Raw genomic sequence first — 72,089 nt, 5'->3', positions numbered from 1 at the left:
GGTAAAGTGCCCAGAGTAACAAAAACAGCAAAATCAGAGTCAGCTCACATCAACAACCTGGGAAACAGATGCAAAAAGTTAAGGTAGACCACCCCAAGGATGAAAAGTCTAAAAGCCGCATGAAAGGGAAAGGGCAGCAATGTGCTGTATTTAACACGATACAGGACACTCATGTTCTTTCCTTGCATTGGCGCACAATATGCTCCCTTAAGCCAACTCAGGCACCCTTGCACCATGGTCCTTTGCATTGTTTCTGTGCTGCAGAATTATGTTTTATGACATGTTGCATGACTTTTCAAACAAAATGTTATGCAATGCACAGGAAAATATGACACAATTTCAAAATATTAGTAAAATTACTCAACCAAAAAATATATTGATTAACACATTTCCAAATATGAAAACCAGAAAAGGAGCACCCTGCCTCACAGTCCAGCCTGCAGTCAGCCCCACTGCACCATGGTAAATGCAGTAAAAGTTTGTTTTTTATCCATAAACTAAACTAACATTTTTCACCTTAGTAGGTGCAGCAAGTGCAGTAAATCTCTGGACACATGTTTCTGGGCAACCCCTTAATCAGCAGAGAGCAGCTTTGTCTGTGGGGTTGCTGAAAATGCTGCCAAACTTCCTCTCAGGTTTCTGTACCACTCGCTGGCACGCAGGTGCTTCAACCAGAGCTCGTCAGCTCGTTGGCTCAAGGGAGCCTTCTTAAACAGGAAAACCAGAAAGGGAGTACCCGGCCTCATACTCCAGCATGCATTCAGGCCCAGTGCATCATGGTAAATGCAGTACAAGTTCGTTTTTTATCTATAAAGTAAACTACAGTTTTTCACCTTAGTAGGTGCAGCGAGTGCTGTAAATCTCTGGACACGTGTTTCTGGGTAACCCCTTCATCAGCACAGAGCAGCTTTGTCTGTGGGGTTGCTGGAAATGCTGCCAAAAGTCCTCTCAGGTTTCTGTACCACTCACTGGCACGCAGGTGCTTCAACCAGAGCTCGTCAGCTCATTGGCTCAAGGGAGCCTTCTTAAACAGGAAAACCAGAAAGGGAGCACTCAGCCTCCCACTCCAGCATGCAGTCAGACCCAGTGCGTCATGGTAAATGCAGCACAAGTTTGTTTTTTACCCATAAAGTAAACTAAAGTTTTTCACCAGTAGGTGCAGCAAGTGCTGTAAATCTCTGGACACGTTTTCAAAAATGTAATTGAATGAACAACAAAGCAAAGCACATATATGTATGTTAATTCAAATTTATTGTTACATTACAAATATATCTTCATACATTCTTTTACTAATAATAATGTCAAATTGGTATACTAAACATTTCAAACATTAAGTAATGGAAATTCAAACAATATGCACATAAATAAAACAATAACAATGTATACATATTTTTATCATTTAAGGTAGATGCATGTCAATTATTTTGTTGAAGTTGTCTTGGCTACCATTAATTAAAGGTAATTATTCTGCTTATTTCGAATTACAGCCAAATAAATATATGTCCAGATGCAAAAACTGTTTACATTGGGCTGTCTTTACCTTTTGAAAAGAAAGCAAAGCAAATGCTATGTTGTGATTTCATATCCATTATCACTCTGGTTTGGTGTTTGAGAAGCACTGTTATGGCAAGTAGGACAATTTGCTGCCTTTTGTTACTTTGCGTAATGTGGCCCTCACATGAGTGGTGATTGGACTTTTACATTCAAAAACCCATGTAATGTTTCAGAAATCACTAACTAAAACCAATCAAAGGCAGGGATATGCACCTAGATGCTACACCTTATTGATGCAGTGCTAAGCAGGTGCATTTAAGCATTTCTTTTGGTTTGTCAAACTTTTCATACATGCTGCATTGTTCGGCACACATAAACAACTTAAAAAGTATCAAAGGATATGTTTATTAATGCAGCTATGCTAAATTATTTTGCAAATAAAACACACACACCCTTTCACTATTGCTCAAGGGTGTGTACATTATTGCATGGCAGGGAAAAGTTCATCAGTGCAGGGGGAGAGGCTAACACATCCACATCTCAGTAAGTATGGTGCTGTCCTGCTCTCTCCCTTAAATGCAAGACAGCACAACAAACGTATGTCCAGATTTACTATGACTTTGTGTCAGGGTTACATCTTTTTTATGTTGCAGTACAGATGCAAAATCATTTAAAAAAAACTTTGCATGGTTTAGTAAATACAAAGTAACACAACTAAGCGAATGGCTCCTCCTTGCACTACTTTGCATTGGGTAGTCTATATATGGGTGGAGCATGGGCATTCCCATGCATCCAACCATTTATTTTGAAGCAAGCCGAGATTCACAAAGACTTGTAAAACTGTTTTTGTTTGCCAAAATGGTGTGCCTATGAAACAGGACAGGAATAAGAGGAATATGTCTCTAAGGAATGTTTTTACAAAGGAAGGTAACCTTTGCTGCACAAAAACAATCCTGTCCATAATGCAGGGCCACTTGCACTCTGGTGTAACTCTAGTGCATGGGTGCCTCCATTGGTGCTAGGCAGCACACAGTGCCCCTGTGCAAGGAGAGAACAGAAATGTTCCACATCTTTGTAAATATGGAGTTTTTCTGCACTCTACCTTTCACGCAACACAGAGCAGCACAGCAAGTTCCCTTGTTGAGCTGAGTTATATGAAATAGTAGTAAAGGTGTCTTTTAGTTTATATGCTTCATTGTTTACTTCATATATCTATATATAGGCAAATATGTCCCTTTCTGAAGGAAGACCATCACTTGTTATAGTGATTGTGTATTGGCACGTACATATGGATTACATGGTTGTGAATGTATCAAAATCAAACACACTTGCAAGTGATAAGGTATGTTGCCTCGCATAAGAAAAGTCCAGTGATACCCATACCCATTTTTTATAAATTTATCAAATGAGTTTAGAAGATGTTGGCATATAATAGAAAATAACTCATTTATGTTTGTAAGTACACATAATGTTACCAGTAAATGGAGGCTGACAGGAGACAATGCTTTAAAAATGAATACAAAACAAAGCTCACAGTTATCTTTATGTAGATGCATTCCGCAATGTGCAGGCACAATGATATAAGAATTTAACTAATCTTACTTAATGATTATCATGCTGCACACTCTATTGATCATTGTGTCAACATTATGGCCTGCCAAACTCTTCCCGCCTTCTAGCCGCCTGTGCGGCCTGAACCCCACCGCACATAATAGGACTTCACTGCAGGGCCGGCAGGTGAAAACAGTGTTTCCGCCCGTCAGCCCTGCGCTGAACAGGGCCTTAACATTGACGTCGGCTCCTAATGGACCCAGAACCAATGTGGCGGTGCGGCGGGTGCAACAGTGCCTGACACACATTCCACTGCCCATAATTCGGGCAGTGGAATGAGTGATGGGGCTGTGCACTGGACTGCCCATGCCAAGTAAACAGCCATGGAAAGGGTGGTGGATGGGGACTCCTAATCCCTGCAAGCAGCGCTGCCCTGGAGGATGTAAACCAACGGGATTGCCAGGCTGCCGGCTTGCAGCAGCCTGGAGGTGTTGGTGGTCCGAATGTGGGACCACCACCATGAGCGCCTATATATTTTGATTTGAAGGACACTAGATAATGTATTTTTATATACCAGGAATATTTTAAGGTTCACTTACAAATGTATGCCGTGTAATCACATATGAACAATAAAAACAATAAAACAAACAATAAATAGTGTGTACAATAGTGGCACACTGCAGGTAGAGTTTTGAATGTAGTTAGCTAAATGCAATGATCTATCTTAATTTTGTAAATTCATATATTTGTGTTAAACATAAAATATAATAAATAGAAAAACATTGAGGTGCAAAAACACTTACAAAAACTAGCAATTATAAATCTAATGCTAATAGCTGTGCCTAAAATAAGGCAGAGATGCATTTGTGATTCATCAGTCTTTGCAACATTTGTTATATGTTATATGTTTAGAATAAACTTGAAGTAATATTTGTGAAACTGATAGGTATGTCAGATATGAAATTTCTACTGCTAAAAGAACCAGTCTTATTTAACATCAGTAGAACTTCTTATTTTGTCTCCATATTAAATATTATTACACATAATTATATTTCCAATTGTTATTTTATCTAAAGGAAACCTAGATATTGTTGATTGCATTCTTTGCAATTATTTTTGGCAAGATTAATCTAATTTGAATGAACAGTTTCACATGTGTCTAAATTAAAATGTATGAAAAGTTTCACATTTTGTTATCTACAAAGTAAAGTTCAATGTGATTGTAAAAACGTAACTGGAAATAATATTACAGAGGAAGGAAATACAATAATGACATGTGAAAGTTTTACAAAACATAAGTGATCCAAAAATTATTTTGAAATAAAGATTCAAATTAACATTATCAAAGACAGGTGTCTCCAATCAATCCACTGCAACCAGTAAGTAGCTTCAGACACCTTCAGAATAGTTGCATTTTTAAATAAGCACAGGGCCACAATTGACTTTTAAATTTATGGGAATGCTGTTTTTACTTTATATCGTTGGGCTACATATAGCACAGCCAGATAATGCGCAGTGTTCAGTCAGAATTATGGTCCAGTCTGGGGCACAAAGGTGAAGAACTGAAGTATTTAACTTTGAAAGTTATTTTTTCAGCATGAGAACAAAATGATGTTTCTGAATGTCTGAAAACTTTTAAATAGGAGAAAATGAAAATGAATATTTACCTAAATGATTAACTCTTCACTTAAATGTTTTCCCATTTGAAAGTGTCTCATTTACAAGCAGCAGGCCTTTCGCTCCCGGTGGTGCCATATTTATAACTAAGAACTAGTAACAGCATAAATTTACAGTGAAGAAAACTTTTCTATGAAACATTAACGGCCTCACTACGAGTTTGGCAGTCGGACCACCAGACCGTCATGTTGGTGGTTCTGAAATGAGAGCCATGTTGGCGGTTCTGAAAAGACCATCATATTGGCAGTCTTTCAGACCTCCCTATTACGAGATGTACAGGCAGGACCGCGAAGCAAAAAAGGCAGACCACCAGAGGCACTGTGGCCGGAAATAGGCAGTCTGACCTCTAGAGCCGACAGCACTGTGGCCATTCACTGAGCATATTACAAGCACATATGCCATGAAGGACCCTTCCTGGCTGTCTGCCAATGGCGATCTGAACCATGGTGGTTTGCGGTCAGCAAAGTAATACACACCTGCACATTGGATGAATTTGAAAAAAAACAGCTGTCAAATAGTACCACACCTCCAAAGAACATTATAAAATACACCCTTTCACAGATCCCAATCCTTTGCATTATCAATGCCAAACACTAGAAGCCAGAGCACCTTATTTCCCACACACTACATAGATTAGGCATCCTTTTTTTCGCTGTCCCATAGGACACCCTGTGCATCCTTTTGTCAATTTACACACTATTGTAATTCCCCGCTTTAATAGGTCACTGTCACCTGTTTTTTTTTGTTCCACCATCTCACAGTCAAAAAATCAAAATGTTTCAGAAGATGAGTTAAGAGTCATGGTGGATGAAATCATGAGAGTAGAGCTATAATTGTTTGTAGCACAAGTCCAACATATTCCTCTCAGTAGGGAAATTGAAATGTGGGACAGGATAATTGACAGAGTCAATGCAGTAGGCACCACCCTCCACACAAATGAGGGCATGCGGGGGAAGTGGAATGACCTTAGTGTCAAGTTTTGCCTCCTCGTCTCTAGGCACCAGCTGTAATCCAAGTAGAATGCCTGTGACCCTCCCACCTCAGTGTCCCATTAATACTCTTTCCCTGGGAGGAGAAGGTCTTGGCCATCCTACATGCTGAGGGCTTGACAGGAATACCTGGGGGGTGAAGTCTGGTAAATCACAACACACAAAATGTCGCCAAAATACAATGGCATTGACGCTCAGGTTTTTGCCACTGTCTTGTACATGTACCCCACCAACATTCAATACCCAGAGTATCTGAGTCTAAACACTGTCAATCTGCATTGTTGCACCCAACAACACAGCTACCAAGGCCCATCTCATGCCATAAGTCAAAAAGGAAAAACAACAGATGATGGATGGAATGCAGAGCAAATCAAACATTCACCCCCAGTTATAGATCTTGGTTTAATCCATCAGCTTTTTTTGCTTGCCATTCCAGTTTTACCCAGACATATGCAAATCAGTCTTGACCCTGTTTCCCATGGGAACAGTCCAGCCCGAACTGCCAGGCCACGTCCTCCCTGGACCAGAAAAAAAGCATCCTGGGACCGGTTTCAGGGTATCACCCTTCATAAGCCAGGCTAACGTGAATCTGGTGGCATAGCAAACATGCGACCCACGTCTGGGCATACCCTTCCCACTTGGGGCGACAAATGCAAAAACAGCAGATGATGGACGGAATGCAGAGCAAATGAAACATTCACTCCCAGTCACAAATCGGAGTATAATCCATCAGTTTTTTTGCTTGCCATGCCATTGGAGTTTGGACCCAGCCATTTGCAAATCAGTCTTGACCCTGTTCCCCATGGGAACAGTCCAGCCCGAATTGCCAGGCCAGGTCCTCCCTAGAGCATAAAAAAGCATCCTTGGACTGGTTTCAGGCTATCACCCTTCATCAGCCAGGCTAGCATGAATCTGGTGGCATAGCAAGCACGGGACCCACGTCTGGGCATCCCCTTCCCACTTGGGGCAACAAATGCAAAAATAGCAGATGATGGACGGAATGCAGAGCAAATCAAACATTCACCCCCAGTCACGCATCAGGGTTTAATCCATCATTTCTTTTGCTTGCCATGCCATTCCAGTTTTACCCAGCCGTATGCAAATCAGTCTTGACCCTGTACACCATGGGACCAGTCCAGCCCGAACTGCCAGACCAGGTCCTCCCTGGACCAAAGAAAAGCATCCTGGGACCGGTTCCTGGGTATCACGCTTCATCAGCCAGGCTAGCTTGAATCTGGTGGCATAGCAAGCACAGGACCCATGTCTATGCATACCCTTCCCACTAGGGGCTACACATTAAAAAACAGCAGGTGATGGAGGGAATGCAGAGTAAATCATACATTCACCCCCAGTCACAGATCAGGGTTTAATCCATCACTTTTTTTGCTTGCCATGCCATTCCAGTTTTACCCAGCCATATGCAAATCAGTCCTAACCCTGTACCCCATGGGAGCAGGCTGAGCTGTCAGGTCAGGTCCTCCCTGGACCAGAAAAAAAGCATCCTGGGACCTTTTTCAGGGTATCACGCTTCATCAGCCAGGCTAGCTTGAATCTGGTGACATAGCAAGCACAGGACCCCCGTCTTGGAATACCCTTCCCACTTGGGGCAACAAATGCAAAAACAACAGATGATGGACAGAATGCAGAGCAAATCAAACATTCACCCCCAGTCACAGGTCAGGGCTTAATCCATCAGTTTTTTTGCTTGCCAAGCCATTCCAGTTTGTACCCAGACATATGCAAATCAGTCTTGACCCTGCCCCCCATGGGAACAGTCCACCCCGAAATGCCAGGCCAGGTCCTCCCTGGACCAGAAAAAAGCATCCTGGGACCAGTTTCAGGGTATCACCCTTCATCAGCCAGGCTAGCTTGAATCTGGTGGCATAGCAAGCACGTGACCTAATTTGTTTGTGGAGGGAGGAGTGGTCCCTTAGACCTGAATGGACTGTGCCTGCCCTCACACAATGCTGTCTTCAACCCCCTGGTGTGTTTATGGGGCCTGACCCGGGCAATGCAGCATCCTGTAAACAACAGAGAGTTTCCTTTGAAGTTTGCCTACTTCAAAGGCAGAAAGGGGTATAAGTAGTGGACCCAAAAATCCAGATTTTTAAAAAACTTATGGAATCAAGAGGAACCTTTGTCAAGGAGAAGAGCTGAAGAGCTGGAGGAGGAATACAGCCCCTTTGCCTGTGGCTGTGCTTTGCTGGGATGGCCAGCAGATTCTGCTTCCACCTGAAAGAGGACAAAGACTGGACTTTGTGGTATGTTCCTGCTTGTGAAGATCTCCATAGGCTTGAACTGAGCTTGCCTCCTGTTTTGAAGTCTCAGGGCCATCAAAGGCTTCCTCTGCCAGCACCTGAACTCTCTGCTGAGACTCCTTCCCTGCCAGGTGGTGCCCTGTCCAGTCTCCTGGCCCTTGAGAGGTGAAGTTGGCAGAACAAGAATTTAAATTCACGCACAGAATGCCGTGCGGGTTAAATTCTGATGCACCACCTGCAACGCGGCTGATAAATGATGCCCCACCCACCTCGCAGCTAAAATCAATACTCCACCTGCATTGGGGCTGGGAGATCGATGCATCACGGCTGGGGAAACGATGCAACACCCACTTGTGGCTGCTGACAATGACGCAAACCCCACACAGCGCTGTTTTCCAACACTGTGCGACCGGATTTCACACGCATTGCCGCTGGACTTCAAAGTCATCATGAACCTGCGCGGACCCTTAGTGTCCTGTCTGGAAATTGATGCATCGCTCTCTTGCGAGGAAGAAAAACAACGCATCGCTGACCCAACTGGAGAAGAAACGCTGCACGGCCTAACATAAGAGTAAGGAATTGACACATTGCCGACTTTTCTGACGCACGATCACCCGTGCTGATTTATTTTTGACTCATACTAGGTACTTTGTTTAAAATCAACGTTTCCATTGTTTTCTATGGAGTAAGATTCTTATTATTTCAGAAATTCATATCTTGACTTGTGTATCTTGGTTTTTGGTCATTCTGGTCTTGTTTGATTTAGATAAATATTACCTATTTTTCTAAACTGGTGTGGTGTCCATTTTGTAGTGTTTTCACTGTATTACTGTGTGTGTTGGTACAAATACTTTACACATTGCCTTTGAGATAAGCCTGACTGCTTGTACCAAGCTAACGAAGGGGGTGAGCAGGGGTTGTCTTAGACATCTAACTCCTTTACCCTGACTAGAGTGAGAGTTTCTGCTTGGACAGAGTGCAAGCTGACTGCCAACCAGAGACCCCATTTCTAACACCAAGTGTGTGAAGTAGCAGAAACAACCTGACTGCAACCCCCAGGAGGCACTGTTTCTCTGACTCCAAACACCAGACCGGCATTCACTTGTCTAAAGACCCCTGTTTGGCAATTCTCAATTGAAGTGTACTCACCTGGGAGGATACCATTTGCTAAGTGTTGGGAAATAGAGGGGGTAAATGAATGTAAAGCCCAATAGACGCTGTAACTCTAAACACCAGCACAGTGACCACTTGTCAAAGTACCCTTGTTTATCAACTATTAATTGAAGTATACTCACCTGGGACTGATCAAGCACACATCATGCCCAAACCATAGACGTATCGGCCAACATAGTCCATCTTGTCTTGTTAACCCAAGATAAATTGTTGGAGGATATGAAAGACACCTTAACCACTGTGTATAATGATCATGATGCATCACCGCATTGGCATTGGCAGTAGAGACATTCACACTGCACTAGGCCCATGATGACTCCAGTCACATATACAAAAAAGTCCCGGGCTTGCCTGCATCACACTCAACTAGGCCTCCAATTGGACAAAGCCATATCTTGCCTAGTCACTGTTTTGCCTGCACTGGTGGCAAGATGGCATTTCCGGCCATCTTCCCTAGTGCTAAAGATTTGCACATTTCAGCAGCATCTTGAGTCAAAATGAATTGGCATGCTTCACACATGGCATGTCAATACACACAATACCATAGTTACTTGCCAAAATAGGATCAACTTCAAATTAACTTTGGACAAGTTCTCTGCTAACTGTAACTCTAAACCATTGGAGGAAGATATCACAATACAACCAGTAACATTGTACGTTACACATCAACAGGTCAAGCTTCTTCTGGGCACACAGACGCCACAGAACAGATTGCCACTACCTCCCTGGTAGAAGCCCTCAGTGAAGAAGACACTTCTGGACATCTGGATGTTGAGGACGCTCAGGTCCATCTGGGCAACCTGGTCAGATGGCAACAGTAAGTTTCACTGTGGCTACTACATCACCTCCCAGCTCGGTTGCCTCAACATCACAGACAGCCTTTTGCTCCTCAACATGTATCCCAAGCACAGTGTCTATCATCTCATGCCCTGCAGGCCTGGATCGTGAGTTGCAGCGCAACACATTGGACAATGAGGGTCCAGGACCACGTTGGAGAGGGCACCCTGTGGGAAGGGCACAGTCTAGTGGGGGTAGGGTGCATAGGAGGGAAGCTGTGGGCAAGCAGGGTGAGGCCAATGGGGCTGATCTTGGCCAGAACACCATCAGCCATGTCTTGGTGGTCTATCAGGAGTCCTAAGGCATGATGGGTCAGGTCTTGACTGAACTCTAGGAAATCAAGCAGCTACATAGGGACATGCACAGACATGTGAACAGATGGAGACCCACAATACCAACATGGCCTCCCCAACAGGAGTGCTAAGCGACATTCACACCACCGTAAACAGGGCTTTCCAACAACAGTCTACCCCTTCCTTTGGCTCATTAATACCAGGCACATCAACATCAGTGCCAGCCACTGGAAGGGAGGTCCTGCCAGAAGAAAAGCCTGCCTCTGACATCTCTGCCTCTGTAGCAGCAGATTCCCCCCACGTAAGCAGGGATGTCCAGCAAAGAATCAAAGAAGGTGCAGATGGCAGGAAACCCACCTCTGTCTGCTAACCTCCTTTGTGTGCCGCACATTCACTCTATTGATTGATCCTGGACCACCTACCAGTTCCAACAGGAGGAGTACTTTAGACTTTGGACTCCCAATGGTGTGGCGTTTACTCCATTGATTTGATTCACCGTGACTGATCCCTTCACTTTACATTTCTGTTACATTATGTCCAAAATGTATTTTTAGACTTAGCATTGTAATAAATTGTCCCATCACAAACTCGTAATTTTCACATTTCACTATGTAGAGATGTAAGACCATGTGAACCATACGATGAAGACAGAAGCTACTTGTGCAAGCATGGATATGCTACAGGCACACAGTGTCCATCTCTGGATTACATATATTGCACCTCAACACATCAGTGCAACTGTCCAGTCAAACCGAAATTGTATTCCATTGTGCAGCACATAGGCTGTCAATAAGTCTGGATTCTTAGGAACAAGAATGTGTGACTCATACTGAGTCAAAGTACATATTTCAAAGTACAGGCCCGCAGACCATAGACGGAAAGGATTTGTCAGACATTGTCCTGTAGAATAGGTAAACATTGAAGTGGTTGATGTCATCAGATTGATCCTTGTCACTTACCACACCAAAGTAATCTAACATCACATAATCCAAGATGCAGACAGATGGCAGTACAACAGTCCCTGATCACAGGCCCATCATCATCCAATGCTCATGCATCTGTTGTTGCGACACAAACATATGTCAGTATTGTGGCACAGGCACTGTGGCCTGCAATGAAGAAACACATCTACAGCTCTAGACAGGTCATACTAAATAGTTTTTAGCCAATGTGAAGAAACAATTACTGGAACAAAACCTAGGACTACACATTTTCAGACCACATAAAGATACAAATGATGCATCAGGCCCACCACAAGACGCAAAACAAGTGCAAGGTGCACTTCTGTATCTCCACCCAAACACTGTGCCAAATGGCTTGGTATAGGTCTCGTACATCCAAACTCTGCGGCCTAAATTACCTGGAACAGTCCTTGTCCACTTTCTATGTCAAAACAGCATCAGATACCTGCCAACTTCACAACTCTGAAATGCCCACATGGAGATGCCATGGTGAAGGTACCTGTACAAAGAACAAAACAAGAAGTTTAGGCTTGAAACCATACCTATGACACAAGTCACATAGCAAGCAAGTGGAAAAGAAATTATCTTGCAAGAAAACTGACACAAAGCAACATCATCAAGGTGGGGGTGTGTCAAAAGCTGTCTTATCAAGCAGCCTTTGGCTGAATATCACCTCCCCAGCTGTTTCCAAAACACTCAACTCCACACATTCTCACAACTACAGTTCATCGTACATTCATAGTCATGACATCAAATGACATACTTACACTCATGAAAAGTCAGTGTTGATAAGATCTTCCCACAAGTCAGATGCTTCCCCTTCACCACTGTCATACTCAATTGGCATTTAAGGATTCTCACCAGGTGGCACTGCAACCTCACTGTTCTCTGGGATGTATGAGATATTCCTCTGCAGGGCAATGTTGTGGAGCATGCAGCATGCCACAGTGATATGACACACATTCCTGGGTGAGTACAGGAGAGCTTCACCAGTCCAGTTGAGACAGCAGAATCTGGCCTTCAGGAGCCCAAATGTCCACTTCACTGGCTGCCATGTTCTTCCCTGGGCCCCATAGAAGCAGTCTGCCCCTGGTATAGTTGAATTCCACAGTGGTGTCAACAACCAAGAATGGTTTGGATTTGTTGAGTCTACTGTCAAGGAATGGGACATAAGTGCAAAAATGAGTCCCTCACTTCATGATTGTAGCTCCTGACCTTTCACACACGCAATCAGGACAGATGTGACTTAGGAACCAGCCAGGCCATCTCTGGGTGCAGGTGTGACATCAGCTGGGTTAGGGTGCTGTTCCGCATTCTGAAGGAATCATGGGCTGAACCTGGATAACGGGCACAGACATGAGACATAGAGATCCACCAAACAGACAACTTGTACATTGATAGAATGGAAGTTCTTTCCGTTGTGAGAGACTTGTTCAGTGCCTGCGGTGGCACCAAGCCAACATATGTGCCATTAATGGCCCCCACCACATGTGGGAGGTGGCCAAAACTATAAAAGTCAGCCTTCATACTGGCTAAATCCTCACGTTGGTTGAACCTGAAATAGTTGTCAATGTGTTTTTCCATTGCTGAGAGGAAATATGTCAACATCATACTGAACATAAGTTGGGACATGCCAACAGATAGGGCCACTGTTTGTTGGAAGGACCCTGTGGCTTGGAAGTGTAATACTGACATGACTTGTACAATTGGTGGTATGCTGGTTGGATAACTAATAGCTGGCATCAGATCTGGCTCCAAATGACGGCATGAGTCCACTTTTTTTTACCTATTCAAATGGTACAGCAGGATGACATGCTTTCTTCCATGGTCTGGAGGTCTGGCAGTGGATGGTAGATAGGAGGTTGTTGCATCCTCCGTCTCCCAGGGTACCTATGTGTGACAAGACATGGGGCCAGATTTACAAGACCCTTTTGTCCCTTAGCGCCATATTTGTGGCAAAATGTTTGCCACAAATGTGACGCTAATGGACCACTACCATAGCTCCATTTTCACCAGGTGGTGAAAACTGCCACCTTGTAAACCCTTTGCGCCACATCATGCACAATATATGCATGATGTACGCAAAGGGGGTGTTCCCTCATTAGAGGGTCGCTAAAAATGGCACAATGCAAACTACAAGATTCCATTGCACCATTTCTAGCGTCATTTTTAACTCCTGCTTAAAGCAGGTGTTAAAATGAGACTCCTGTTGATTTTAATGGGCCTCTTAACACTAAACTGGATTAGCGTCCTTTTTTTACGCTACTCCAGTATAACATTACAAAAGGGTCATAAAATGACACTATGGCCCCTAACATGTGCCATGGTGTGCTGTATTTTAAATACATTGCTACCATGATGGCATTAGGGGACACAAGGGGGCCACAAGAAAAGTGGAGCATCATAGTGATGTGCCACTTTCTTGTAAATATGGCCCCTGATTTGTAACATTAGTCAGTGTGCCCCAGCAACATACATGATGCATGCCAACAATATCATGTGACAAAGCATTTCTGACTTAGTAGACATGACATCCAGTACACATCACAGCTGATAACTACACAAGGGTCACATTTGACCCACATGGTTTTCAAGACAATCCATAACATAGATTTTGACTGAACTCAAAGATGGGCTGCACAAATGCCTCTAAAAATGTGACTGTATATTCTGACCACCAAAAAGACTGTCAGCGGTGATGGCCTGTGCACTGTTGTTAAATACCACCTGTGCCTTACACCAAACTACAGTGGTGATTGAGTAGAAGGTCCTACATGACAAGGCAGAATGAGAATGTTTGTGATGCTAATAAGCATATAAAGTAGTCGTAACACCGTTTATAAAGTCAAATACAGTATTTCAGGTTGCCAAAAATGGCACATGCCTGACCTACTCCACTTGACATTAGGAACCGCCCGCGACCACCGGTAGAAGTCATCAGGGTGGTAGACAGTTGCAACCATGGTGGACACAGCCATAGACTAACATTGTTGCCTGTTGTGCTTGTGGCCCAATGGCTGTGTCCACCGGCAGTGACAACCTTGTACGTGACAGCTACGTTGTGCAGATTCACTCACTTGACTCCTGACACTGCTAGCAGCAACACTTCCATGACCTGAGCTTCTGTGTGCCACCTCTGGGAGCAATCATGCCAAGTCCAGCAGGTGATAGAGCCTCTGCCTTCTCGCCAGAGGAGCAGGAGAGGCTAATTGATGAGGTACTACTGCTCTATGGACAGCATTATGGCTCACCAGAGGAGCAGGTAAGAATCTCATACCCACAACTGATACTGTTCAACACCATTCTTTCATTCCTCATAGGCTACACTGTGCCCCTGTGTGCCAGTTAGGCTTCTTGTGTGCCTGTTGTTGCAGTCTGTGTTGAATCAATGGAATGTACATGGCGCAGGTATTGGTGGGCAGTAACTTATGCTAAGTTCAGTCACATTGTGTTGTGTGAGGTGTTTTGAGGTCCTAGATCCTCCTTGTGTTTGATGCACATAACTAGGTAAGGAGACTTTACTGTCATCTACTGAAATCATTTCCACAATCTTTGTAACTGTTAGACATCATACCAATGCGTGACAGCATGAACTTTGTATTCATTTCGTATGAGTCATTTGAGGATCTTGTAAGTAATGTGTATAGTGCCACAAATCTTTCACCCCCACATCTGGCCTTGTCAAACTGTAGTCTGGATAGGGAAGGCATATGCTGACCCACTCTGCCCTTCAGTTTGCCACACACACCACATGCCAAATTGTTGATGGCCACATGATGTACTGCCATGCATGGAAGTGATGGAAATGGAATGACATAAAGGTTCTGTATGATCAGCCTGCAGAGACCAGGGCCTGTCAAATATACGTCCCATACTGTGAGATAGACTGGGGTAGAGTCACTGTGGCTATGCAACTGTGGCACTGTACCCACTTCCTGTACAACAGCAGATCCTGTTCTGTGACCAGTATGAGTCTCTTGTGGCAAAATATGCCCTGAATGCCGCAGTATATTGAATAGATTAGGAATGGGTACTGATGTTAAACCATGAACTAGTCCATATGAGCATTTAGCATCATTGTCAATGTGCGTCTTTGACTCATGACAGGCCACTTACACCCACAGCTGTTTTGTAACTCTCACGTAAGTCATATTTGTCTTGCACAGGCTAATTGCACTGATGACAGTCCCACAGTGCAGACAGTGTGTTGATTCCTGGGAGCCATGACATGTGACTCAGAAGCTTGGTCACATAGTAGAAATTGAATAATGAATGCCTTTGTATGTTGTATGCCATCTCTGTTGGACAGACACATATATCCAAAGGAGTGTTCTGTGGTACAGGTACATACCACAGGACCCACCCCCTGATGTGGCACACATGCACAAGGAATACACTTTCGGTACCCACCATGCCAGCCCCTTCATTGTCACTCAAGTGTAATCGTGAAGTCTATACTATAGCAGTTGCCTGAAGGGACTGTATGCAGTGAGTCAATCTTGCAGAGTAAGAACGTGTTGGTCCAGTTGGGCATCAGGAGTTTAAACTTCAGAAGCCACATATATGTGTAGTATTTCACTGAGGCTCACATCACAGTACATGTTGCTGGAGCATGGGCTGCTTGGTGTGATTAGGCTTGCTTAGTCATTGTAGGCATGAGCAGGTTAGTGAGTTAGTCTATAGATGAATACAAAAGTGTGTAGTTATGTCCTTGTACTAATTTGCTTGTGTGTTGTGCACTTGTGGTGTGTTAACAAATTTAAATTTTCTAGCTTGTTTTTTTCTGATGTGTGTGACTCAACCATTTGTGTGTAAATTTAAGATTGTAATCTGTTGATTTGTCTTTTGCATCTTTGCAGGTCAACGCACATCAAAAGAAGGAGATGTGGTGAGCCTTCTCCTGGAAAGTGCAGACCATGGAGGTCCACCGCTGGAGGAGCATCCACTGTCACAAGACGTGGGAGGACCTGAGATGCTGGGCCCAGAAGATCACGGAGGTCCAGCTGGGGCTGTCTTCCAAACGTGGCTGGCTTGCACATCGGACCTTGACCCCCTTAATGTCACGCATCCTGGTGGTGGCGTACCCAAACATTGATGAGCATTTTAGGGGAGCACATTAGCCACAAGGGGATGAGTTGAGGGCATATTCCTGCCTGTCACATTGCCATGTTAATGTCTTAGGTGCTTACATCTCCCCATGACGATTAGTGACTGTTTGTGTACTTATGTGATGTGTTGCATACTGATGTGCCTTGCCTATTGACCCAGGGACCTAGGACACAACTTTTTACAATCCACAAACAATTTGCTCTCACAGGACAACATATGGCCGTGTACATTGATCAATCAAGTAATGTTTGAAGTACATTCTATGCAACACATTACCACTCCTCAGTGTTACGGGCCAAAATAATGGAAGTGAGGGATCACTCTCCTTAGCCATGTGTCTGGTTAATTGAGTATATTGCCATCTGCCACCCAGAGGATACTTCAGGGTGTGACGAGTGCTGGTGTCTCACTACTTTCTGTAATGTGAAGATGACCATCATACATGTGACAGAGCAAACATTTATCTTTGGGTGCAGCTACAGATCAATATTTTTCCTTGGAAAGTGGGGAATGTCCATGGACATGATTTGTGTGCCATAACTGTTGCCAATATTCCTTGTGCCTACATATTAACATGTATCCCTTTCTCTTTTGAGAAAATGTGTACACTGCTGTTTCATGCAAGGTCTACCTGTATCCATAGGGTGATTGCTGTATTCCTTCACATGTATGTGCATGCCCACCTGTGTTTGGAATAGGACATTTGCAATTGGAGTACATTTCATGTTGTGCCACAGACAGGAGTGTGTCACCATTGCTTGTTGGCTGACACATACCCTCAGCCGCCATTGCATTTCATTTGGCATGTACAACTGAAGTAGCAATGAGGGATAAGACGTGTATGACTAGAATTTTTAGCCACAATATGCATTTCTAGCATTTCCAGGTCTTTAATGTGGCATCATGTAGCAAAGAGCACTGCACATGTGTAGTGGGTAAGATTTTTTACCTGGCTGTTAGCATGCATCATGGAATGTCTTGCAGTTATGTTGAAATCACATGTGTTTGAGTACAAACATTCATCCACTAACATCTGGGTTTGCACGACCAAAATAGAGACAGTAATGTAGATTCCCATTGGGCAACATGTTGATGGCCTTCTACGGGTACTTTCAAATATATATGTCTCTCCAACATACAAAGGACTAAGGGCTTCTACTGATGCAATCAGAGTATGTAATTGCAAGGGGTATTAGGCATTAGTGGTGATTTCCCCAAGGCTTGCTTATTCCTTGTGTTGTGGATTTTAGGGACATATCTCCCTGTCAATTTGCACATGATGTCTACAGTATACATTTCCATGCCAAGTGTGTGGCCTATCAGAGCAACATTGGTATTACCTCCTTGACTCCATTGGGAGAAACGTCACTTGGTGAAAAGTGCATTGTGGATGTGTTTCCAGTGTGACATGAGTATTTTTATGTCACCTTATCCGGGCTACTGTACTGTTGTCAGCATCATGGCATATTCTGGGAGCATCATTTCTTATTGTTGTGTTATTGTGTATGTGGCAAATGTATGTCTGCATTGCCATATGTGGGATCTATGGGAATGCAGTTGGCATTGGCCTACTATTGTATGTCAACAGGTAAGTGATGTATGCTTCATGAGGTAAACCATTGAAGGTGATGTGGGCTCCTACTTGTTCAGTGGTTACTATGATTACACAACTTCAGAAGTGCAATTGTAGATGTCTGATATCCTGATTTTCCTGTGGGAAACTGTTGACAGTTCAGATGGCATACATGCATATCGTATGGTACATTGACATCATGGTATTATTTGCTATTTACAGATGCTGTTCACGTGTGATCATGGAAATGTGATGACCCTATTTTTCTTTCTATTTGCAGCATCAGCCCAGGCAGACGAAGGAGACAGGGCACAGCCGAGTGGAGAAGCATCTGGCCACGGGACTTCAGGTCAAGATACCACTCACACAGAGGGTATGAGTGGCCTGGAGATTGAGGGGAGTGCCACAGAGGAGACCAGATCTTCATCATCATCATTGGATTCTTCCTCCATTGGCCACTCCCTAGTGGTGGCAGACCCATCAGGACATACTCCAGTACCATCCTTGTCCACCGCCCCTAGTTCTATCACCACCCTCCCTGTTGCTCCCCACCCAGTTGGCCGTGCCCGCTCACACAAGAAGGTGGGCATCTCCTTTGCCATAAACACCTCTGCCCCAGCCCGTGTTACCCCTGCTGTCTTGAGTGGGAATGCTATTGACCTCCCAGGAGTATCTCTGTGGTGCCGACTGCTATTGTGAATGCCATTCAGAGGTTGGCCTGTAAACTTCAGCAGACCAATGCTTTCCTGGAAGATATTTATAGTGCCATGTCTGGCTTACACAGATCTTTTCAGGCTCTTGTCTCCACACTGATGGCAGCCAATCAACCCCCACCTTCTGTCCTCTCTCCACCTCCCTCTTCCCAATCCAAATCCCCCATTACCCTACCTATCACAAGCACACAGACAGATCTGCATGCACCCACCTCAACACACACAAGCAGCACACATAAACACAAACACCGCAAAACACACAACACACAATCACTCAACATACACCCACAACTTCAGCCACCTCTTCCCCAGACACCCCCACCACCCCCACTGACCCACATACCACATCCAGCATACCCAAAGGCACCACCAAAACAGGCAGTGACACACTCACCACACCCACCACACCCACCATAAATGCAGACACCACCCCAACAGACACACAGACATTCCCAACACCCACCATACCCACAGCCGCCACCCCAACAGATACACAGACATCTGCCACATCCACCATGCCTGCGGACACTCCCAATAGACACACACACATCCACCACTACAAGCATACCTGAAAACAGCAACAGACACACACACATTCATTACTCCCACTTTACCCAGCACCTACCAGCCCCCCAAGACAAACAAACACCAACACTCACACATGCAACAGGCACCACCCAAATATAAGCATATCTCACACAAGCACACACCCAAGTCATCCACACTGACACATCAGACAACCACTCCTCAACCTCCAAATCCCCACCCTCTTTTGATGACTGTCCTTATATTCCCAAGGAAAGATTTTTGTTTAAGCTTGCCCTTTCCCCTGTTCCCTCCACCCCATCCAAAACCCAAGAGGCCCCCACCCACATCCCAACCAATCCTTTCCACCTCCAAGTCCTTCCCTTTCACACCTGCCCCCCTGCAAGCACCCAATAAGCGTCCCGCCCCTGCAAAGAAACAGTCCACTCCTCCCAAACCCAAACTCAAACACACCCATCCCAAATCTGCCCCCCACCAACGATGATACCTGAGATGCTTCCCTGTCCACTTGATGTCCCTTTCTGTGGAGATTCACTGGCAGTAATAGGAGTCAGGTGTGGGCACAGTACTGTGCACTGAAAGACTGATGGGCTGGTCAATGGCCTTGGCCTTTTCACATTTCCTTTGAAATAAAGCCAAACTGTTGTTTTTTTTGGGTATGCATTTGTCCTGAAATTCCTTATGTATCTTTATGTTGTTCCTGAGTATCTGCCTACAGCTGTGTGCGTTTCAGCCAGCTCTGCTGATCCATTTGTTGTTGTTTGCAATATCTGACTTTGTGGGCAGTGCTGGTGTCACCCAAGACAAAGGTAGATGTTGACTGTGTGGATATGTGTTTGTTATTGGAACTGTGGTGTCATTGCATTGTGTTCTGTTTTGTATGGTCAGTGTTTCATCATGTGTGTTCCAATGTCAGCATGTATGGTGTTAGACTTGTCCCCCTGATATGGATTGTAGATTCACCTCATGTGTGACAGCTTGAGTTTTGTTTGTGGAGACATGGAGGGTGTTCAATTGTGCTATCTTTGTTTGCATTTGACTGACCATGTGTCAATTTAGCTGTATGTACCTTGCAGCTACTTCAAAATCCAAACCCACATTGATTTGTAGAGAGAGACTTATCACCCCATTGGGCTGTCCAGGTGCTGTTTCAAAGCTGCAAGCTGGTATGGCTATTCATTGAAGAGCCATGTCTTGAGTTTTTTCCTAAATTTGTTGAGGGTGGGTGTGGTTTGTAGGTGGGTGGGTAGGTCATTCCAGTTCTTGGTGGCTAAGTAGGAAAGGGCATGGCCTCTGCTTCGAATGCAAAGGATTCTCAGGATTTGGACGAGGGCAAGGTTAGTTGATTGCAGCTCTCTGTAACTGATGAGGTTGGGTCTGATGTTGTGGAGGACTATGAAGGCAATAATGAGGACCTTGAACTTACATCTCTTGTGTACAAGCAGCCAGTGTAGGTCTTTGATGTGGGGGGTGATGGGGGTTCTTCTGAATAGATCTAAGATGAGTCTTGCCATTGCATTCTGGGTGGTCTGGTTTCTGGGAAGGAGTTGTGTGGGGAGTCCCAAGTATAGGGCATTTTCATAGTACAGTCGTCTGTTAACAGTGGCCTGGGTACTGCCTTTCTCGTGTCTTTAGTGCTTCATTAGTGAACCAAATCAGTTGCAAATATCCTTGTGTTTGTGTCACACCTAAATAAGCACAGACCCTTCTTCCAGCTCTTCAATAGTGACCTAAATTAGTTAATTATGTCCTTGTGTTTTTGTCATACTTAAATAAGCACAAAAGCTTCCTTCAGCTCTTCATTAGCAGCGTTGATTAGCATGTTCCATGCAGAAATACTCTTTTGAAGAGCTGAAAATTGCTAACCTGGAGAGCTTTTCAAAGAAAAAAGGCAATCATAATTTCACATTGCTGATCTGCATTTCTCCACAAAAAAAGCACTCTTGGTTTTCCCAGTGCTGGCGGAGTGAGTCTTTAACAAGAAAGCAACTACGCTTTCACTTCTCTCTTACTGTTGGCTCCCTCCCCAAGCAGAGACTTTGGGCCTCATTACGAGTTACATGAATTACATGTATCAGCATGAATCAGATCAAAACAGCCATGGCATATACACGGTTTAGTTTCTGCAGCTGCCACTGGGACATTAAACTTTATGTTTGGCAGAATAGATGCCTCCAACTGTGTACCACCCTTTAAAATACACCATACAATAAACGGGTTGAAAAAAACACAAGTGCTTGCCGTGTTTTATTGTTCTTAAAACAAGAAAGACAAGAATTGGCAAATCCAATCATTCTGGCCTTGGCAAGCTAGTGAGATGTTTATTTTTTATCCTTGCATGGATACTTTTTCAAATGCAAAATCTATTTTGCATACTTAAATATAAGGATTATATATATATATATAATCCTGATATTTATATAAGGGAGTATATATACTCCCTTCTCTTTTTTTTCTCAATGGGGAAAATGTTTCTTCCTATTGGAAATACTCTGCACTGCATTCCTCAACTTTTAAGGCTACTTTCTCTATATTACCCCCTCCCACTTTCAGATAATGATTTACGTCTGACCTAGATTGGAATAAATCTCTGCTGGGTACGAATGTCGCAAACATTTTTGTCCCAATCATATTTGTGTGTAAAATCATGCTTTAAATGAAAAAATAATAACTTGGGTTCATACAACAGGCTGTTTGCACACCTTGGTTCAACTTTAGGGTGATTTGATTTGAAAATTGAGTCAGAGTGCCTAGGTGCCAGCTGGGCTTACAAATGACACTTTAAAATGTTATTGTATTTTTCCAGTCTCTGTTAACATTTAACAGAACACTTTTTGCATGTGTTTTCGAATGGACATATGCCCTTTTTGGGTCTGACTTCAGACACCTCTCAAAAAGTACAATGGAGCTTACAGAGGGAGACTAGGATTTGGATCCGACAAGAGTTTCATTTGTTTTAAATGGTTTGCCATTGCTTGGACAGGCTATCTGTTGGACTTTTTGCCTTACGCAGGGTCATCCCCAGTCTTTTTGCCTCCTTCTTCCTGGTTTTTCTGACCTCTCGCTGTTAGCTATAGGACTCTGAGCACTTTATCACTGCTGACCAGTGCTAAAGTGCAGGTGCTCTCCCATCTAAAGTTGGTATGATTGGCTTATACCCAATTGGCATATTTAATTTACCTATAAGTCCCTTGTACAGTGGTATCTCTATACCCAAGGCCTGTAAATTAAATACTACTAGTGGGCCTGCAGCGCTGCTTGCGCCACCCACTGAAGTAGACTTTCAAACCTCTCTCAGGCCTGCTAGCGCAGGGCCTGTGTGCGCAGTTTTCTGCTACAGGGACCTGGCATCTAAACTTACTTGCCAGGCCCAGAACTCCCCTTTTACTACATGTAAGTCACCCCTAAGGTACGCCCTAGCTAGCCCTATGGGCAGGGTGCCATGTATGTTGAAAGGCAGTGTGAGAAGGTAGCCTCTTTCTAGCCTTGTTACCCCCACTTTTGGCCTGTTTGTGAGTGTATGCCAGGGTGTTTGTCACTGTTTTCACTGTCTCACTGGGATCCTGATAGCCAGGCCTCAGTGCTCATAGTGAAAACACTATGTTTTCAGTATGTTTGTTATGGGTCACTGGGATCCTGCTGGTCAGGACCCCAGTGCTCATAGGTTTGTGGCCTATATGTATGTGTCACTGGGACCCTGTCATACAGGGCCCCAGTGCTCATAGGTGTGCATGTATATGTTCCCTGTGTGGTGCCTAACTGTCTCACTGAGGCTCTGCTAACCAGAACCTCAGTGGTTATGCTCTCTCATTACTTTCAAATTGTCACTAACAGGCTAGTGACCATTTTTACCAATTTACATTGGCTTACTGGAACACCCTTATAATTCCCTAGTATATGGTACTGAGGTACCCAGGGTATTGGGGTTCCAGGAGATCCCTATGGGCTGCAGCATTTCTTTTGCCACCCATAGGGAGCTCTGACAATTCTTACACAGGCCTGCCACTGCAGCCTGAGTGAAATAACGTCCACGTTATTTCACAGCCATTTTACACTGCACTTAAGTAACTTATAAGTCACCTATATGTCTAACCTTTACCTGGTAAAGGTTAGGTGCAAAGTTACTTAGTGTGAGGGCACCCTGGCACTAGCCAAGGTGCCCCCACATTGTTCAGAGCCAATTCCCTGAACTTTGTGAGTGCGGGGACACCATTACACGCGTGCACTACATATAGGTCACTACCTATATGTAGCTTCACAATGGTAACTCCGAATATGGCCGTGTAACATGTCTATGATCATGGAATTGCCCCCTCTATGCCATCCTGGCATAGTTGGCACAATCCCATGATCCCAGTGGTCTGTAGCACAGACCCTGGTACTGCCAAACTGCCCTTCCTGGGGTTTCACTGCAGCTGCTGCTGCTGCCAACCCCTCAGACAGGCATCTGCCCTCCTGGGGTCCAGTCAGGCCTGGCCCAGGATGGCAGAACAAAGAACTTCCTCTGAGAGAGGGTGTGACACCCTCTCCCTTTGGAAAATGGTGTGAAGGCAGGGGAGGAGTAGCCTCCCCCAGCCTCTGGAAATGCTTTCTTGGGCACAGATGTGCCCAATTCTGCATAAGCCAGTCTACACCGGTTCAGGGACCCCTTAGCCCCTGCTCTGGCGCGAAACTGGACAAAGGAAAGGGGAGTGACCACTCCCCTGACCTGCACCTCCCCTGGGAGGTGTCCAGAGCTCCTCCAGTGTGCTCCAGACCTCTGCCATCTTGGAAACAGAGGTGCTGCTGGCACACTGGACTGCTCTGAGTGGCCAGTGCTACCAGGTGACGTCAGAGACTCCTGCTGATAGGCTCCTTCAGGTGTTAGTAGCCTATCCTCTCTCCTAAGTAGCCAAACCCTCTTTTCTGGCTATTTAGGGTCTCTGTCTCTGGGGAAACTTTAGATAACGAATGCATGAGCTCAGCCGAGTTCCTCTGCATCTCTCTCTTCACCTTCTGATAAGGAATCGACCGCTGACCGCGCTGGAAGCCTGCAAACCTGCAACATAGTAGCAAAGACGACTACTGCAACTCTGTAACGCTGATCCTGCCGCCTTCTCGACTGTTTTCCTGCTGGTGCATGCTGTGGGGGTAGCCTGCCTCCTCTCTGCACCAGAAGCTCCGAAGAAATCTCCCGTGGGTCGACGGAATCTTCCCCCTGCAACCGCAGGCACCAAAAAGCTGCATTACCGGTCCCTTGGGTCTCCTCTCAGCACGACGAGCGAGGTCCCTCGAATCCAGCGATGCTGTCCAAGTGACCCCCACTGTCCAGTGACTCTTCAGCCCAAGTTTGGTGGAGGTAAGTCCTTGCCTCACCTCGCTGGACTGCATTGCTGGGAACCGCGACTTTGCAGCTACTCCGGCCCCTGTGCACTTCCGGCAGAAATCCTTTGTGCACAGCCAAGCCTGGGTCCACGGCACTCTAACCTGCATTGCACGATTTCTAAGTTGGTCTCCGGTGACGTGGGACTCCTTTGTGCAACTTCGGCGAGCACCATTTCACGCATCCTTGTAGTGCCTGTTTCTGGCACTTCTCCGGGTGCTACCTGCTTCAGTGAGGGCTCTTTGTCTTGCTCGACGTCCCCTCTCTCTTCAGGTCCAATTTGCGACCTCCTGGTCCCTCCTGGGCCCCAGCAGCGTCCAAAAACACCAAACAAACGATTTGCGTGTAGCAAGGCTTGTTGGTGTCCTTCCGGCGGGAAAACACTTCTGCACGACTCACCAAGGCGAGAGGAATCAGTCCACCAAAGGGGAAGTCTCTAGCCCTTTTCGTTCCTGCAGAAACCTCAGCTTCTTCTGTCCAGTCGAAGCTTCTTTGCACCCGCAGCTGGCATTTCCTGGGCATCTGCCCATCTCCGACTTGCTTGTGACTTTTGGACTTGGTCCCCTTGTTCCACAGGTACCCTAGATTGGAAATCCACAGTTGTTGCATTGCTGGTTTGTGTCTTTCCTGCATTATTCCTCTAACAAGACTCTTTTGTCCTTAGGGGAACTTTAGTGCACTTTGCACTCACTTTTCAGGGTCTTGGGGAGGGTTATTTTTCTAACTCTCACTATTTTCTAATAGTCCCAGCGACCCTCTACAAGGTCACATAGGTTTGGGGTCCATTCGTGGTTCGCATTCCACTTTTGGAGTATATGGTTTGTGTTGCCCCTATCCCTATGTTTCCCCATTGCATCCTATTGTAACTATACATTGTTTGCACTGTTTTCTAAGACTATACTGCATATTTTTGCTATTATGTATATATATCTTGTGTATATTTCCTATCCTCTCACTGAGGGTACACTCTAAGATACTTTGGCATATTGTCATAAAAATAAAGTACCTTTATTTTTAGTATAACTGTGTATTGTGTTTTCTTATGATATTGTGCATATGACACTAAGTGGTACTGTAGTAGCTTCACACGTCTCCTAGTTCAGCCTAAGCTGCTCTGCTAAGCTACCATTATCTATCAGCCTAAGCTGCTAGACACCCTATACACTAATAAGGGATAACTGGGCCTGGTGCAAGGTGCAAGTACCCCTTGGTACTCACTACAAGCCAGCCCAGCCTCCTACATTGGTTGTGCAGTGGTGGGATAAGTGCTTGAGACTACTTACCACTCTTGTCATTGAACTTTTCATAAGAGAAAAAAATACAAAACAAGGTCAGTGTATATACACATAGCCAAAAAGTTTTGCATTTCCTCTTTTCACTCTTTTCTAAGTGCTGAAAAGTACTTCTAAACTTTCAAAAAGTTCTTAAAAGTTTAAAAAGTTTTTTCTGTCTTTCCAAAAAGTTCTGAAAACTTTTTTTCTCTTTTTCTATCACTTTAACTCTCTCTAAAAAATGTCTGGCACAGGCCAAAGTGTTGATCTGTCCAAACTTGCATATGACAACCTTAGCTGGAAAAGAGCAAGGAGTCTCTGTATAGAGAGAGGTTTGAGTGTAGGGAAAAATCCTTCCTTGGAACTGTTACTTAACATGCTTAGAGAACAGGATAAGGCCATAGGTGCCCCATCTGTTGAAAAAGTACCTAATAGTTCCCAATCTGATTCAGGGACTCCCCCAGGAAAAGATTCAGGAAAGAAACTTCCTAGCCTGCCCATTACTAGACAATCTAGCATAGATGGTAATGATGATGAGCCACACCAAATAAATAGTGTTGTCTCACATCATAGCAAAAGCATTTATTCTCACCATACTGGTAGTAATGTTTCTGTAAACCAAGCTGTTAGGGTGGCTTCTGTAAGGGACAGGTCTCCTTCTGTTCATTCCCATCATAGCTCTGTTTCTAGAAATGTCCCTCCCACCAACCCTGATGACAGAATGTTAGAGAGGGAACTCAATAAGTTGAGGGTGGAACAAACCAGACTGAAGCTTAAAAAGCAACAGCTGGATTTGGATAGACAGTCTTTTGAATTAGAGAAGGAAAGACAGATGTTGGGTTTAGATACCCATGGTGGCAGCAGCAGTATTCCCCATAGTCATCCTGCAAAAGAGCATGATTCCATGAATCTGCACAAGATAGTTCCCCCTTATAAGGAGGGGGATGACATTAACAAGTGGTTTGCTGCACTTGAGAGGGCCTGTGTTGTACAGGATGTCCCTCACAGGCAGTGGGCTGCTATCCTATGGCTATCATTTAGTGGAAAAGGTAGGGATAGGCTCCTTACTGTGAAAGAAAATGATGCTAATAATTTCCAAGTTCTTAAGAATGCACTCCTGGATGGTTATGGCTTAACCACTGAACAGTACAGGATAAAGTTCAGAGAGACCAAAAAGGAGTCTTCACAAGACTGGGTTGATTTCATTGACCATTCAGTGAAGGCCTTGGAGGGGTGGTTACATGGCAGTAAAGTTACTGATTATGAAAGCCTGTATAACACAATCCTGAGAGAGCATATACTTAATAATTGTGTGTCTGATTTGTTGCACCAGTACCTGGTAGACTCTGATCTGACCTCTCCCCAAGAATTGGGAAAGAAGGCAGACAAATGGGTCAGAACAAGGGTGAACAGAAAAGTTCATACAGGGGGTGACAAAGATGGCAATAAGAAGAAAGATGGTGAAAAATCTCAAGATAAGCATGGGGATAAGGGTAAAACCAAAGATCCCACTTCAAATCTTAAACACTCTTCAGAGGGTGGGGATAAAACAAATTCTTCCTCTTCTTCCCAACCTGCACACATTAAAAAGCCTTGGTACTTTGTGTGTAAAAACAGAGGCCATAGGCCAGGGGATAAGTCCTGTCCAGGTAAACCCCCTGAGCCTACCACCACTAATACATCAAGCTCTAGTGCCCCTAGCAGTAGTGGTACTAGTGGTGGGACTGCTGGCAACAGTCAAGCAAAGGGTGTAGTTGGGTTCACTTTTGGGTCCATAGTAGAAACTGGGGTAGTCAGTCCCAAGACAGTTTCTGTCACACCTAGTGGCATTGGCCTTGCCACACTGGCTGCTTGTCCCCTTACAATGGATAAGTACAGGCAGACAGTTTCAATAAATGGTGTTGAGGCCTCGGCCTACAGGGACACAGGTGCCAGTTTCACTTTGGTGACTGAAAACCTAGTGCCTCCTGAACAACACATCATTGGACAACAGTATAAGATTATTGATGTCCATAACTCCACTAAGTTTCTTCCCTTAGCTATAATTCAGTTTAGTTGGGGTGGAGTTACTGGCCCTAAGCAGGTGGTGGTATCACCTAGCTTACCTGTAGACTGTCTCTTAGGTAATGACCTAGAGGCCTCAGGTTGGGCTGATGTAGAGTTTTATGCCCATGCAGCCATGCTGGGCATCCCGGAGGAATTGTTCCCTCTCATTTCAAGTGAAATGAAAAAGCAAAGGTGAGAAGGCCTGAAAACTCAGGATCCCTCTCCATCAACAGGTAAAAAGGGTATCACAGTATCCCCTAACCACCCTACCATTCAGGATACTATTCCTGTGGTGGGAGAAACCTCTCCTGGGGTGGCACCTGTTCTAAGGGAATCATCAGCTGCCAAAGCTGGACTCCCTGAGGTGGAAGTACCTCTCTGTGGGATAACTAACATTGGTGAGAAAAACAGCACCATTTTAGTTAACATGGAGCATCCCTCCAACCCTCCCAGAGAAACTTTAGTGCAGAAACCCTGCACTACCTCACAACACTTAGGACAGCATCCCTGCCCTAGTGTGGAGCTCATAGGACAGCATCCCTGCCCTGCTCCAACTCAACAGAAACAGCATCCCTGTTCTCTCTTCCAGCCAGATGGACAAAGTTTTTGCCCAGCTATGGCTTTTCTGAGACAGCATCCCTGTCTGGCATTTCCATCACTACAAATAGGTTCAGTGGACAATTCCCACTGCTCTAAACTAAAACTTACTGATAGAAACTCTGAAAATACATCTTCACATTGTTGCTTAGCTAAAAAACTTCAAACAGGGTGGTTTACATCCCCACAGGGAAGTAACCATATAGTGGATGATAAAGGGAGTATCAGTCTATTGCAGAGCTACTCTCTACTTATCACCACTTAGACAATAAAGTCTCAACTGGCCAAGGTTAGCCTTATTGTCCTTCGTTTGGGGGGGGGTTGTGTGAGAAGGTAGCCTCTTTCTAGCCTTGTTACCCCCACTTTTGGCCTGTTTGTGAGTGTATGCCAGGGTGTTTGTCACTGTTTTCACTGTCTCACTGGGATCCTGATAGCCAGGCCTCAGTGCTCATAGTGAAAACACTATGTTTTCAGTATGTTTGTTATGGGTCACTGGGATCCTGCTGGTCAGGACCCCAGTGCTCATAGGTTTGTGGCCTATATGTATGTGTCACTGGGACCCTGTCATACAGGGCCCCAGGGCTCATAGGTGTGCATGTATATGTTCCCTGTGTGGTGCCTAACTGTCTCACTGAGGCTCTGCTAACCAGAACCTCAGTGGTTATGCTCTCTCATTACTTTCAAATTGTCACTAACAGGCTAGTGACCATTTTTACCAATTTACATTGGCTTACTGGAACACCCTTATAATTCCCTAGTATATGGTACTGAGGTACCCAGGGTATTGGGGTTCCAGGAGATCCCTATGGGCTGCAGCATTTCTTTTGCCACCCATAGGGAGCTCTGACAATTCTTACACAGGCCTGCCACTGTAGCCTGAGTGAAATAACGTCCACGTTATTTCACAGCCATTTTACACTGCACTTAAGTAACTTATAAGTCACCTATATGTCTAACCTTTACCTGGTAAAGGTTAGGTGCAAAGTTACTTAGTGTGAGGGCACCCTGGCACTAGCCAAGGTGCCCCCACATTGTTCAGAGCCAATTCCCTGAACTTTGTGAGTGCGGGGACACCATTACACGCGTGCACTACATATAGGTCACTACCTATATGTAGCTTCACAATGGTAACTCCGAATATGGCCGTGTAACATGTCTATGATCATGGAATTGCCCCCTCTATGCCATCCTGGCATAGTTGGCACAATCCCATGATCCCAGTGGTCTGTAGCACAGACCCTGGTACTGCCAAACTGCCCTTCCTGGGGTTTCACTGCAGCTGCTGCTGCTGCCAACCCCTCAGACAGGCATCTGCCCTCCTGGGGTCCAGTCAGGCCTGGCCCAGGATGGCAGAACAAAGAACTTCCTCTGAGAGAGGGTGTGACACCCTCTCCCTTTGGAAAATGGTGTGAAGGCAGGGGAGGAGTAGCCTCCCCCAGCCTCTGGAAATGCTTTCTTGGGCACAGATGTGCCCAATTCTGCATAAGCCAGTCTACACCGGTTCAGGGACCCCTTAGCCCCTGCTCTGGCGCGAAACTGGACAAAGGAAAGGGGAGTGACCACTCCCCTGACCTGCACCTCCCCTGGGAGGTGTCCAGAGCTCCTCCAGTGTGCTCCAGACCTCTGCCATCTTGGAAACAGAGGTGCTTCTGGCACACTGGACTGCTCTGAGTGGCCAGTGCCACCAGGTGACGTCAGAGACTCCTGCTGATAGGCTTCTTCAGGTGTTAGTAGCCTATCCTCTCTCCTAAGTAGCCAAACCCTCTTTTCTGGCTATTTAGGGTCTCTGTCTCTGGGGAAACTTTAGATAACGAATGCATGAGCTCAGCCGAGTTCCTCTGCATCTCTCTCTTCACCTTCTGATAAGGAATCGACCGCTGACCGCGCTGGAAGCCTGCAAACCTGCAACATAGTAGCAAAGACGACTACTGCAACTCTGTAACGCTGATCCTGCCGCCTTCTCGACTGTTTTCCTGCTTGTGCATGCTGTGGGGGTAGCCTGCCTCCTCTCTGCACCAGAAGCTCCGAAGAAATCTCCCGTGGGTCGACGGAATCTTCCCCCTGCAACCGCAGGCACCAAAAAGCTGCATTACCGGTCCCTTGGGTCTCCTCTCAGCACGACGAGCGAGGTCCCTCGAATCCAGCGATGCTGTCCAAGTGACCCCCACAGTCCAGTGACTCTTCAGCCCAAGTTTGGTGGAGGTAAGTCCTTGCCTCACCTCGCTGGGCTGCATTGCTGGGAACCGCGACTTTGCAGCTACTCCGGCCCCTGTGCACTTCCGGCGGAAATCCTTTGTGCACAGCCAAGCCTGGGTCCACGGCACTCTAACCTGTATTGCACGACTTTCTAAGTTGGTCTCCGGCGACGTGGGACTCCTTTGTGCATCTTCGGCGAGCACCGTTTCACGCATCCTCGTAGTGCCTGTTTCTGGCACTTCTCCGGGTGCTACCTGCTTCAATGAGGGCTCTTTGTCTTGCTCTACGTTCCCTCTCTCTTCAGGTCCAATTTGCGACCTCCTGGTCCCTCCTGGGCCCCAGCAGCGTCCAAAAACGCCAAATGCACGATTTGCGTGTAGCAAGGCTTGTTGGCGTCCTTCCGGCGGGAAAACACTTCTGCACGACTCTCCAAGGCGAGAGGGATCCGTCCACTAAAGGGGAAGTCTCTAGCCCTTTTCGTTCCTGCAGAAACCTCAGCTTCTTCTGTCCAGTCGAAGCTTCTTTGCACCCGCAGCTGGCATTTCCTGGGCATCTGCCCATCTCCGACTTGCTTGTGACTTTTGGACTTGGTCCCCTTGTTCCACAGGTACCCTAGATTGGAAATCCACAGTTGTTGCATTGCTGGTTTGTGTCTTTCCTGCATTATTCCTCTAACAAGACTCTTTTGTCCTTAGGGGAACTTTAGTGCACTTTGCACTCACTTTTCAGGGTCTTGGGGAGGGTTATTTTTCTAACTCTCACTATTTTCTAATAGTCCCAGCGACCCTCTACAAGGTCACATAGGTTTGGGGTCCATTCGTGGTTCGCATTCCACTTTTGGAGTATATGGTTTGTGTTGCCCCTATCCCTATGTTTCCCCATTGCATCCTATTGTAACTATCCATTGTTTGCACTGTTTTCTAAGACTATACTGCATATTTTTGCTATTGTGTATATATATCTTGTGTATATTTCCTATCCTCTCACTGAGGGTACACTCTAAGATACTTTGGCATATTGTCATAAAAATAAAGTACCTTTATTTTTAGTATAACTGTGTATTGTGTTTTCTTATGATATTGTGCATATGACACTAAGTGGTACTGTAGTAGCTTCACACGTCTCCTAGTTCAGCCTAAGCTGCTCTGCTAAGCTACCATTATCTATCAGCCTAAGCTGCTAGACACCCTATACACTAATAAGGGATAACTGGGCCTGGTGCAAGGTGCAAGTACCCCTTGGTACTCACTACAAGCCAGCCCAGCCTCCTACAGGCAGGACATGTGCCAAGTTGCGTGGCCTGTCCTGGTAGTGACAAACAGCCTAACTGGTGTCTCACTGCTGTGAGTGATGCCTTCTCATAGGATTGCATTAGAAATGCCCTGCCTTATGTGTAAGGGGCATTGTCTGATTTATGATGGGTAGGGTAGGCGTGTTTGGTATGGTTGTGATGGTGATAATAAATGCTGCTTACTGGTTTGGGTGTATTTTTTATTACTATCACAGAAATGCCATTTCTAGAAAGTGCGCATTTATCTGTGCTTATGACTCTGGTGTTTTGCAGCTTGACTCCAATCCACGTCTGGGCAGAGTGACAGTTGGGGCTTTGTGCATACTTTTCAGACAGCCTGTACACAGGGAGGGTGGAGGTGTCACAAAGGTGCATCTGCATACTGAATAGTCTTCCTGGGCTGAGAGAAGGGAGAGGCGGGGCACACCTGCATTTGTAAAGACTGTGCCCTGGCCTCACACAATAGGGTAGTTAACCCCCCACTGATGTTTGGAGCCTGTGCTGAAAGGAGAGAGGGGGCACACCCAGAACCAGTTGTAACTGGCTGGAACCTCCTCTCCCTACCATTGTAAAACACTGTAAGAACTGACTATAAGTACAGGGGAATTTTCCCCACAATTTGGAGACTCTTGGAATCATCTTTGAACTGTACACCAAAGGCTGAAAGGACTCACCAGGAATCGCCATGGACTGCTGCTGCTGTGCTGACCTGTGACCTGCCTGGTCACTGTGAAGGACTTGCCACTTGCTGCCTTTCCCTTGTGCTGGCCTGTAGCTGGGCCCTCCACCTGAGGACCTGGTCTTAAGATTCTGCTCCCCAGGGGCAGGGTGCAGTGGCCCCTGCATCCATTTCTTCATGAGGGGTGCTTCTTCGTGGTTGCGGCTGCCATAGCGCTGATTGCAGCGCGCTTATGGAGCCTTGGGAGCTTGTAGGCTCCTTGCTGCATTGTGCCCCTTTAAATAAGATCACCACAGCAGCCCGGGAAGCTGGAAGAACACTTGCGCACTGCATCGGGTGCAGGCGAGTGTCTGCTTGGGCCCCAGGAGGGGTCTGATCTTCTTGTGGCTTCACGGCAGGACCAGGGGAAGGCGCGGGGAGTGCCCTCTTCCCCCTGGCCTCTGCGTTAGGAGCAGGACGCTCCTTTTCTGCTGTTAGGTAAAACGGGCATTATTGTGCCCCCCCCAGCTTGATGGAAGGGCCAGTGGAGGCCCAGGGGGGACCCAGAGATCACGGGTCCTGGGAGGGGCCTGTCATTAAACCGGAGGGGGTGCGTGGTGCCCCCCTCCTGCCCTAAGTTGTTTTTGCTGGCTTTGGCCCCCCTCGTGAGGGCCGGTTGAGGCCCTGGGGGGCCCCTAGTAATCACGGTCCCCAGAGGGGCCTGTCTATAAAAGAGAGGAGGTGCATGTCGACCTTCTCTGACCCCAGAGTATAAGGGGGGGCCCCTGTTTTGCACATAGGAGCGCCGGGGGCCCCATTGTTCACCTTCTAGGCACTGGAGGTGCCTTCATCCAACCAGGTACTGTTTAAAGGACCAATATAGTTGCAATCCAAAGTTCTTTCTACAGACTTTTGTTTGATTCATATATTACCAACCTGCGTTTGATGTTTTTACATATGAATATGCAAATGTTCCTTTTATGGACATGCTTGCTAATATGTTTTTCTAACTTGCCATATGTTTCCTAATGTTCCTACTATGGGCATTTTATGATATTCTTATGACAAGTGCTGTGATGTAATAACGTGTTTTCCTGACTACTGCTTATGTTGCAGAATACTGAGTAACCTGTGTGTAATGTGTGACTACTGCTAGGTTGCAGAGTAACTAATGTGTAACGTTCTGACAACTGCTAAGGTATCAGGATAGTACTGATATGTGATGTTTGGTCTTATAATTGCCTTGTGTACAATACAGTATATTTTCATATAATCTGGTGTTGTGTTTCCTTTGTGGTGGGGATATTGCGTCACGTGTGTCGTGTGTGTTGTGCAAACGCTTTACACATTGCCTCTGGGTTAAGCCTGACTGCTCGTGCCAAGCTACCAAGGGGGTGAGCAGGGGTTATCTTGGACGTGTAACTCCCTTACCCTGACTAGAGTGGGTAAGTTCTGCCTGGCTGAGGTGCATACCCTAGCCAACCAGAAACCCCATTTCTAACATTGGTGGCAGCGGTGGGATAGGACTTGCGCTTGCACAATACCATTGTGACTCATTATTTCACTACAAGGATTGCGTTTAGACCATCACATGTTTGGCTTCTCTCAACTTTCTCTCTTTGGTCATTTTTCCTGTTTTCAGTTCTCACGCTTGGGTATTGTGGTTGTCACATTTGAGTTATTTGTACCTTTTCAAGATGGGGCTTACCTTTGATTTAAAGGACCTGCAGTTTTACATGCAGGAGGAATTAGAGGGGTTCTGTAGAGAGAGAGGGCTGCCTGTAGAAGGGGACCTCAGGAGATCTCTGAATTTCTTTGAAAGGTTTGTGACATATACCCTGGGAGGGAGTGTGCTTAGGGAGTACCCAGAGGATCCTGAGTGTAGCGAGGGTTCCCAATGGGAGGGCTCCCAGACCTCATCCCTAGAGAGTGGTAGAGAGACTGATCAGGAGGGTGAGAATGACCTGTTGGGGACGCCAGTTGACAGGGAAGGCCCCAGTGATAGGGAGTCCCTTGCTGGGTCCAGTGTAAGAAGAAGGGCTACCTCTCATTCCTTGACGCCTGATGAGCTAAAAGATAGGTGAGAAGAGATGGACTTGAAGTTGCAGTTAGCGCGCCTAGCTGTTGAGGAGAGAAGGGCGGAGGTAGAGAAGGCCTTAGTACAGGAGAGAATGGCAGAGGCAGAGAGGGCCTTTGCCAGAGAAAGACTCGCTCTAGAGCGCAGTTTGAAGGTTCTGGACTCACCAGCGCTGCAGGTGGAGTCCAGTGGTGGCAGCAATGTACTGTGCTGTAGCAAAGATGTTCCTCACATACCCATAGATCTGGTACCTAGGTTCCAAAAGGGAGGTGACATACGTCAGTGGTTAAAGGAATATGAGAGGGCTCTGGTTGAGTGCAGGATCCTTGGGAAGGATTGGGGAACTGGCCTAGGGAGCTTTATTCCTGAGGAGGCGATGGATGCCCTACTGACTCTAGAAGAGAGTAACAGGGAGGGGTACTCCACTGTAAAAAATGCACTGATTGTGAAGTATGGTTTTTCCCCTGAGGAATACAGAAAAAGGTTTAGGGGTGGTAAGAAACTGTCCCACCAGTCTTGGGAGGAGTTTGTGGAGGATTGCTGCATTGCACTAGATGGATGAGTGAAGGGTAGCACAGTAAACAATTTTGAAGGGCTGTTTAATCTGATTGTCAGAGAGCACCTGCTTCGTTGTTGTTTTGCAGAGTTACGCCAACACTTGTCAGTTTGTGAGCTCTCTGACCCCAGGGAACTTGCAAAGGAGGCAGACTTCTGGTTGCGTACCAGAGGGTCTAGTGTGGCATTAGAGGGTGTTCCTAATGAGAGTGGTCTAGGTGTTTCCCAGCCAGGTGTGGTGGGAAAGGCTTGTGTCTTAGGTAGGTCCCAGTGTATTGGGGCGGGTAAGGCACCCCATGTCCAGTCTCAGAGGAGAGGGAATGGGGTTGGGCTGAGGCCCAGTGTACCCGAGCTCCAGTCCCAGGTCCTGGAGGGTTCCATGAGTGAACGCCAGGAGGTGAGCCTAGCCTGTGCCGTATGGCCAGCTGTTCAGAAGGATCCCATTTTGTCATTAGGACTTGGGCGGGTGGCTGGTGATAGCGTTCCGCCGGTCCTGGTGTCTGGTAGTCTCGCTCTACAGCGGAGGAGGCGGAAATCCAGACATAGGGTTGAGAGGGGGCTGCGGGCCCCAGTGGAGAACCTGGAGGGTCAGGGGTCAGCTCCGAGAGGAGAGCCCCCCAGGAATTACCTTGGTGAGACCATTTCTGGGCTGAGGGGGATCCAGCCTCTGTCAGATGGGCAGAGGTCAGGAGACCTGCGCCAGCCAGACTCTTGTGTGGCCCTTGGGGAAGGTGTTTCCCTGGTGGGGGGTAGGCGTGCCCCCCAGGATGTCCTGGTGCGCCAGGCAGTGGTTCAACCGCAGGGTAGTGACTCTGGGTTGGATTGCCAGATTCAGGGGGTAAGCTCTGATCTGGTAGGGGGTAGGTGTGCACCCAAGGAAGTCCTGGTTCGCTGGGCAATGGTCCAGTCTAAGGGTGTCATCCCAGGACTAGATAGACAGGTTCAGGGGGTAAACTCTGACCTGGTTGGGGGGGCGGTTAGTGTGTTCACCTCCCCGTGTGAAACTTCTGGTGGCTTCTCCCGAGGTGGGGAGACGCAGGACTCTGGAAGTGGGGTTCAGGGAGGGGGAAGCCCGCCCCGGACCCTGGTGCAACCCAAGGGTGTCGTCCCTAGGTTGGGTGGTCATTCGCCAGGCAGTGATCCTGGGCTGGCGAGAGAGTTGTGCAGGGCTGCTGTACCCAGCACCCTGGCAAGTGTGGATTCTGGTGATACCCCTCCTAGGAGAGGAGGGCGGGATCCTAGGCGGAGGGGTAGAGGGAGGAGAGCCTCGCCTCAAGCGCCTGTAGAACCTATGGGTGCGGACCCTAGGTTGGTGGAAGGGCCAGTGGAGGCCCGGGGGGGCCCCCAAAGATCAGGGGTCCCGGGAGGGGACTGTCATTAAACCGGAGGGGGTGCGTGGTGCCCCCCTCCTGCCCTAAGTTGTTTTTGCTGGCTTTGGCCCCCCCTCGTGAGGGCCGGTTGAGGCCCTGGGGGGCCCCTAGAAATCACGGTCCCCGGAGGGGCCTGTCTATAAAAGAGAGGAGGTGCATGTTGCCCTCCTCTGACCCCAGAGTATAAGGGAGGCCCCCGTTTTGCGCATAGGAGCGCCGGGGGCCCTATTGTTCGCCTTCTAGGCACTGGAGGTGCCTTCATCCAACCAGGTACTGTTTAAAGGACCAATATAGTTGCAGTCCAAAGTTCTTTCTACAGACTTTTGTTTGATTCATATATTACCAACCTGCGTTTGATGTTTTTACATATGTATATGCAAATGTTCCTTTTATGGAAAAGCTTGCTAATATGTTTTTCTAACTTGCCATATGTTTTCTAATGTTCCTACTATGGGCATTTTATGATATTCTTATGACAAGTGCTGTGATGTAATAACATGTTTTCCTGACTACTGCTTATGTTGCAGAATACTGAGTAACCTGTGTGTAATGTGTGACTACTGCTAGGTTGCAGAGTAACTAATGTGTAACGTTCTGACAACTGCTAAGGTAGCAGGATAGTACTGATATGTGATGTTTGGTCTGATAATTGCCTTGTGTACAATACAGTATATTTTCATATAATCTGGTGTTGTGTTTCCTTTGTGGTGGGGATATTGCGTCACTTGTGTTGTGTGTGTTATGCAAACGCTTTACACATTGCCTCTGGGTTAAGCCTGACTGCTCGTGCCAAGCTACCAAGGGGGTGAGCAGGGGCTATCTTGGACCTTTAACTCCCTTACCCTGACTAGAGTGGGTAAGTTCTGCCTGGCTGAGGTGCATACCCTAGCCAACCAGAAACCCCATTTCTAACACTATCCATCAATGCTGACCATTAAGGATGAAGGCATATTTGTAGATAGCAACTATGCCCCATTTGTTCCACTTGTGTATGTGATTCGACATTAAGGGAGCCGTTTGTTAAAAATTACATTTTAATTGCTGATTTCTGCCTTTTTGTTCAGGGAGGCTATTTTGATGTATTACCCTCTCATAAGGACAGAGTGCTACTCTCTAATTGCCCTTGCACTTTCATTTATTTTAATTGTGTTTATATGATAACTTGTTGGTGGATTTACTGTTTTTTTCATTCAGAAATTAAAAACCTTAGCAAGCAAATAAGGAGGCAAAGAAAATACTAGCTCTTTATCAAAGGTTTCTACTTCGCAAATATGTTGCTGTTTATGCCTTTTTTACGTTCGCCTCTTACAACAAAAAGTTTAGCTTTCTTAATATTCTTCTTCGAAGGTGTAGCTTAACTCTGTTAATACAAACTGCTTAGCAAAGGGGACATACTCCAAGCTTCTAAATTACTGTAGCCCAAGATGTCGCTTTATTGTGGCATTTTCAGCGAGGGGCAACACACACAAGCTTGACCAACGATTACACCTACACTTCCAGTAACAAAAACTCAGACTTGTCTTTGAATATGGTTTTGCTTTAGCTATCAACCCCTTCTTGGATTTTCCCAGTTTTTGTTTTATGTTTGAAATTCAACATTTTCCCCATTTACTTACCCTTTGTTTTCATTTTTAAGTTCTTTAATTCTTCAACTGTATTTTTGTTTGATTATATACAACGCCATACACATTTCTCTGGGCACTGTCTTGCTGATCCGATCGGTTGAAGATGGGTCTTGGTTTTCCTTATGGGAACTACTTGACCTCTGTGGAATGCTCTAGGTGTGTACTTTATGTACATAGCCACACCTGATATAATGGCCAGGACCCTTCTCTCCAATGGGCCACCACTAGGCCTTCCTATTGTAAGCACAGTCATCCCCTGTTGACTTGCAGGGTAAGAAATGAGCTGTTAGTGCTCTCCTCCTCTTCAAATCTGAGCTTCGTCAGTAGAGGCTTTCGAAATGATTGAGTCTTGTCCTTGCAAAGATTTTATGGTGACAGTTGAGCTCTTTGATTTCAGACAATACAGATTCAGGGCGGCTGACTTTAAGTACATGTGTAAGTGCCAGCTTGCCTTTATGCGGTAGCTAGGGGGTTTGAAATGGTCTGCCATATGGGTCTCATCCTGATGTAGGGTTACAGGGCAAGCAAGAATGATGTGGCCATAGATAAGCAGGCTGAAAATAACCCAGACATTAAAGATCTGAACATTGTAGATCTGAGAGTGAATCTTTGAGGCAGCTCATCACACAGTACTAAGGAAGTTACAATAGATATTTTGAGTGACGGCTACTGTTAACAATATGTCAATTTAATGAAGAACATGCTGGAGGAAGAGAGTGACTGAAAACTAGAAGAGCAGCTTGAATGTATTCCTGGACAAAGTATTTACATGTGTTATAAATAAGTGGCTGATAGTAAACAATCAAACCAAACCAAATTTAGATTTTTTTACTAAAGCACATCAGAAGTCCCTGTTGAGTCACAAGATGAGTATGGGTGAAATGAAGGGTGTGTGTGGAATTTTCGGTGTTACGTTACATCTAGTCCTGGTGTATACTGTGGTAAACAATCTTCAGGTAGCTGACTAACTCCTGATGCTTCAAGATGTTAGAGATTTTCAGGATGCCTGACATTGGGTCTATTGGAAATAATCAAAGAGGCCTCCTGAAAAGGGGCAACTCTCTCAGAAATGAGGTGTTGGTTGTGGCAGTTGCACACAGAATAGAGTCAGTTTTGATGTGGTGTGGTTGTCAGATTGCACTTGGTGGATGAATAAATGGTGGTAGCAGAGAAAATGTTGGGCTGCATCTACTAAACACCAATATACCTGCAACAAATGACTGACCTGGAATTTAAAAAAAAGAGGTCCAATTAACTGTTGCTCCTCAAATGCTGGAGCTCAACATTTTCTGCTATTATGTAAAACGGAGGGCGGACAATTAACAGGTGTTGCATCACAGGACGAAATAAAATAATTATAAAGTGAAATGCATTCAAATGTATACAATATTTGCTAGGCAGTCATAAAAAGGAATCAAGGAAATATAGTTTCCGAATTTTTTTTACTGAATCCGAGATGGCAGAGAGAGTAGTTAAGCTGTGAAACCAATATATTTCATATATGTTTTATTTTCTGTTAAAAAGTGTTTACAGCGAAATGAGATGAATTACTTTAGAAAAATCCCATTCTTCTGAAGGAGCCAATCCTGGGGCTCATGGCGCCCCAGTCAGTGTATCTCCGGTACTGTCCAGGTCTCAGGTAGTACTGGCGCCCTCTGTAATTGGGCTCTTCATAAAAGATCCAGTGACCATCCTGCACATTACAGGAGTCAATGTCATTTAAGTGGAACCGGTCATATACATTTGGACAGTCATCATTGAATTCCATCATTTTGCCTCCAAAGTCACTTTTCTCATATAGTCTGATTCTGAAGGTACCGTGGTACTATGAGAAAGAAAAATAGATATAAAAGAAAATGTAGACATTTGTTCTATTAATGTAACTAAAAGACAAATATGTACTTAGGAAAATGTAGTTCATCGCTATGAATTCACAGTTATGCTTTTCTCCACAAAGGAATAAAGACTTCCAAGGGGTATCAAAAGTGCCATCAAAATGGTATGTAGCGAAAGAATAACAGCAAAGCAAGAGACATATTAAATTATATTCATCATGGTGCAAGACCACAAATGGGTATAGTAAACGGGCATGCAACTACATATATCTGCATTGAATGTCTAAGTGATAGCTCTATGTTTAGTTGCTTATCATTAAAATAGATTTAAATAGTTTATTATATTAGTAACCACTTTCCTGTGACCCCATGGCTTCACCATAGGTTACATGTAAAACCTATAGACCCTTTGCTGGTGTACTCTACCACCAAACAACAGGAAACCTATTCCAACCTAGCCATTCTTCCACACAAGTAGCTACTCTTTTACCAGACTTTTTGGAATGAGCAGACCAGAATAGTTCAGTAAATCCAGTATGACTAGAGAAAGACTTGAAGACGAGTACATTATGCCCTTCTGGAACAGCTGGATATTAAGTTGTATTCATATCGTCAAACAATTATTCCACGGAGAAACCACGTTTCAGGAATTTAAAGATATGTAAGAAATATACAACAAAAATTACATATATTTTCTCAGGGTGGCTGAAATTGATCTTGCTGTGTCAAATTCATTGACTTTCAATTAAAATTGCACATGTAAAATAAACCTTGGCTAAATGTATTAGACCTCACTAAACAACAGCTAACACAAAGACAGGTAAGGGAAGGAGCTATCAGATGCTGTAAATCTGCCTCCGTCATGCAGTCAATTTGCTTCATCCGTTTGAGGACTCTATGGCCACTTAACATGCTTCAAGAAACCCGGACTTTCAGGCAGCGCTCCTGCTGTTGCTGTGAACAGGGAGACACGATTGTTGAGCATGTGAAATTTATTTGTTCTATGCAAAAAAGCTGCTGGATTAAGGCCTCTAACGTTTCTTAAGGCAATTGTTTCTTCTGACTCTTAACCCAGATCCACAAATCACTATAACAAAATTAGATTATGAGATTCATTAACAGCAATCACGGCTCAGACGAATATAACTTGTTGGACCACCACTGACCCTCCTTTCATCTATTGGTGGTCGAATTCACTATGCCGAGCAGATAGACTGAAGGACAATTTAACCAACAACAACCTATTACTGGTGCCCAACCACTAGTCAATTTCATAAACACCAAACAAAAAAAACAAGAGAAGAAGAAAAGAACATCATATCTACGAGAGGAAAATACCTACTGCCGATGTCAGCAACCACCAAATCGGCTTCACATCCTTTGCTACTAACACACACCACAACCTTTAGCAATGTCTTCATACTTATATTCAGCTATTTAGATGTCCATGCATCCATAACTCCCTCTATTTCTTTCAGTGTGTTCTTCCATCTTGCAAGTTGTCGAACCCCATTTAATGTAATCCTAAAACGGTTGACCAAAGGCATGGATTTATATCTGTCCTAAACCATATCTATCCCAAATCAATTTACCCCAACCATTGACCGACATCTCTACTCCAACAATATTGGTCGACTACAGCTTTACGTCTTTACCCCTTTCTTTCTTTGGTGTGGCCTGTTATATGTTGATTGATTTTCAATTGATTATGTTACGCAGTAATCAATACATATGATAACTAAAAAATGAAACTTTATCACGTTTTGGTTTCTGATTTGAGGCCCTTTAGGCCAGATAGCAATTAGACGTAAAACACTTTGCAATTGGCAATTCTATTATTAAACTTTGGATTTGTTCATTTCTTCCTGCTTAGATTAGATTGGTATAGAAACGTGTTTTGTCGGTCACTGAATATGTCAACAAACACTACATTGTTTGCACTAACTGAAGAATCGAAAAATGCAATTTGACCATCAAAGTTGACCAGCGTTAAACGAACATGGAAGTGTCTCTTATCCTGAACTGAGTCCAAAGGGCAAGACAGCAATACACAGCGAATGTTTCCTAGTTTTTTTAATGAATATGACTTTAGCCTCTATACTCCGAAATTAGTAGTTTTCCAAATAAATTTTAGAGGCTTACGTCCACTAAGAGTATTCTGACATCCTTAGTCACACATAAGGAAATGTTACAGGGAACCAGTGACGTTTTGCTTTGCAAACATGCGCATTTTGAGATTACACCATGCTAGTAGTAAGAACATTAAATACAAGAGTTTACAGAAAGATTATTGCATGTTTTAGGAAAATCTCTCCTCCTTTAAAACCGAGAAGAATATCTACTCTGACTGCCAGGAAGTAAATTGTATCCCGCATTTCATTCAGTGTTACTTTACCGATTTGTAGTTCTTGCAGAGTTCTTTTAACATGCAAGTATAAGATCCAATCATCAGAATTTTGTGGAGGGTTAACTAAAGACCCCCATCTCGTAAGTACTTCAGCGGAGGTAACAGGAGCGTGTTTTCATATACAGCACTTCTGAAATGCACCGTAAATGCCAAGTGCCACAATAGCCTTGTGTAAAGGTTCTTCGTTCACTCGATTAAAAAAGAAGACTGAGTTATCTTTATGAGCATTTGAATGTGTAACTTCAATACCACCACACATTCCAGAGTCAAGTATTAAGGCACATATTTATACTTTTTGACGCAAAACTGCGCTAACGCAGTTTAGCGCCAAAAAATTTAGCCCCGGCTAACGCCATTCTGAAGCGCCATGCGGGCGCCGTATTTATTGAATGGCGTTAGCCGGCGTTAGCCGACCGGCGCTGCCTGGTGTGCGTGAAAAAAAACCACGTACACCAGGCAGCGCCGGCGTAGGGAAAAATGGCGTTTGGGCGTCCAAAAATGGGGCAAGTCAGGCTGAGGCAAAAAAAACGTCTTAACCCGATTTGCGCCATTTTTTTTGGGCGCCCAGACGCCATTAACATGACTCCTGTCTTAGCAAAGACAGGAGTCATGCCCCCTTGCCCAATGGCCATGCCCAGGGGACTTCTGTCCCCTGGGCATGGTCATTGGGCATAGTGGCATGTAGGGGGGCACAAATCAGGCCCCCCTATGCCACAATTTTTTTAAAAAAAAAATACTTACCACAACTTACCTTCTCTTCCCTGGGGTGGGTCCCTCCATCCTTGGGTGTCCTCCTGGGGTGGGCAAGGGTGGCAGGGGGTGTCCCTGCGGGCTTGGGAGGGCACCTCTGGGCTCATTCTGAGCCCACAGGTCCCTTAACGCCTGCCCTGACCCAGGCGCTAAAATCCGGCGCAAATGCGGGTTTTTTAGTCCCGCCCACTCCCGGGCGTCATTTTTGCCCGGGAGTATAAATCCGACGCAATAGCATTGCAGTCATTTTTTTAGACGGGAACGCCTACCTTGCATATCATTAACGCAAGGAAGGTGTTCACGCAAAAAAAAATGACGCTAACTCCATGAACTTTGGCGCTAGACGCGTCTAACGCCAAAGTATAAATATGGAGATAGTTTTGCGTCTAATTTGCGTCAAAAAAAACGACGCAAATTCGGCGCAAACGGAGTATAAATATGCCCCTAGATGAGCTACCTACACACCGATAACAAGTCTTGCTGAAGCCCATCCAGAGATTTGGAGCATCCAGAATAACTGATACGGCCAGAATCTCTGCATGGATTCCTGCATTCTTAAGTTAAACCCTTCAGAAATGGGCATATCTGTTCAGTATTAGACTTTTCGGCCAGACGTTTGCATGGTATTCCCGATTCTGGGAAGTTTGACACCTCCATATTACCTGCTTTGAGCAGGTAGTAGATATCTGTAGGAATTGTGTGGGGCTGAGCAGAGGTGCGAGGGAGGGAGAGGGAGGGAATGGAATGATGTTGGCTGGCAGGACGAGCTTTACAAGCTCCCATGTGCCGTAGTTGGAGGTAGGCTGGGGATGGGCAGACGTGTCTGGTCTGCAATGCATCATTGTCGCTAATCGATTTTACAAGCTGGTTTTTCCAGCTGATATAATTGTGCAAAGTGGGTTTCCACACATGAAAAGAGTTCCGCACAATTTACGAGAGCCCTAGTGTTTATGTCAGCAGCAATACAATGCAAGTTTAACGGGTTTCAATCATGTTCATAAATGCAACACTTTCAAGTAACTTACAATTTGCTAAAAAATTAACATCTATCTGAGGAATACAATAAAATGGGACTCACTTCTGGAATTCTACGGCAGGACCTGATAGAGTCATTGTAACCCATCCATTGCTGATAATTGGGGTATTCTCCCCTTCTCAGATAGTACTGGTGTCCCTTGTAGTTGGGGTGCTCGTACAGCATCCAGTTTCCATTTTCCACCCGTAGAGAGTTGCAGCGGCTGATGAAGGACTGCAGGTCAGCACAGTCCGAGCTGCAGTCATAGGAATGACCGTCATAGTTTCTCTCCTCGTAGAAGGTGATCTGTAATAAGAACAGTTTTTAAAATTAAAGCCTTATTGACCGAACTGTAATATGATGTCTCAAGTGATCAGTCAGTTTCAGAACCCAACCTTTTGTAGAGTAGGTTACGTAAATTTGCTAATCAATAACCTGTCTGCTGACATCATTCTGCACAGGTGTTACAAAGCAAATTGCACCTAAGTGGGGCCTTTGCGTGTGTAGCCTAATCCTTGTTTAATTACTATTTATTAAAATGTATGAATTACAGAAGAAGCCACAAGAACACCCAAGCACTTACCTTATTAACTAGAGAATAAAAGCATAGCAATTGTAGGATGAAACGAGAGGTGCAGTACATAGAAATATAGACAGGCAGACGTCTAGGGGCGTCCCTGCAGCCCCTTCGGCAAACTGGGTACCCCAGACTTTCAGAAGGCTTCCATTCAGCCCATGGGCAATTAATATCCGTGAGATATGTGAGACTCAGAAACCACTCATCACATTTCAGGGGGGGGGCATCATTTTGCATTAAGACATTGCAGACCCCCATGCAGATGGCGCGGACCCAGGTGGTGCCCCTGGAGGAAACCCCACCAGACTTTCAAAAAGAATCCCCAGAATAGCCCCTGCATGTCAGTTTAAACACAACACTATGGAAGGGAACCCTGGAATTCACTATTGCTAGTGGTTGCTGAGGCACAGTTGTAGGTGTTAGAATCATGCTCCATTGGGCACACAAGCAGCCTATGGCAAGAAGGCACTGTGAGGATTACTTTTCCTGTGCAATGCATACTTCGGGCTTTCCTTCACCACTGCTTCTTGTAATGGTGAAATAATCCTGGAATTCCCCTTTTGGCAGGGTGTGCTCGTGCACCTTTATAGAAGAAAATACTTCCAGGGCTCTTAGAAATTCCAGGGAGTATTTGGGACTTGGAGAGGACAAGTAAGACTGCTACTGTAAGCTTGAAGTTGGCAAGTAGCACTACCATCATTGTCATGGACATACTTCCATCTGATTGTTGGTAACCCTGCCTCTATCTTATTGTGCCACCCACTAGTGTAACAGGGAAGCATGACTTGAGGTCTACAAGTGTAGCCTGACTGCTGCAGTTTAAACTGTATAGAATAGGTTAAAATATCAATTCTTGTACCTTGGGTTCTAGGCCATCTAGACAAAATGTTTAACCACTATTTTTTAAGATTTATTAAAAGCCCAATTCAATGGTGAGGTTTGATTTTTAATACATATTTAGGAAAATACATTACAGAAGGTTACTTTTTCCCTGGCTAAAGTACCTCGAGGTTGACTTACTTTAGCAACCCAGCAGCTGCCCAGCAATGGCTTGACATTAATAAGGTATGAATACTGACTCAGAGCAGGAGCAGAAACAATGACCTGGGTGAGGGATGGTGTATTTCTTCCTCTTGCAGAAAGGCCAGTTATGGTAGACCCAGGAACTTAATTAAGTAGTAAAGGGTCCTATCATTTTATTAGTAAATGTAAGGGGAAATCTGGAAAAGGCAGCCCTTTGTTCTTCCAGCCAGGTTGGTGTTAAACCCACTGGGAGGGGAGCTACCTCTAGAACTGGTCTTTACTGACCACAGAGAAAGAGACTGCTCATTTCTACAGGCACACCTCTAGGTGGGTTCACAGGTTCGGCACAATGGAGAAAGGATTCCCCCAATTCAGGTCTGGCATTAGCCAAAACCTTTTGATTTCACTAAAATTATATGTATATTATAGTTACTTAAAGGGCTTTCAGCCACCTTTCACCATCCATTGGTCTGTTGTCCTGTCATTTACATTTGGCTTATAGCACACTACAGCATGCAGCTTCGGTCAATGGAGAAGCCTACTTCAGCCACTGCTTAGCTTTACTTTGAGTAACCACATTTTGCTATGTCACAGTGAACACATCTCCCAAAAAGGTAATTCCCTTCATTGCCAGTATTTTAGTTGTTTTTACTTTATAATTACTTTAGCATTGACTTTGTGTTTAGAGGTTAAGATGAAAACAAGCCACATTCCATTTCTATCAGTTCCTGTCTCCAGCCAAACCTGTTGTAATTTCCTTTTGGATAGTCCATAGTCTGCGTTGTTTGAAGTCTCAGGGACAGCAAAGGCTTCTCTCTGCCAGCACCTGGAGTCTCTGGTGAGACTCCTATTCTGCCCTGTGGCGCCCATCCAGTTACTGGGACCCTGAAAGGAGAAGCTGGCAGCCTAAGAGGAAGAAATCCACGGACAGAACACCGTGCGGGGAAAAGATCGACGCAACTCTGATCTGTGGCTGAAAAATCGACGCACCGCCAGCTTCGGGCTGAAAATTTACACTCACATGTTATGTGACTGAAGAATCGACGCACAGAGCTGGAGAAATGACGCGCAGCATCGCTGACAGAGGCTGGTGAGATCGCAACCCGCGCTGGATGGTTTTCGGATCATCGTGCAGCTGGATTTCCGACGCAAGCACCGCTGGGCGTGTAAAAACAATGCAAGGCCTGCCAGGACCCAAGAGTGCTGACTGGATCAATGCATCGCTCTCCTGCGGGGAGAAGAAACAACGCACCCCAACCCGATGGAAGGAGAAACGATGCAAGGTCTCACTCGTGAGTGGAATCGACGCATCGCAAGCCGTTTTCAACGCACACTCACCCGTGTGTTTTTTTTTTGACGCACCCAAGGTACATTTCCACACTAACAGTGTGAGTGTGTGTTTAAAACTACATGAATACTTTATTGGCTTTTTAATTGATAACTTGACTTGTGTATTGTGGATTTTTGTTGTTTTGGTCTTGTTTTGTTTAGATAAATATTCACTATTTGTCTAAACCTGTGTTGTGTCATTTTGTAGTGTTTTCATAACGTTACTGTGTGTGTTGGTACAAATACTTTACACCTAGCACTCTGAAGTTAAGCCTAAGGCTTGTGCCAAGCTACCAAGGGGGTGAGTGGGGGTTAGTTGAGGGTGATTCTCTTTTTCCCTGACTAGAGGGAGGGTCCTTGCTTGGACAGGGGGTAACCTGACTGCCAACCAAAGACCCCATTTCTAACAATGATGCTTTAATAAACTTTGCTCAGGAAGAAAACTGGCCTTTATCCTTTATTGTGTTTAATTTGCAGTACTTGTAATGCTTTTTTCAATTTATTTCCCTCTTTCTTTCTTTCTTTCTTTGCTTCTTTTCTTCTTTCAGGCTTTATTTCTCTCTTGCCTTCTTTATTTCCTTCCTTCCTTTTCTTTCTTTCATTACTTTTTCTTTCTTTCCTCCTTTCTTTCATTTATTCTTTTTTTCTTTCATTCCTCCATTCTTTATTTTCTACATTCCTGATTTTGTTCCTTCCTTCCTTTCTTAATTCATTAATTCATTCATTCATGTATTCATTATTTCTTTCTTTCCTCCTTTCTCTAATTTCTTCTTTATTTCTTTCCTGCTTTCCTTCCTTATTCCATGGTTTTCTTTCTTTGTTTCTCTCTTTCTTTCTTTCTTTCTTTCTTTCTTTCTTTCTTTCTTTCTTTCTTTCATTCTTTCGCTCTTTCTTTCTTTCCTTCTTTATTCTTTCTTTCTAGAGGCTGGCAGCCAATGGTCGAACCATAACTTTTTTAGGTCTGTGTGTTACCCCAGACTTGTTGTGTTTACGAAAATTATATGTATGACACAGCTACTTATTGGAATTTTCAGTGTCACTTCATACAGTTGTCTGAGGTTATATTATTCATATTTTTCTCCAACCCAGTTGAGCATGCATCACATGGAAAAACATCAGCTCTCTTCAGCCATTGGATGATTTCAGTATGGGTTATGGCATGCTGCCCTTTCATAAGTGACACATTTGCACACAAAGTAGTCACCTTTACTACCAGGGAGTGCTATGGTAATGTGAGCTTTTTGAAAAAGACATTTTTTGCCTTTAGTCGATGATTTATTTTAGATTGGCGAATGTCTGGCAGCTTCTCAAACAATACCGTTTTTCAAAAAACATAAAGCACAAATTGCCAAAAGAATGGTGTACAACGATAGACCTATTGGCTTTGCCAATTCTTGTTGATTTTGAGAGCACTGTGGGGTTGTTTAAAGTAGGGCAAACAGGACCTGATGCAAAGATAGCTAGGGTTACTCTTGGGAACGTTTTTATCCATTCTTTAGGAAGAAGCAAAGAATCACCTCCACCCACTAGATAGTGCCAAATCTAAATGTATTATCCCAAGGCAATCCCCTCAGAACACTCTCTGAACCTGTGGAAGGAGAGTAGAAGGACAACACCTGCTGTTTGAGACCCATGAGGAGACATGAAGCACAAAGGGCTGGACCTGTTCCCAGTTATACCCACGACAAGGATGTGGGATCCAAGGGTAAGTTGGCTGATCTCCTGTGTGGCTACAGGGACACAACAAGGAGAAAGAGGGCATTTTCTTAAAGTAACTAGCTGGCCAGTAGCAACCGGACCTGGACTGGGCCCTGCCTAGTTGAGTCTGCTGAAATTAGCCATGACCCCCAAATACTGAACATGAGGACCTGCACCCTTGGTTGTTTCTAACAACTCTGAAAAATTGTAACTTAGAAAATTGTTCCAGATCTCCATATGATGAGGACCAACCATCAAAGCCAAGTCATTCAAGGTACAACTTTGCTGAGCTGAAATAACAGTTTTCTCCCACTTGGAACTTCCCCACAGTAGTAAATCCATTTCAGCGTCTCCTCTGTGAGAAGATATAGGGCTTCGTGGAGCTTATCATCAGATGCAGCCTGCAACCTTTTCCTGTTGGCGGTTTCTGCGATTGAAAAAGAGACTAAGGAGCATGTTTATGAGAGGTGGCGCAAACCTTTTAACTATAGCTATGAGGCCACTGTGCATGGCTTTGAATGGCCTCATAGCTATGGGGTAAGGCAAGGCAGCCCAAACTGCTGTATTGCCTTACTTTGCATTATAGAGGCATTCCAAAGATGCTGAGGAGGGTGTTACCATGCAACTCTAATGGATTTTGATGCATCCCCAGAATTAGAAGGCCACAAACACCTGGGGATGTGCCAAAACCTAATGCCTCCCCAGGGGAGGTGCAATGAGGAGAAATATCTTTATTTCTCCTCATCATTTCCTCGTTCATTATGTGCGGCATTCTGCAACACATATAGAAAGAGGACAAAGCCTCCCAAGATTGTTTTTATACAGGAAGGTGTCCCTTCCTTTACAAAAGCAATCCTGCCTACAACACAGACACCCTTGCACAATGGTGCAAGGGTGCCTGCGTTGGTGCTAGGCTGCCAAAACAGAAACAGCACAGTGGGAAAGGACAGGAATGCGTCGTATTGCATAGATACTGTACATTCCTGTCCTCTCTCTTTAACGCAGGGCAGCACAGTAAGGTGACTTGCTGTGCTGCCCTGCACCAAAAAGTAGTAAATCTGCCCCAAAGTTTGAGAATGGAAATTCTGACGTGGAGAAGGTGTTTAAAGTATTCATCTGACACAGGGACTTCCCTGGGTGTGAAATATTGAATATTTCTGCTCAGAGCTTTCTCCACTAAAACCAACAGCTCTTGGCTACAGGCTGCAACCTTGCCCTGCTAGAGAATTACATCTTCCATTTTAGAGACTTAGGGCCAGGTGTAGGTATATTCCAATTTGCGAGTCGCAATTTGGAATGTAGGGTGGTGTCCCTGACACCAGCTGCGACTCGCAAGGGGGTCGCAAAGGCCCACCTCATTAATATTAATGAGGTGGGTCGCAATTTGCGACCCCCTTCAGACTCACGGCACTCACAGGGATGGTGGCCTGCTGGAGACAGCAGACCACCATGTCTGTGACTGCTTTTAAATAAAGCAGTTTTTTTTTTATTTTGTAATGCAGCCCGTTTTCCTTAAGGGAAAACGAGATGCATTACAAAACTAAAAAATGAAACGTTTTTGTTTCATTTTTTCAGAGCAGGCAGTGGTCCATAGGACCACTGCCTGCTCTGAAAAAATGTTTGCAGTTCCATTCACAAAGGGGAAGGGGTCCCATAGGGACCCCTTCCCTTTTGCGAATGGGTTACCACCCATTTCAAATGAGTGCAAACTGCGATTGCTTTGCGACCGCGTTCGCGGTCACAAAGCAATCTGGCATTGCACTGCGACTCGCAATTAGGAAGGGGACTCCCCTTTCTAATTGCGACTCTCAAACCCGTTTTGCGATTCAATAACCAGGTTACTGAATCGCAAAAGGGGTTTTATGCATTGCAAAGTGCAATTTGGATGTCGCAAACAGCGAAATTCGCTGTTTGCGACGTGCAAACTGTTTGCTACATCTGGCCCTTAGAGCTTAATTTAATTTTGTGGTAGTCAGCCAGTCCTCTGACAAGGCTTTAAAATACTTTGTCACCTGGCGGAGGTGCCAATGCGTAAATTTAGAAATGTCCACAGCCCTGCTGACATTTCAAGCATTTGGAGGAACTGCAGCCCTGGCAATACCTGTCACTGCATTGTAAATTTGTTGTATGCCGTATGGCTATCAGTCATACAATGTAAGCATTGTATGACTGAGCCGCATAGCAAACTAATCAAGTTTTTCATTATTTTCAAAAGAAAGTATAGAATTGGGATTTTCTTTTGGAAAACAAAAAATAAATACTTCCCTCGCCATGGGTCTTTCCTTCCTAGTGAGAGGAGTACTTTTCAGTGCCCCTTATCTCAAGGTTTTTCCTGGCAGTGACAGCCATTGAGAAATGCCTATATGTTGGATATCTAGATTAGGTGGGCAGAGACATAGCCAAACCTCCGATGGCCTTTATCCTGTCAAGCCTTCAGAGAAGTTTGACCATAGCGAAGACAGAGTAGTGTCATCATGCTATGGTCCACCCCCATTTAAATCAGTCCCACAAACCTTAGTCTAGGCACGGATGGAATTCCATTACCATTGTGACAGAATTCCTTCTCCGCAAATAAATCAGGCCCTTAGTTACAATGTCAAATCTCCAACCAGGACAAACCTATTTGGTGTATCTGACCCACACTCCATTGGACTGGCGCGTAATTGCGCCTCGGTCGGGTCTTCCATGACCATAGACTATCATAGGTGCTTAGTACCTTTTAGTGCTATTTTTTCTTAATATTTTAAAGTTCATATCTCTGGTTCCCCTTATTGGATTTGTGTAATTTTGTGTTGTTACTCTGTTTCTAAATTGGAGTGGAAATTATACTGTGTTGTGCTTTTGACTTTTAACTGTTTTTGTATTCCTAAATGAATCACATAATTTATTTAAGTTAAATCTGTGTGCTCTGTGCCGCAGCTACCAGGGGTTGTGCTCATGTTTAAATTCCTGAACTATTTGACTGGAACAGGTTAGTGACTTTATTACTGGTGATTACCTTCTAGTCACCCCAATTAATAACCGAATTTCTTACATCACTGATTAATTTGAGAGGAAAGTAAACAGATAAACGAGTGCTCAGTGACTTTGTAAATAGTAGTGCCAAGGTTACTTTAATTAATGAAAGTTTCTGACCAAATTCAGACTTCCCCAGATAATTATATTGTTTGAATGGAACCTTTACATTGCTGTGCTGATATGTGTTCGCTCTATTTGAATCTGAAATCTGCACCTTGATTAATGGGTCTCAGTATTTGTTTTTGTTTTAGCAATTGGAAGTTACAGCTCAGGAAACTGAATTCAAACACTGCTCTGATAGGAAAGCAGTAAAAACATGTTTAGTTTTTCAAGGTTCGTACTCTGAAGTAGGAAAAATAAGGTTTGAAACTGGTGCTTGCACAGGTATTGAACCGCAGCTCTCATCTACCTTGCCTGCACTTAGCCTTGCAGACATGATTAACAGGAAATTCCTCTCCTTGCTGACAGAGGCTCTAATAGATCATCTGCACAGTGCAGCACAGACCCTCTTCATCCCTAGTCAGGGCAGTGGTCTTTAACACGCTGGTTATACGATTGGGATGCTGTTAGGAGACAGAATGCAACTCTTCCTGTGTCACCAGGTGGAGCTACATGGGCCCTCTGGGTGCATTTCATTATATGTGGGGAACCAAAAACCAGTCTCACCTCTAAGCCTTCCTATTTTGGTGTCTTGTTAGTGAATCCTGCAAGGAAGACTGACTTTTAGAATAGGATTCAAGATTCCTTGGCTTTAAAGACAATTCTAATAGTCCATGAAGATAAAAAGGGACATGAAATGTGCCTATTTTCCATGAATGCTTGTCCCCATAGACACAGACTTGATAAACCTTTTTGGAACATTAGGCCCTTTTAGTTTTCCTAGTAGAAAATAATTAATAGTTGTATGCATCATTGCAGACCAGCATAGGCACCTCTTGCAAAGCTGGTAGTTAGGGTTGTAAGAATGCAGTGATGGTGTGTTTGTGTGCACAACTGCATTTGTCAAATTTGTGGACCTGGTCATGAGAGGATTGTTCACAATGAATTAATTGTGTGTTTTCCTTTAATTTTCTGCACACAGGGTACCCTGATTATGACTAATCTTAGTTTAAGTAAATCAGGTCTGACTCTTTTATGAAACAATGTCTTATTTTATATTGCATTAATATATATTTTATTTATATTGTCCTTGAAATGTGCATTTTAGCATGGCTTTACATTTTAACTCTTGCAAATAGCTGTAGTTTTAATATGTTGTATTTGATGTAATGATATAAACGAATCATGCCAAACAGATTGACTTGACTGGACTTTACCTTCAGTCAAAATTCCCACCTGGGGCTGAAGCCTACCACATTTTTATTTTTTCCAAGTTAGGTTTTCCTAATAAGGTCCAATGCTTGGTTGTCCGCATGATTTAGGCTTTGCAATCCACCCCTCTTTTGAAAAAGGCCTGGAATGTGTGAGCTCCAGGAAGTAGAAGAAAGTAGGGATGTTCAGATCTATGTGTCATACGTTAAGTCAAGCAAGATTTAGGAAGATTCAGGGACAGTACACTTGCCCTAACTGAGGATGGACAAGTTGTGTTATCATGTGTGAGTGCCTTTGGCACTGGGTTACCAGCCACGGCTTGGTTATAGGCAGGGTCAATGAAATTATGCGGAAGACGAGGGACAAATTATGCAGCAGGGTTGAGTAAATTATGGGGCAAGAAAAGGCAAACTATGTGGAATGATGGAGTCGATTTTATAATAGTATTAGTTAATGATTTTGGCACATTTAAGCTTGATAACACTGTATGGACATTGGTAGCACCTCTTTAGTACTAACTCAACTCCCATAAATAACAATAAGCAACAGAAAAGTGACCAGTCCAGCTTTGCTAAGGGCCCTCCACCAGGCGACAACATGTGTTGCTGCATTTCTAGTAAATTTTTTAGCTAGGAACAAAAATGTTTTTTTGTTAAAATCTGCAGATTATGTGGCTGACAATGGTTTAGGTGGCAAATGTGGCAAATGATGCAACACTCTACGTATGCAAATATCACCACTGCTGCACAAAAGAATAATTCCAGTAGCCCTGGTTACAGGTTTGATCCAAGAAGCGTAGGCTAAGACCAACTTGGAATTTCAGAGATTACAGGTTGTTCTTTTTGGCAACATCACAAAATAAAATGATGGATGGAATGTTGAAACTTTTCAAACACTCATCTCCAGTCACAGATCTGGGTTAAATCCATAATTGTTTTGCTCACTATGCAACCCAGTTTGAACCCAGCCATATCCAAATCAGTCTTGACCCTGCTCCCCTTGGGAGCAGTCCAGCGGAACTGTCAGGCCAGATCCTCCCTGGACTGTACACAAGCATCCTGGGACCAGTTTCAGGGTATCCCCCCTCATCAGCCAGGCTAGCTGGAATCCAGTGACACAGTGAGCAAGGAACCCACATCTGGGCATACCCTGGCCACATAGGGCGAACACAGCAACATCACAAAATAAAATGATGGATGGAAACTTTTCAAACACTCAACCCCAGTCACAGATCTGGGTTTAATCCATCATTTTGATAGTCACGTCATCCCAGTTTGGACTCCAGCTTATGCAAATCATTCCTGACCCTGCTTCCTACAGTAACAGTCCAGCCCGAACTGCCAGTCAGGTCCTGCCTGGACCAGAAACAAGCATCCCTCACCCTAAGTGGCCAGAGTATGCTTGTACATGCGTCCCTTGATCTCTATGCCACTGGATTCAAGCTAGCCTTGCTGATGAGTGGTGATACCCCGAAACCAGTCCCAGGTTGCTTGGCTACTGACTCTGAACAAAGATTCTCTCTGTTGTCCAGTGCCCCAGTGATTCACATGACAGACACATCGACTGTCAGCCTAATAGTAGGCACGGAGAAGTAACTGTATAAAGGAGCTGAAATCTGATTAGGTTCCATGGTGTTAAATCATTTAGGGTAACAGGCAGACAAGATCAACCAGGTAGTCCTTAACTGACATTACTATCAATTTGTAGTACAGGAAATATCCATACAAAGCTCTATGGTCTGAATGCAGCACACACCCAAAGAGGAAAAAATAGACATATTTCTCCTTGTTATGCCAGCCTGAGGTAGGGGAATCATTTTTGTGCAAACCCATGTTTATTAGATTTTGTTAGTATGGGTTTGTGTCAAAATACAGAGATCCACTGAAACAGCCAAGGTCCACACATGTAATACCTACAAAGCTGCAAGGTAACACAAGGCAGCGCTGTGCCCCGACACAAAATCGTTGCAAGTATGGGCCTAGATAGATAGATAGATTGATAGATAGATAGATAGATAGATTTATAGATAGATAGATAGATAGATAGATAGATAGATAGATAGATAGATAGATTGATAGATAGATAGATAGATAGATAGATATATAGATAGAAAGATAGATAGATAACAGTGTGAAACATTAGCTAAACAATATTACTAAAATATTAAAAACATATTGAAAGTGAGTTCTGGAATCATGATGCCTGCACAAGTACACAGTCATCTAATAGAAAAAAGATGAGGAAAGCTGGTAGGGAAAAGATGATGGGCAGACAGACTGACATTCTGCCAGTGTCACACTGATAGGGAAAAGGTGAATCGTCCCTTGTGGGCAGTGGACCGTCAGTGTATCCAGTTATTTACTAGTTGTTGGACCTGGCCTTTTTGCAGGGTCATTCCCCAGACTTTTAGCTTTTTGCCTCCTTATTTTTCTGACCTTTGTTGGCTGATGTTTTGACTCTGAGCACTTTTTCACTGCTAACCAGTGCTAAAGTGCATGTGCTCTCCCTTACAAAATTGGCATGATTGGATTATACTTAATTGGCATGTTTAATTTAACTATAAGTCCCTTGTTAAGTGGTATCCCTATACCCAGGGCCTGTAAATTAAATGCTACTAATGGGCCTGCAGCGCTGCTTGCGCCACCCACTGAAGTAGCCTCTCAAACCTATCTGAGGCCTTCTAGCGCAGAGCCTGTGTGCGCAGTTTTCTGTCACAGGAACCTTGCATCTAAATTTACTTTCCAGGCCCAGAAATCCCCTTTTACTACATGTAAGTCACCCCTAAGGTACGCTGTAGCTAGCCCTATGGGCAGGGTACCATGTATGTAGAAGGCAGGACATGTGCCATGTTGCGTGGCCTGTCTTGGTAGTGACAAACAGCCTAACTTGGTGTCTCACTGCTGTGATTGCTGCCTTCTCATAGGATTGAATTGGAAATGCCCTGCCTTAGGTGTAAGGGGTATTGTCTGATATATGAGTGGTAGCATAGGCATGTTTGGTATGGTTGTGATAGTGGTGAGAAATGCTGCTTACTGGTGTAGGTGTATTTTTTATTACCATCACAGAAATGCCACTTCTAGAAAGTGCTCATTTATCTGTGCTTATGACTTTGGTGTTTTGCAGCTTGCCTCCAATCCACGTCTGGGCAGACTGACAGTTGGGGCTTTGTGCATACTTCTCAGACAGCCTGAACACAGGGAGGGTGGAGGTGTCACAGAAGTGCATCTACATATTGCAAAGCCTTCCTGGGCTGAGAGAAGGAAGAGGCGGGCACACCTGCATTTGTAAAGGCTGTGCCCTGGCCTCACACAATACTGTAGGGTTGTTTACCCCCACTGATGTTTGGAGCCTGTGCTGGAGGAGAGAAAGTGCACTCTCTGAACCAGTTGTAACTGGTTGGAACCCCCTCTCCTCCCCATTGTAAAACACACTGAAAACTTACTATAAGTACAGGGGAATTTTCCCCGCAATTTGGACATCACTTGGACATTCTGGGGACTCTAGAAACCCTACCTGGGATTGGACACAGGACGCTGTTAAGAGGACTCACCAGGACCCACCTTGGACTGCTGCACTGACCTGTGACCTGCCTGGTCACTAGGAGGAACTGCCACTGAAGGTAACCCTTGTGCTGGGCTGTAGCTAGGGCCCCCAGCCCTGCGTTTCCTTTTTGTACTCCCTTGTCTTCAGGGGCAGGGTACCGTGGCCCCTGACCCCTGCAACAATCCCCATCATGAGGGGTGCTTCACCTGTGATTTTGCCGATATCAGGCTGAGTGTAGCACCTCCTGGACTGCCTTAGCGCCTCGTGAACACTCTCCTTGTGGTCTCCTCAAATTTGCGCTGGGAAACGCATTTCTGGGGGAATCAACGCCGCAGCCCGGGCTTATAAAAGTGGCCTCACGCTTTTACAAGCGCTCCTCTGCTAATTGAATCACCGCCACAGCCCAGCTTTATTGATTGTAGCGTTCTGGAGCCGCGCTGCCCCCAGTGCCCCCAGGGCACCAGCAAAGGAACAGAAAAGGACCAAGTGCGCTCCTGTCGTGCCCCCGGGGTACATGAACTCGAAAGAGTGCCCCTGGGGCACCGTTTGCAACTGGTCTCCGTGGGAGCCATCGCCGAAGGCAGAGAAGAGAGCTGCTTGCGCACCACGTCGGGTGTGGCCGTCATCCAGAGCAGGAGGAAAGCCTTAATCGGAGGCCCCTGCTCCAACCTACCTTCATTTTTGGCAGTCGCCCCGAGGACGCGGGCGACTGCCTATTGCTGCCCACTACTCCGCAGGACACGGGGTAGAAAGGGAGTTCCCTTCCCCCGGTCACTGCCCTGGGGGCGCGATTGCCCCAGCTACTTGATTCTTCGTGGCTTTTGGGCCCCCCCTTTGGGAGAGAGCCATTAGAGTCCCGGAGGGCACAACGAGGATCGCGGGTCCCATGAGGGGCCTGTTTCAACACCGCCCCTCTCTCCCAGAGCACCGCGTGGTCCCCGTTTCACCCCTAGGGGAGCGGGGGACCCCATGCTCCTCTTCTAGGCACAAGGAGTGCCTCTGCTACAGGAAACCAGGTATTTTTAGGAATATAGTGGCTCAGTGAGCCAAGTATGGACCTAGGGGAATTTATATGGTGTTACCTGCTTTTCCTGCATTTACATATATGTGCTAATGTTCCTTTTATGGGCATGATTTGCTGATATGTATGTATATGACTTGTGAGATGTTTTCTAATGTTCCTTCTATGGGTATTTAGGAGGTATTCATGACAAGTGCATAGAATTCTTACTGTAATTCCTGACTACTGCTTATGTTGCAGAATCCTGAGTACTTACGTGTTCTAATGTGACACTGCGTATTCTTGCAGAGTATTAGTAACTTGTGTAATGTTCTGACAACTGCTAAGGTAGCAGGGTATTACTTACGTGTAATGTTGGTCTTATTATGTTTTGTGCAATACAGTTTATTTTTTACATAGCTCAGTATTGTGTTTACTTTGTGCTGTACATTTTGCGTCACATGTGTTGTGTGTGTTGTGCAAACACTTTACACATTGCCTCCGGGTTAGGCCTGACTGCTCGTGCCAAGCTACCAAGGGAGTGAGCAGGGGATATCTTGGATGTGTAACTCCCTTGCCCTGACGATAGTGGGTAGGTTCTGCCTGGCTTAGGTGCATACCCTAGCCAACCAGAAACCCCATTTCTAACACTAGTCATCTTGAAACATGAGCACTTGGTGCTGCAGCTACACTACAGTAACTGAGCATGGGTAAAGAATGGTGTTTGAAGAGGAAATATTTGCATCAAGGATAGGTAGAGGGCATAACCCTGGGGAGTGGCGGATGAATAACCATGTATTTTATGTAATCATTTTTTTGTTTAAGACTCTTCTTTCTTCTTCTTCATAGTAATTATATAAAGGTATAAATAGAAGATGGAGAGCTGATACATTGTGTAGTCCTTAGGCATGGTGGGAGAGGTTAGTATTCTGGCCATTCCAGTACTCTGTGAAGCACCTTCAGTTGAGGATGTAAAGGTAAAGGAGGCATCCCTGCCCAGAACCTTTATAGCCCAATAGGCAAACAGAGACTTGGTTATGCGTTACAATAAAAAGAGTACCTACACGTACCTAGCCAGGATATTGAAACTACAGTAATCTCCAAGTTCAATAGCCCTACAATATGGAATGTCCACATCAGCAAGTTTAGTGTTACTGATGGTTCGGTGGGCCTGCCTGAAAAGGCTTGCCTGAAGAATCATAGGATAACACCCCTAAAACATTCATTATGTGAATATTTATGGACCTCCACAGATACTGACAGAAATGCATTCTTGTTAAGGGAAGTGTGTAAATGAATTTCCAGGATGGGAATGTAGGGAATACCACCATATTTAAGAGGGATCTAAAGAAAGGTGTTTTCTCAATGGGGGAAAATATTTTCCTTGTGAAAAAACATAAGGCCTGATTCAGAGTTTGGCAGAGTGTGTTACTACGTCACAAACGGGACGGATACTCTATCCATTGTCTTACTATCCCCTAATAGCCTATGGAGATTGTAGTAGGGCGACGAGTTATCAATCACGTTTGTGACAGAGAAACGTGTCGTAAATCAGGCCCAAAGACAAGTTAAAAGGCAAATGTAGGTCATTTACTACTGCAACATTTTTTAACTAATGGAAATGCGCATCCCGGGATAAATGCTCAAGAAAATCTGCAACAGATGTAGATTTCCCTGCATACTCCTCGGATCTTTTGCACATCCTATTACAGATAGTAATTTTTATCAAACGTAGGATAATCCTATTGAAGCAAAAAAGGGTTTTGAAACCTAGGTTTTAGTGAATCTTTTTAACAGATGTTAGAAATGAAAGCACCCCAGACGTGTGCGTTACATTAGCTCATAAATACACATCAGATTACCATAAACGTTAATCTTACCTTTCCCATGTTGGCCGATGTCAGTCAGAAATATCAGTGCTCTAATGCTCATAGACTGCAACCTTTTTATAGAGCCCCTGCACTAGCGCTGCCATTCAACAAAAATGGGATACGCTGCTTTACAAGAACAACAATGTATAGCTGTCTTTGCTTTATTTTTTGGTGACATGGAGAACATTCCTCCTTTTGTTAACTTCTCTTTTTGCTTTTATTTTGTACAGGGTAAGCTGTTCGGTCCAGATGAACAATGCAGGTTTCTGGACGCATTTTAGCAGTTACAGGAGGGAAGCATTTAAATATAAAATGCCACTTAGAACATGCTTCTAAAACATAACTGTGTAATGAATTATTGATAGTTTTGTCATTGTTATTGTAACCATTCTAAAATAAATTGAACTGAGTTTCTGAGAGTATATTTCACAATGTAACTTGCAAAAAAGTTCGACCTTTACAGATAACAACTTCAGAATATCAAGATAAGTTTATGTACCATCATGGGAAGTGAATATACAGAGATATGTTGGCTTACTATGCTACACTCACTTATACTCACTTATGCCTACTTTGGCAGTAGCGTACACATTGCTATTGAGGAGTCTACATCTATTTCCTCCTGAATGTGTATCTTTACTGCATCGTTAATGAAAAACATTACAAACCAGATTAATAAACAATTGATAAGATCGGTGATTAAGACAAAGTAAAACAATAGTTATTTTACAATATGTTTTTTGCATGGTTAAAAACTTCAAGTGGTTATTAACCATGTTAGTGGTTATCAATCTGAATTTATGCCAGTTAGGCTTATGATTTGCCAGGATCCTTAGGTTAAAATTTGAGAAACACTGGCAGCATGCTCGATCAATGTGAAAAACCTGCATCTTCACTGTGTATGATAACCACTTAAGCACTAGATCATTGCTTGCCTGCAGTATGTTCTTTTTTAATGTGTCGAAGCTGAATCGTACAAAAAACGCAAGCCACTATTAAAACAGGACCTATCTATGGTATTTGTAAGATAGTTTCATGTTTGTATTAAAAAATTCAGCAATTTTGCTACTTCAAACCTTTTACCAATTTACTATAAATTCCTTTCTTTGAAAAGTTCCCAGGCTGCAATTCATAAACTTGCTTTAGATATAGGCAAAAATGTAGACCCCCTACGCGAGGTGTACATTTTGACTGTATGAATTAATTACCATCCAAGCATGTGGTTTGTTTGGAAGTTCATCCCTGTCTTGCATGTACGAGTTTAGCTTTGCCGATTTGGTGAATAATTTTTGTGAACGGCATCATAAAGATTGGTGTTTCCCACAAAATATTCAAAAGAAGAGTGTCCAGTGTAAAGTTTAGGAAAATTTGCCATGGATTGTTGAGCATGGTCTAGAAATGTATTTTCAAATGAGATAGCTTACAGTGCCTTTGGGGCATCCTGCAGTTTATTGCAGAGTTTGATTAAGGTGCCCTGCTGAGTAGGTTTTTTCAATTTAGGTCGAATTCTAAACGAAATAAAATGTATTTTTCATAGAGGAAATAGATGGCTATGTGGGAGCTGAACTGCAATAATCTTCAGCACCCCAATTTTCTTGAACCCCAAATTTACCCTAGGCAGTTTAACTCTGTGACACGTCTAATTGATCTAGGGGTAAGAAACTACCATCCCCATCAATGACACAAACGTAGTAGAATAAAATCATGATTAGAAACTGGGACCACTAAAGAATTGAAACCTAGATTGAAATTAAGGGCCTGATTGATCTTGGCAGATGAGTTACTCCATCGGAACTTTGACGGGTATCCCATCCATCAAAAAATAAATCCCATTATATCCTATGGGATTTATATTTTGGTGGACCGAATATCCATCACTGTTCTGACGGAGTAACTTGTCTGTCAAGATCTCATTCAGGCCCTTATTTTTAACAGTTTAATATAGGACTGTTAATAACATCATTACAGAGAGAATGCACAATTTGCCATGAAGGCTCACATACAAAATACAGAATCACAAATCATAACACAAACCCTAGTTAATCAACAATAGTTTCCCCAAATTTTAGGTGTCAAACTCATAAAGAGTACTGACAGCATTATAAGAGAGGAAAAGTGTCTAAATTTATGACAGAGTTTTGGGATGAAAATGGAAAGTTGCCTCAGATCTTTCAAGACCAAGAGTTTTTACACACAAAGTATGCATATTAACTAATAAAACTACAAATTCTGCATGGCATGGTCATGGTTAAGTCGCATTGGCAAACCAAACACATTTTTGTAAATTTGAAAGGTTCTTAGCACCAACCCATTTCTTAGGTTTAGAGAAATCTTCTGCCTGCTTACTCAACAACTGCACTCATAAAATGTACAACAAAATATGTCACATTTTTTAACAATAGGTCATAGAATTATGCACTTCTGAATGCCTGCTACGGAACTAGTAGCGGAAATCCTTCAAAATGAAACTTCAGGTACACAATGGGAAGTTTAATTCATAAAGCATGCTTTCTAACACCACAATCTATTTGTGTCATAGCACTTTGTATTCTGCTGGAACTGTGGCAAGAGAAAACATGCAGAAAATAGTTCCGTAGGAGGAAGGATGTGCAGCAGTAAGATGAGTAGAACATCAGAAACAACATCCATTTTAAAATAATGATGTCTCGCAAGAAAACGTGGCATAAATATACTATATTATTAATCACACTTCTGAATGAGATAATTATATCTTGTTAAGTGCAAAATCATAAGTTCATTACTTACGGTCATATGTATCATTTAAATTACTACTTTGCAGGAACAATTTGTCACCCAAAATTGCACATTAGAAAATGCTTCTAGAATCTTTCCCCTCTGATTATTTAATAACCACAAAAACTTAATTAATAAACTTTATTAATCAGCCATATGTTCTTTTGAAACTTTTGTATTTATAAATAGTCACGTATTCTCCTCCAATTGAAAAAAGAACGGTAGCCAAAACGCAGCAGTCCTGTAGCCAATGTATTCTCATAGCTAGTGTTCAGTGCAGCTGGTGCAATTGTCACAATAAGAAGGAACAGTCTTGCTCAACAAAGTTTGAAGAGACTGAAAATGATTAAAATAAATAAATATTTCATTTTCAAAAGTTGCAAGACTATACAAGACACAACATTGGAAGAGAGTAGGTCTCATACATTGTGTGACAATTGATCGTCCTCTAGACAAATTCTCTGAATAAAGATAAATGTGATTTTCCAGATTTACAAAAGTAACAATAACACAACAAAAATGTCTGGTATATAAAAAAGCAAAAAACATATCTTTATATTTAGTGGGTGGCTACAGTGTGTATGGCACAAAATGGCAATGAAGGAGGATACAGCTATTTTGGTCTGGTGTTTGAATGGTTAAAGGTGATAAGAAAAAAAGCAAGCATTGACATAGCCAATAGCTCTCACCTTATGAGTATTTAGTCATTCAGCACATTAGCATGGGTGCTACAACATCTACTGTTACTTCATGTGTCACTGGTTCTTGATTGTGATCAACTTAAGCAAATCCCATTCTTTAAATTCTGGAAGCAAAAAAAAAACGCAAACAAGGAACTGGACGCCTCCAAATAAGGGACTTCTGAAGTCAGGAAGAGCACATCCCATGAGAGTTAATTCTGATTCTATATATCTTGGCTCCCACTCCCAAACCAAGGGCCAGAGTTAAAGAAAAGTGGCACAGCGTGGTGCTGTGCCAAAATTGGCGGCCCGCACTGTGTCACTTTAGAAACTTAGGGATGCGCTGTATTTGAGGGAATACAGTGCACCCCTGCGTTTCCCCCTGCGCTGGTGAGAAATTTAGCTGCCAGCACCAACGCAGGCATCCTTGCACCATCGTGCAAGGATGCTGTGTTGAGGGGTGTGATTGTTTATGTGTGGGAAGGTGTCCCTTGCTGCACATAAACAATCACTAATGGCGCTTTGGCACTTCTGTGTGTGCTGCACAATGCAGCACACAAAGAAGTGCCAAAGCATCATTTTCAAATGATTGTTTATTTGCAGGAAGGGACTCCTTCCCGCATATAACCAATCATTTCTGGTGTTTTGCTTTTTCAATGAGTGCAGCAGAATGCAGCACACAAAGAAAAAGCAAAAAATGGCAAGCAAATAAAAGTATTCCTCCTCGTTGTACCCGGATAACACCACCACTGGGGGTGGCGTTAGATTTTGGCACTGCCTCAGGTTTACGAGATTTCATAAATCTGAGGCAGCGTCAAAATGCATTGGGTGTTGCTGTGGCACTCCCACAGCAACACCCATTGCACGCTCCTTCCACACACAGTGCTGCATGGGAAGGGGCTGAATTTACAAGGTGGTGTTAAGTCACAAAAAGTGGCTTAACGCCACCTTGTAAATATGGTGCTGTGCTTAGCGCCACAGGAGCGTCACTAAAAGTAACGCTCCTGTGGCACTAGGGGCCTATTAATACAGCCACAAGTTATGTGAGACAACATGAAATGTGATGATCGTTGTTTCAAACTTGTCTACATTAAATGAACCTGAACTGCTGGAAAATACCCTTTGAAAATTCTAATGCATTATGTTTTTGGTTTAATGGACAACTACAGAAATGGAATGCTTCCCACATCAATGCATGTGGTTATGTTTAATTCAAACATTTCAACCATCACATTTTTATTTTGCCATGTGAGCTACTTTTAGGTGACACAGGAGAAATACAGGTATTTCAGAAGGGGTTGGGCATTACTGTACAATAGGGATTTGAGGTGCACTACATTGATTGGTCCAAACAATGCTGAAATTAATCAGAAGCTGCTTATGTTCTCGTTTACAGGTGATGTTGCCCGGCTAGCCTCTTCTGTGGTGGGATCTAGAATGACCTGCATATGACCAGTAACGCTCTATAATCAGACTCTGAGCATACATGGTGAGGACCATACAATCTAGTAATGCTAGTTGGTAAGAAAGAATCAAGCATTTCACTCACCAGATTTTTTATTTTTATTTTCACTCCTAGCCTGGCAATTTCCAAACCATTGTGCTCTGTAGTCTATTTGATTGACATGACTAGAACCTTTGTTAAAAGTCTCAGTATGCCGTGGTTGCTAAGTGAAAACCAAGAACCTTCAATTTGAACAACTCAGTTACAAATAATCTCCACCAAGATTCCCTGGAACTGTTTGTAGGAAGTGGGGTTTCAGTGGCTAAGGCATGATGTGTCAGGTTAAATAAACACTGGCAGAGCCAATGGGTCTGGCTTTGATGTGCGCATGCATGCAATTTTGATTTTTACATGTCTGTGATTCCATATGTTACTACATTAACGACAGGCCTAGTGGCTTTGCTATTACTTGTTTTGTTTTAAGCAGCTGGGCTCTTTGCCCTGATGAGCATGTGAGGTCCCTGAATGAGTGTGGGTAATTGGATGACTGTCTTGATCAATTATAAATCGCCTCTCATCAAACTTCTTAATCTGAGTCCCCACAAACCACATTATAGATACGTTTTCAGTAATATTTTCTCACTTCCCCTTACTGATTTCTTTGTTCTGTATTCCTCTAGAGTACCCCCTAATCTAATGAACAGTGATGCCACAGAAAAGAAAACCAGTTATCTTCACTAAAATTTGAGTTCGTAAAAGCCACATGCGTGTCTTGCACAGGAGTGCCTTGCAGTTATTGCTTGAAATGGCACAGATATCAAATTAATAAACAGACAAGGAATATTTTCTTTGTTGTAGTTTTAAAAAGCACAAACTCAAAGCGAAAGCATTAGAATTCCTTCCATGAGCAAAAATTAAATTGTACACAAGAACAAACTTATTTTTTGTTTATACGCATGGGGAAATGTCAGTGACTTGCCTAGAACCACGAGATGTTGAGATGACACAGAGACTTGAACTGAGTCCGTCAGTTCTGAAATCAGCAGCTCTGCCCATTACACTACATCATTTGCTTGTAAAAGGGACACCAATCTTCGTGAGAAACTTGTTTGTGAAAAAAATGATTGTAAAGTGAATCCATATTTCTGACTGTTTTCATTCATATTGTACACTTTGTTTCTGGCATCAAGTGTGAAAGGAAAAAAAAAACATTCTGTCTGAACAAATGTGTTTCTGACACCTGCACATTGCCTTTCCTGTAAATATGGTAATTTAGAAGATGGGAACCAAGGTGTGGCATTTGGGAAACAACGGACAGTGGGGGGGGGGAAAGAAAAGCGAAAACAAATGAAAGAGTTTCTCCCCTAATCGAATGAACGATGGTGGCATGTAAATGAAAGCCCAGTTATTTTTATTAATAATCGAGAAAAGTGGGGAACTTAATTTGTTTTTTAAGTTAATAAAAGTCACATGCGTGTCAAGCACTGGAGTACCTTGCAGTTAGTGCTTTAATTGGCACATATATCAAAGTAATAAAACAGACAAGAATTATTGTTTTCTTTTTTGCAGTTTTATATAGCACAATCACAAACCAAAGTCATTGGAGCGCTTTACATGAGCAATAATTAAATTACACAGGGACATGGGGAAATTAAGGGGCATATTTATACTCCGTTTGCGCCGAATTTGCGTCGTTTTTTTCGACGCAAATTCGACGCAAAACTAACTCCATATTTATACTTTGGCGTTAGACGCGTCTAGCGCCAAAGTTCATGGAGTTAGCGTCATTTTTTTGCGTGAACACCTTCCTTGCTTTAATGATATGCAAGGTAGGCGTTCCCGTCTTAAAAAATGACTCCGATGCTATTGCGTTGGATTTATACTCCCGGGCAAAAATGACGCCCGGGAGTGGGCGGGTCTAAAAAACCCGCATTTGCGCCGGATTTTAGCGCCTGGGTCAGGGCAGGCGTTAAGGGACCTGTGGGCTCAGAATGAGCCCAGAGGTGCCCTCCCCTGCCCCCAGGGACACCCCCTGCCACCCTTGCCCACCCCAGGAGGACACCCAAGGCTGGAGGGACCCACCCCAGGGACATTAAGGTAAGTCCAGGTAGGTATTATTTTTTATTTTTTTTTGTGGCATAGGGGGGCCTGATTTGTGGCCCCCTACATGCCACTATGCCCAATGACCATGCCCAGGGGACAGAAGTCCCCTGGGCATGGCCATTGGGCAAGGGGGCATGACTCCTGTCTTTGCTAAGACAGGAGTCATTTCAATGGGGGATGGGCGTCGGAAAAAAATGGCGCAAGTCGGGTTGTGGCGATTTTTTTGCCTCAGCCTGACTTGCACCATTTGTGGACGCCCATACGCCATTTTCCCCCTACGCCGGCGCTGCCTGGTGTACATCGTTTTTTTTAACGCACACCAGACAGCGCCGGCGGCTAACGCCGGCTAACGTCATTCAATAAATACGGCGCCCGCATGGTGCTTCAGAATGGCGTTAGCCCGCGCTAATTTTTTTGACGCAAAACTGCGTTGGCGCAGTTTTGCGTCAAAAAGTATAAATATGGGCCTAAGGGCCAGATGTAGCAAGTCGGCAATTTGCGACTTGCAAATTGCGAGTCCCTGCGACTCGCAATTTGCAAGTCGCAAATTGCTATGCAGCACGGTGTCTCAGACACCGACTGCGACTCGCAATGGGGTCGCAATGACCCACCTCATGAATATTCATGAGGTGGGTCGCAAATTGCGGCCCCATTGCGAGTATAGGCACTCGCTAACATGGAGGCCTGCTGTCGTCAGCAGACCTCCATGTTCGCGACCTGCTTTTCAATAAAGCAGTTTTTTTTTTTTTGAAGTGTAGCCTGTTTTCCTAACAGGAAAACGAGCTGCACTTCAAAAAAACCGAAACCTTTAGTTTCTCCCTGCCCTGAAAAAATAATTTGGGGTCCAGTCACAAACTGGAAGGGGTCCCATGGGGACCCCTTCCAATTTGCAAGTGGGTTACCATCCACTTGAAGTGGATGGTAACTGCGACTCCATTTGCGACCGCGTACTCGGTCACAAATGGAATTGCATCCCACTGCGAGTCGCAAATAGGAAGGGAACACCCCTTCCTATTTGCGAGTCGGAAATGCATTTTGCGAGTCGGAGCCGACTCGCAAAATGCATTTCTGAATGGCAAAGTGGCTTTTGCGCCTCGCGAGGCGCAAACACTTTGCTACATCTGGCCCTAAGTGATTTGCCAAGAATCGAAGGATGTTGAGAATGACGCAAAGACTCAAACTGAGTCCTCCAGTTCTAAAGTCAGCAGTTCTGCTCATTAAACCACATAATTTACTCTCGATGCAGATTGCCATTCCTCTTGGGTAAATTGTTTGTGAAGAAGATGAACGTAGGGTGCAAAGCAAAGCCACATCTCTGATGGTTTTCATTTTGTGCAGTTCATTTCCAAAACCTTACATTTATGTTGAGACCGGGAGAAAAACGCATTAAGTAACTATACTGCAAAAGAAGTGAGATGATCAGCATCAGAGAGTGAAAGAGAGCGTGAGAAAACAGGGCTGATTGCAGAGGACCCCTGACTTTGTGCCCCCATTTTTCACTTTTTTTGCTGGTGTTTTCCTGACTCTAATGGTGCCCTGGGTAATGCTAACCAGTCCCAGGGCCTGTACTCTGTGTAAAATCAGTATGAAAATTAGGCTAATTGTAATTGGCTAAGTCAACCTACCGATAAGTCCCTAGTATATGGTAGGGCATGTAGGTTTAGGGACCCTAGCATAGCTAATGCACCCATAGGTGCACAGTGTCATTTTAAAGGCAGGCCTGCCTTGCTGGGTGCTTTTAAATTAAATGTACGTGCAAATTCGACTTTGGAATTAAAAGTAATTCCAAAGTCTTAAACTACCTTAATTTTACATATAAATCACCGCTAAGGTGTGCCTTATGTGCCCATAGGGCTGGGTGCTATGTAACTGTAAAAACAGTTTTATAAGCCCTGGTGAGTTAAAACAGCCAAATTAGTTTTTCCCTCATTGTAGTGAATGGTCTCCATAGGCTAGAATGGGAGGACTTTATTTTAATTTATAAAATCCCCTTAAGTGTCAGATACATTAAGTTTGGAATCAAATTAATTGTTAAAATAAATCCCACAACTTACAATTGTTGGATTTAATATAACTTGTTCAGTTAAAAGTTTTAAACTTAATCTGAGAAGTTGCCAACTTCAGCCCTGCAGTGTTTTGCTGCTTTGCTCTGATTGGCCAGCCTCTGACAGAAAGGCCAGACTGCCTTGATGAGGTGTGAAGTGGCCTGGCTCCACACAAAGAGATGTGCCTGGAGGAGGAGATCTTCCCTCAGCAGATGGGGAAGCAGAAACAGGGGACTGCTGCCAAACTGGTTTTCAAAGGCAGGGATGGACATTTGGAGCAACCCAGCACCTCCCTCGCATCCTGAACAACTGGACAATTAGGTGCCCCCTTGATTAGATTAGGAGAGGGTAAAAGAATGGTGTGTTTAAGATTTTTAGCCACACCAGTGTTTGGGTTCAGCCAGATGTAACCTCCAAAAATCACTTTCAGCCATGATGGATTTTTGAGGAATGTTGCTCCCTGGGATTGATTTTTGCCACAGTTCCTAGGAAGTGGTCATCACAGGGGGAAGGACCCTGCACCTGACTGGAGAACAAGGACTCCCCTGTTTTTCACCCAGGAGCAAGGATAAAGCTGGCAGACCTGCAACCACACCTCAGATCTCTACCAGATTCCAACAAGGAATAACTATAGAAGAAGAAGGACTACCCTGCTGGACCCCTGACCTCCACCTGGACACTGCACTCTGGAGGACTGCACCAGCTGCACACATGGGTTTCACCACAAGATGGACTTTGCCTGGCTTCAATAGGTTCAAGGAGCGACTCACTGTTTGTTGCAGGTGAACAATTGCTAACCAGAGTCCCCTGCACCAACTCCTAAAGAAACTGACCAGCTGACCACTGTCCAGTGGCCGTTTTGGAGTTTGCACCAGGTGCCTTCTGGGAGTTGTAGTCCACACCCTCAAGGAGCATCTTAGAGATTCTGGACCCTTGGGGTGGGCTGTGGACCTCAAAAGAACCTTAAAAGAACATCTGGAAGAAGATCCAGAAGTTTGGAGAACTTTTGGGAAAAAGCTCAATAAAGGGACCGACCTGCCACGGCAACTCTAGCCAGCTTGCCTCAACAGCGACCCGGCCTGACTTGCAGGTTCATCCTGGTGAAGAAAATCTCAGAACGTAGGAAGCTGACCGGGACCTCCCAGGTAGAGTATGTGAAGAGGGCTCCAGGGACGTCGGAACAAGATTCAGGTTTGATCCAGTCGAAGGATTTTTACCTCGAAAAAACGACTACGTCCGAAGGTAAAAATCTCCACCGAGGGCTCCCACAACGCATATCCGAGGAAGAGTTCCAGTAGGTCAGATTGGACTGGCGACTTGGTCCTGTTGATGAAAATCTTCAAGAAAACGACTAAGTCCGAAGGTAAACTTTGGACCGAGGCCTCCCGTAAGCTGTAGCCGAGCAGGGCTCCATCACGGTCAGCTTCAAACTTTGACTTTGTCCCGGTCGAGATGCAAGCAGATGACCATATTGGCGCCATTAATTTCTAAGTGCTAAAAAAGCATTCATTCTTTAAAAATTTATATCTCCGGTTCCCTTCATCCGATGTTATTCGTTTTGGTGTAATTGTAAAGCTAACAATATTCCCTATTTTATAAACTGTTTCCTGTGTTTTGTTTAATTACTGTTTGGTGATATTTGAATGCTTTACGCTTTGTCTCCTAAGCCTTGTCACTCGCTGCCAAGCTACCAAGGGTTAAGCTGGGTTTAATTTATTGAGACCTAACTTGACCTAAGTGGACATTAGTGGCCTATTGCTAAGTGTAGGTACTTACCTGCCCTTACCAATAATCCATCTTCCAACAGAGAGAGAGAGATCCAGTAACAAAGCGCAATCAGCATACTTGAAGTGCAGAGAGAGAGATCCAAGAACAAAGCGCCATCAGTGTACTCGAAGTGCAGAGAGAGAGATCCGAGAGCAACGCACCATCAGCACACTTGCCTGCCCTTACCAATAATCCATTTTCCAACAGAGAGAGAGAGATCCAGTAACACAGCGCAATCAGCATACTTGAAGTGCAGAGAGCGAGAGATCAAAGAACAAAGCACTATCAGTGTGCTCGAAGTGCAAAACAAGAGGCAATACCAGGTCTCATAACTGAGACTGCTTTAAGAGATCAAAGATGGAGTCAAAGCAGCCTGCTCTGATACACTGTGACCAATCACAGTAATTGTCGGCCTGCTGCACACAAACCCTAGAGGAGAAATTGTGTAGCCTAAAGTCCTGAGTTGCCTATTTTGGAAATGGGGAATCAGGTTCGTGTCTCAGCATTGTCTCTACATCCTGTGATTCTGGGCAAATCACTTATTCTCCCCTTGCCTACCAAAAGTGAATGCCTCCTTCTCTAATGTAACCAGTGCTTATGTAAAGCACTCCAATAACTTTGGTCGACAGGCACAGACACCACAAAGAAACAGCGACATGCCTGAAACAACATACCACCACGGCAAAGAATAAAAAACGTCCAATACCTTCAAGTCGATGGGTGCAGACACCGCAAAGAAACAGGGACAAGAAACAGCGACACATGCCCAAACAACATACCACCATGGAGTGTGAAGAAAAAGAAAAAAGCAGTGTGCAACAGTAATATATATGAGCGATTGTGTAATAATCCATGAGACAGGGTGAGTCTCCAAGGAGGTAACAAAACTGCCGAAAGGCAGGACAGACACAAAACATTTACCTAACAAACCAAAGGAATTTCAAAAGGCAAGGAAAGGAACCAATGAAATTGATGGGTGCGGTAAAAGCCCACAGAAATAAATGACAGTGTGTTGAGAGACAACACATGCATGCTTCCTAGGCTCGACCTAAAAAACGAATTCAACCTTAGTGTAAACTGTAGAATTTGCAATGTGAAATGATATCTTAGTCTGTAATGCGTGCTGCCTTTTTCCTAAGAAAGCAAGATGTCTGCCTCCCATGTCTAATCTTTCAGTCTCATTCTTTACTGTCAATAATAATTCAAAAGACTGCTCTACGTACGTATGTCGCTGACATTCAAAAAGTAAAGCACTATTTGAATAGGTAACGCGCAAGAATAAATGCCAAATGGTGGCTCATGTGATGGTTGAGAGAGACTTAGGTAATCTTGACATTTAGGGCCATATTAATCATTATTACATGCAATGCAGCATAACGTGGCAAGAATGCTCCATTCCTATCAGGATATGGTGCATTCCTGCTCTGTGCTGGTGCGCAAACTGCTGCCTAGAGCTGAAGCAGGCACCCTTGCACCATTTTTCAAGGGTGCCTGCATTATAGCCAGGATTCTTTTTCATGCAGGAAGGGATACCTTCCTGCACAAAAACAATCCTCTAAGACTTTTGCTTCTTTTTATATGTGCTGCATTATGCAGCACATGTAAAAAGTGAAAAAAACAAGAAGAAATAATCATTTTTCTTCTTGTTACCTCTCCTTAGTAGGTGTAGCATTCTGACGCATTCCCAGGTCTACCA

General features: G+C 44.3%; 1 protein-coding gene across 1 annotated transcript; it reads right to left on the bottom strand.

The window, feature by feature from the left end:
* Positions 1-39,714: 39,714 nt before the first annotated feature.
* On the bottom strand, positions 39,715-59,664 carry LOC138283461 (gamma-crystallin-1-like). Its single transcript, XM_069221417.1, has 3 exons — positions 59,610-59,664; positions 44,294-44,536; positions 39,715-40,048 (listed from the first exon to the last, which is right to left on the bottom strand). Exons 1-3 carry the CDS (start codon positions 59,616-59,618, stop codon positions 39,776-39,778), a joined length of 525 nt encoding a protein of 174 aa, XP_069077518.1. The 5' UTR covers positions 59,619-59,664; the 3' UTR covers positions 39,715-39,775.
* Positions 59,665-72,089: the final 12,425 nt, after the last annotated feature.

This window comes from Pleurodeles waltl, chromosome 3_1 (genome assembly GCF_031143425.1).
Source record: "Pleurodeles waltl isolate 20211129_DDA chromosome 3_1, aPleWal1.hap1.20221129, whole genome shotgun sequence".
Taxonomy (NCBI): domain Eukaryota; kingdom Metazoa; phylum Chordata; class Amphibia; order Caudata; family Salamandridae; genus Pleurodeles; species Pleurodeles waltl.
This window is presented reverse-complemented; position numbering and strand designations above follow the sequence as displayed.

What these genes read in the sequence shown, in the direction of transcription:
- LOC138283461 (XM_069221417.1), bottom strand. An exon ending in CCTGCCGTAGAATTCCAGAA is followed by an intron (nt 40,049 to 44,293) that starts GTGAGTCCCATT and finishes TCTTTCTCATAG; the next exon opens with TACCACGGTACCTTCAGAAT.